Source organism: Prosopis cineraria, unplaced genomic scaffold (assembly GCF_029017545.1).
Source record: "Prosopis cineraria cultivar Desert tree isolate PC_DT_omini unplaced genomic scaffold, ASM2901754v1 PC11, whole genome shotgun sequence".
NCBI classification, from domain to species: domain Eukaryota; kingdom Viridiplantae; phylum Streptophyta; class Magnoliopsida; order Fabales; family Fabaceae; genus Prosopis; species Prosopis cineraria.
Window position 1 is genome coordinate 17,384,311 of NW_026555342.1, and position 71,774 is coordinate 17,456,084.

Sequence of the window (71,774 nt, forward strand, 5' to 3'; positions counted from 1 at the left end):
ATCCAAAAGAATCTTTAATCCATACGTACTCTTCACTCAAAAGAGCAACATACAATTGGTCCAAAGCAAGTACAGTCTTTGATAAGTGCAACTCAACATGAAGTGGTGATTGTTCTTGACTTTTTTTAATAGCTATTATAGAAGAAAGAGTAATTGAAAGTTGTTTTCACTACATGTGAAATATTAATATACTCTTAGAAGGATTCATATCAATATGATGAATTAGCACCTTCTAATTTAAATTCGATCGATTTAGTGTTATGGTTATAAATGAGTTCCATTGTATAATTTAAAAACTTAATTACTATTTCTTAGAAGCATGATAGGTGAACCATCTTTAAAAGTAAAAGTAAGTTTGTAAGGGTATAGATCAGAGCTATCAATTATATTCAAGAATTCATTAGTCTATAATCATCAAAGTAGTAATCACTATCTTAAGTTGATTTTCAAAACATAATCACAACTAAAATTTTCAACTAATTCACTTGGTGTCAGAGAAGGCATGAAATCACGACTTGGTTAACATTTTCATAATAATAGGCACAAGAATGGCTCTATCATTAAAGTACTTAGTGTTGGATAGATTGTTCTAAAGATATGGATACATTGATACCTCAGTTGTATTTATTAGATATGGGTAGTTAGTTATCAACAATTAGAAGGGATTTAATCTCTATTGTACACTATCATGTCATGTGGTAGGCCTAGTTTATTATCTCCCACGTCCAGGAGCCACCATAAAATTTTTTCCAGCTAAATCAATTGCATATTCTTCATTAATTGAAAGATTGTGCAATTGTCCTAAAGGTGTGAAGAACAAATGTATATACTCCCTTTGTCCCTATATATAAAAAGTTTTATAAAATTTTTTTATCCCTTAATATAAGAGATTTTTAACATACTTTTTAATGAATGGACTATTATATCCTTATTAAATTAAAAAGAGAAAAAGATTAGGTAGTCTCATTAATTAACTTTTGAAAAAGATATTCATTTTTTTATTTAGCGGCAAAATTGAAATGTTGCTGCATTTTTAATTAAATAGTCAATTTTTATTGATTTATATAACTCAATTAAAAATATTTTATATATAGCAACAGAGGGAGTATGCATTTGCAATGCTTTGGTTCCTTTTGGAATTGTCAGGAAAATTGCCATATATAGTAACATACTTTCCACCAAAAAATTATCTAAATGCATATCTTTGTGTGCGATTAAATGTTTTAATGCAATTTTATTGTACAATTAGAGTTTCACTCTAGCTAATCAATTTTGTGCATTGAATTAAATCTGCTAATAAATAATTTTGTTTGATGTTGCAAACAGAATCTTGATTAACATGTATGATAATTGCAAACCTTAAGTGGTAATTGAGAATTGATATATTGAAAGAAATTTTGGGAGAAAAAATAAGAGACAAATATGCTCAAACAATGATAAAAAATGAGAAAATTATATTTAATTGTCACAAAAAAATTTTATTATTAAGAGGTCCCATAATATTTATAAAAAACTTTCAAATCTCAAATCTTGTACAATTGCAAGTTGTAAATGCTTTTTATTAAGTTGTAAATGTGTGAAATTTAGAACTTAAAAATATTTTGTGAATTTTATAAAATTTATTGATAATCAATTATTTTATGAAACTTAGGTGTATTTTTTTTTTAAAAAAATTTCACTTTCTATCTCCTCTGCCCCTCTATCACAATCCCTCTCACTCTCTCCCATAAGCACAAACTATTCTTCTTCGTGAGAAATCATACAAATACTAGTTAAGATATAAAAATAAAATATGCCATAAAACCCTACCAAAAGTTTTGTAAAAAGAAAAGGGAAATAAAATTCAAATCAGATTGAGAATAAAGAATAAAATAAAAAAAGTATAATAATATGTATGACTTGGAATTTTATTTTTTAATTCTGTATATTAAATAAATTTTAAAAAAATTAAATAAAACCTTATTTAAATATGATTAATAATTTAGAGTGAAAAAATATAACTAGCAACGTACATGATTTGGCATGAATGAGTGAAACCATTTTCAGTGATTATTCAACGGTGTTATATAAAAACTTCACGTATCTGGATAACTGGAAACATATATCTTTAAATATACAAAGTTAGATATATAAATACTTTTTTATGCTAGTTTTCATGAAAACAAATTGTTTCTGTTTTGTAAAACGACACCGTTATTCGTACTGGTAGCGGAGCTCTGTGTTCTTTTCCGTTTGACAAAACGACGTTGTTTCCAGGTGCCTCTAATCTCTTGTTTGAATTTTCAGCGGCTTCGTCATTGTCGATCTCTCTAACTTCATCAGCACCGTGCTTTTCGCTTCCGTCTTCAGACTAACTGCTTGGCAAAAAGTAAGCAATCTTCAGATCTCTGCTTTTCCCTCTCATCTTCTCTTTCACTCTCGTAGATCGAAATGGTGAATAGTGTTAGGATCTTATGCCTCTGCCCCTCTTCTTCAATGTCTTTTTTAGTACACCGTGATCTGAAGTAGTTTGGCTCTTCGGGAAAAAATGCAGCCCAGAATGTTTGCATCTTCTCTTTGGTCTTTCAACAATGTTGGAATGAAGCACATTTCAGTGGTCCACCATGTCTATCAAGACGTTATAAATTTTAGTTCTTGAAGTTTGATGTCGTGAACTTTAGACTTCCTGGTGCTCCCTAATTTTCTTGTGGTGCATTTCTTTTTAATGAATTGGCACGGCTTTATCGGCCGCTCATTTATGATGATTCTGCCATTTGTAGCTTTTTTATGTAATTAGGAAAGGAATTAGTTGATGGCAAAAAAAAGGGAAAGGTATTAGTGAAGATTATTTGGTTCTATTATTGTGTGTTCTTTTCTTATATGTGATTTTTCTTTCTTACATTACACTTCAGTCCAGCTGATTTTACTACAATTCCAAGATGATTTTATTAAGAACTAAATGAAACACATCATTCATCTGCAATAAGTTTCTTGTAGATATCTCAATTATTCAGACGTCTTTCTTCATTAAAATGTTTGCTTTACCTGATTTGCTGAAAGTCTGAATTAGCTTCTAAATGTTTCGTGCAACTGAGTATACTTACATTACATGGAAAATGTACAGATCGGAGAGAGTTCCAAAATTGTTATCCTTATGCAAGCAGTCTGTTATCACATTCAGGTCAATTTAATGTAAGATAGAACCTGCAGGGTTCACCATGAGCCGAGGATCTTCAGTGAAAAAACCTTTTTTGCCTCCTGCCATAGCGCCACCTCCAAGAGCTTTTGCAAAGTCAGCGCAAAGGAGGAAGCAGAGTCCTCGGAACCCGTTGCAGGATCTGAACCGCATTTCTAGTGGCAGTAATAGCAGTGATTCTTCCAGCGTCTCTGCTGAAGCCTCAAGAGGTTGCCTCCGATTTTTCCTCTCCCATGCTTCTTCTCCTTCTCCTTCTTCAAAATCCTCTGCCTGTAGACCAAAATACCTCTCCAAAACTCCAAACTCAATCCCCAATGTGCCTCCTTTGAGGCAGCCTAAAGCAAAAGAGAACTTTGCAAAAGGTAATAGTGGGGAGCACACTAAAAAGTTTGCATTCGAGAAGGCTCAGAAATTTAAGAAGAATCCCCCATGCCTCTACCAGTGGCAATCCGGGAAAAAATCTGGCTCTAAAGTTGGCCAAAAATCCAAGTTGTCTTCTGTTCTGAATGACCACTGCAATTTTCTTCCTAGATTGCCACCTGCATCTGAACAGTCAAGGCTACAGGAAGATAGACTCAAGAGGATAAATGACAAAGATAATGAGTGTTCCCAGGTCAAATCCTGTCATAGTGAAGTAACTTTGACTCCTTTGAGTAAAGGAGCATTTGACTCAGATTTGGATATTGTAGGTGATGAAGGGGATGCTAAAGAGAACTCAAACACAAGCCTGAGCAAAACACCTCCAATTCAAAACTCTGTTTCCCCAGAGATACAATGTGGTTCTTCTTTGGCTTCAGCTACTACACCAGCCTGTTATGGTGCTGGCTATATAGTTTCTGGTGTCACTGACAAGAGAAAGTGCAGGCCTAGAGGCATTCTTATTGTCGGAGAGGACAACCCCAACTTTAATAATGTGGCTGCTGATAGTCTTGATGATGAGAATGTGAAAGAAATGGTGGGCATGGTCAACAATGTCAGCACCTCTTTGTTGCCTTTGCCAAGTGAAGCTTCAATGTATTGGGTTTGTTCACCTCATAAGAATGGGAATAAAGATGTCACGGGGACATCTGAAAATGGAGCTAGTCAAGTTCAGGGGCAAGCAGAGTCCACCGCTCTTGGCTCCATTTCTTCACCATCATCCGGCCATAGAGTTTCTCTGGGCCTAAATGATAGCATTGATTTGTCTAGTGCGGGTTACTGTATCAGGAGAAAAGCAACTAGTTCAATTTCTCCTAGTGGGCTCTCTGAATTTCAAGGATTTTCAGATTCCCTATTATCACCTTCTTATTTACCCATGTTCTTTTCTCCCAATTCAACATCCAGCTGCATGGCCGGTGGCTCAGGAATGGGCAAAACTTCTCAACTCAATCCTATTGAAGAGAACTCTCCATTCTCACTCAATTCTTTGAGTAGTGGAAATGTTATTCAAACTCCACAGTCAGACTCCAGTTCAGATATCCATGTTGGAGTGCCATGGGTTCATGGAGACTATCTGAAGAAAAATGGTCCTAAGCTTGACCTTGATTCCATAGGTGAAGTTATTCCATCAGCAAGCTTCATGTCTTTGCCATTTGAGGATTCTGTTAATTCAAGTTTCCGATTCGATTGTTCTACTGTGCCTTCTGATTCAATTGATCTCTGTAAACTTCCAAAATTTTTGGATGATCAGGTTCCTTGGTTATCGAGTTCTACAATTGAGACAGCATCACAGTCCCAAATGAGGATATCATGGAGGGAAGGGTTAATGAGCCAACTTTATGAGATGGATGACGTTGATTGTTGCAAGTGCTTGTCAGATGAAGAAGAACTTGCTAATGACTGTAATAGCAATGAATTATCAATCTATCATGGTCCTAAAGTCAATGACAAAGTAGATTTTGATCAAAAGTTGAGTAGTGATGTCAAAACCACTGAAACTGATGATAAAGAGCTGAGAATTGAGGGGTTGGGCAAAGAAATATTTCCAGGTTTGGTATCTTGTTCAGTGGCCGAGTCTATAAGCACTGATGGAACTGGTCTGGTTGCTTCAAGAGATGATTCAGATTGGACGTCATGCTACAAGAACACATTATTTGAAGATTAAGATTGAAGTTCGTTGTCCGTTCATAGGGTAAGAGCTAGACTAACATGTTAAAAGTTGGTCTTTAGGAGTTGACCTCTGCTTGTACTCATCAAATTTGTGTTTCACTTGACACTAGAATTTTAGATCTCTGGTGTAAAATTTAATGTATGTACAATGAGATTATCTTGAATCTGATCCTTGCAAGGGAGGATATTGGCTGGGTGGTTGAAGAAATAAAAATATAATAAAATATTCAACTTGTGATTGAATATTGGAGAATTAGATAAACAAAAATTCATACGATACTTTTGTTATTAACAGGAAATATGACAATTTTCAATTGGCATTCTAAGCATAAGCAATTTAAATATCTCGTAACATGATATGTGATGTAATAGGTCCACCTTGTTTGATTCACTTTAAGATTTGCAAAATTTTGAGTGATTTGTATGTGCATTTTTACTTGTGAACCTTCTTCGAGCTCACTTAGGACACATTCGACAATCTAAACGAATATGCATCTCCACACCTGACTATTAAATTCAAATCCAACTTTTTACACTACAAGCCTAATTTCTTTTGTGTGTGTGTGTGTGTTTTTTTTTTTTTTTTTTTACAATCTTGCTGCAGGATAACTTGTTATGTTTCTCTTACAAATAATGAGTGGTGATCATTTAAATATCTAATGTGTCCAGTTCTACTTCTGGTGGTTGTCCTGTTCTGCAGTATCACTTTAGCTTCTTGCATTTATAGATCTTTTGTTTGAACTGAAAAGCAACAGATTATTGCTGCACTTTAGAACTTCATTTGTTTGTCCTGTTAAGGCACAATAATTGTCGTGCTCATGAATAATTATCATATTTCCTCGGAGTCCTTTTGCTAATCATCCTTTGCTTTTCGTTCCGTAATTGTTTTAATTGGTTCAATGACTTTCGTAAATGATGGTGGTCCAGCCAAGAGAGCCTTGGGATCAAAATTTCATACCTCTCCACTAGCTCATACTGGGATTGAAGTTCCTGAAATGGAATTAAGAAGTGCATTTACTTCTATCAAGCCACTGTTGACATGGTGGATAAAATTCTTATATTGATACATCACTCACCTGACAGACGAAAGATTTACTTGGTGTTTCAATTTTTCTGGATGAAATTGGAGGTCCTCTGTTTTATCTTTGGCAATTCACTCGGAGCTTTACTTTTGATTTGTGATTTTGGGTTTCTTTGCTAATACTGTATGTCTAGTTGTTTAATTTAAGAGAATACTGAAGTTAAAAAGCTTGCTCTTTTTCGGACCATGGCATGAAGTTTGCCACAGAATTACAGTCAGTGTATACACTGTGAACTGTGGCAATATAGTTGCCATTAGAATCCCTTGATAACTTTGGCAAAAAGGACATGGTTTATCTTGAACCGTCCATAGTTGCTATTCTCACAGAATTGACAGACAGATTCTGACTTTGGACTCAGAAGGCTATTTCTACTTTTCATGGATCCTCTTTCCCTGAAACACAGGTATTTGCAGACAACAAATAGATTATTTAGTATTTATATGCTGTTTGAAATAACGTGTTGCGTTTTAAGACGAGTTTTGTATATGTATTTGTCAAGACACGGTTTTGTATTTGAGGAATAGAATTATAAATATAACAAAAGGAAGGGTCTTACTGTCAACAAATTACAAATCATCATCTGAAATTTTAAGTTATGATAGTTTAAACATTCTTATTATAATCTGTCGTACCAATGAATAAGAATAAACAGCCAAGAAAGAACACAAAGCTAAATTTATAAGCTTAATGATTTCCAGAACTACATTAAATATAACTTTGCCCTCCCTAAGCAGAGCACATTAAATCTATTAGTAAATGCAATTTTTTTTTTTTGCCCTCCAAATGCTCTGCATGACTTATTGAAATTTGCTTAGTTGTTATCATGCCATAACTTATTGATAAACTGCTGCAGGTTTAGTTCTTGGTTCATTTCAAGCCATAACTTACTACATAGAAACGTTGGAAAATTAAATTTGCTTTCATTGCCACTTCTTTTGCTTTGAATTTTGATGAACTTTAAATTGCTGTAACTTACAGTTACAACAACTTTCATTGATGTCTCAATAAAGATTACACAATAAAGTCAAGTCAACATGGGCTTTCTACCGTTTTGCACAGAACAAACTGGCTAAAACAAAGTGCAAAACAGATCACTATACAGATTACTACCCTTTTGCACAGTTGATTTGGCACAACATCTAACAAAATCACTCCAATATAACTAAACAGAACCTCTTTTCCTGCATTTAAACTTTGACAATCCATGTTACCCACAAAAGCCTCTCCTTGCTATATTCCAGTAGCTTTGAGTGCAGACATAGGATAATAGCACATATCCCTCTTTGCTTGTATGTGTTATAAATGTCTCCTCCTCTTGCTATACCCTGCAAGTCTTGATTAACAGCACAATCAAACACCATGGTATATTTTTTGCTCTTCCACCATAACCAAGTAGCATAGTTGTATAAATCGCAGAAACGTTTGTTAAACTTCATAAATTACATCATATCTTTATCATAATATATATTGTCATACTTTTTTTCCTTGTTTCCCAAGGTATCTTCACAACCGGCAGTTATAAGACCAATCATTGAAGAATTTGAGCATCAATAAGGAGTTGTCCACTCCGAAATGATGTTGTCTATATATACCTTCAGGAATTGATGTTTTAGGGATCTAAATTGCTACCATATGTGCTACACTCATTTGATTATATTGTCAAACTATAATTTAGACATCTTTAATTCAAGTCAAAGTACTGTTCATAATAACATTACACACAGACAGAGATTGAGAAGGTAATAATAAGCTTTCATTGATGTATTTATCATATATCAACGGGAAAAAAGTTCAATCATTTCCATATTTGACCATTAATTTAGTAATAATGAACAATTATAATTCTAAAAATCAATATTTGATAAAAAAAAATAAGAAGACGCAAAGATTTCCCCATCAGAAGCGGTGAAAAGAGAAAAGTAAAACAATAAGGGAATGCTTAAAAGAGCAAAATTACATCCAGAGCTGCGATGATGATGGCCAATAAAGAAAGCGTCAAATGAGATCCAACGGAGAAAGAAATTGCCAATGAGATGAACTAAAGATTGGGGAACTCAAGGTGGCCAAGTGAATGCCGAACTGATTTTGGAAGCAGGGAACATTGAAGTCCGTGGTGAGAGGAATAAATAAATGAACGGCTGAGATTGAATATAATCAACCATCAAGATCCTTTCTTCCTTATGAAAAAATAATAATAAAATCCTTCCGCTTATATAAATTGACAAGTTAATCTCTTAAAATATCATAATATTAATGGAGTTTTTAAAGACTTTTTTTTAAAAAAAATTATTTTACCTTTACTGAAAATAATAATCCTTAATTATAATTTTTATTAAAGGAATTATAACTTTTGTTTTGTAAATTAAAAGAATTGAAAAAAATTATAATTTATCAAGTGTAATTTCTATTATTAAAAAATAAGTTCTTAAAATAATAAAATTTATTCACAAATTTTATTTAAAAAATTATAACTTTTTTTAAAAAATCATAAAAATTGTATAAAAAATTATAATTTATCAATAAAAATAAAATGATCTTTTTTTTTAAATTATTGACAAAGAGGTTCATAAATATTTTATTAATATTATAATATTTTAAGGGATTAAATTATCATTTACATAATTTAAAGAGATTTTATTATTATTATTTTTAGTTAATTCATGTGTTTGGTGACAAGCACAATAGTGCTCATGACCTACTCAGCACTGAAACTGAACCCCCAATGGTCCATGCTTGGACTTGATAATAATTTGCTAATATGTCAGCAAATGTTCTGGTTATGGTATCTGTATTGCATTTTGAGCAAGCACACATTGAATATTTTCTCAGAAGACGAATATAGTCATGTGACATGTTCTCGTGGTCATTTTGACTAGTTAACATGTGAATTATAATCCAGACAATTATACTTTATCCATTCTTTCTCCCGTTATTTCTGTCTCTACTTGAGGGTATTTTGGTACATTCATTTTTATTTTTATTAACAAAATACTATAAATAATTTTCTTTCCGAGAGTCTTAATTAATGTTTTTTTGGGAGAATTCAAAGATTTTTTTTTAAAAATTATTCACATACAAGTTTCTGTTACTATTTTAATAATAAATAATTTTGTATTGATTTTTGAACGCAATTCTCCCTTTATTTGTTTATTTTTTATCATTCGATTTCATTACTAACTTTTCTATGAATCAAACGTGTGGGTATGTTTTTAGGTATTAATCAATAAGTTGTGACTAATAATAAGTTATGAGAAGATTTGATGTTCATTAAAATATTTTTCTACATGATCATTTTTTATAGATTATTTTCTCTAAAAATAGAATATTTTTCTTTTAAAACAAGATTGTTAAAATATATTTTTCAAAGAAAAAAATTGAGAAAAAAAGGAATGATACATTCATCTAGACTCTAATTCTTCATCAAATCTAAATAAATAAATCTTTATTATTTTTACTTTATATTTGGAAAAATGATAAGTAGAGATCCCATAATAACAATTGCACACTTTAAATTATTAAAATTTTAATAATAAATCATGGTCCTTACTTGAATGTTTATATTATTTAATGTCCAATGTAAGCTAGCCAAACTGGACGGCTATGTTATTTAACTGTCCATTATCTAATTCAATTAAAAATCTTAAAAATCTAAACACATATTGAATGATTTTTAAACTAACAGTCCAATATTTGTCTGTAATATTACATAGTTGCCATTGTACTCATAACTTTCCAAGAAGAAGCATCCAATATGCTCTTTTTTTTTTTTTTAATGTTATTGGTAATAGTGATTATTGCAACACGAATGATTTGTGTGGCAAAAGATTTCACGCCAAATTACACTTAGAATGAATGCAATGTAACATTAGATATACTGAAGGCATTACAATGAAATTTTCATCAATTACATAGACTTCTTCAAACAAATAATTACAAATTAAAGGCTGTAGTGATTTGCAACACAAATGATTTGTGGCAGAAGATTTCAAATTATATATTTCCTGATGAATATAAAATGAAAACAATGACGTTTATCCATGATATTTAATGTAATTTCTATTTTATCATTACCGTTTATTCTACTGATATTTTTGTCGGCACCGTGCAAATGCACAGGGATTAATGCCAGTTAATCAATATTAGTTGTATGTAGTATTGAAGGCTTCTTATTATTTTCCAAAAGAAATTGAAGGCTTCTTTGGGAAGACAGATACATACTAGTCAAAGGAAACATCTTATTCCTTTCCTAAATCTCAAGTCAAAATTGAGTGAAAAGAAAAGAGTGAGAGAGTGTCCCTGCGGAATGTACGAGTCAATCAATTACTTGTAATTAATAATAAATTATCAGAAGATTTGTTATTTATTAAAATATTTTTCCACAATCATTTTTTAAAAAATTATTTTCTCTAAAAACATAATATTTTCCTTTTTAAAACAAGATTGTTAAAATATAATATGTCATAAGACGAGTATTTTGGGCTTACTTACCGAAACTCATTCTTTTCTTGTATGATTTAGCTTTTTATTTTTATTCTAAAAAAAAAACCCTAGAAGGCTGTTCATTCCTTTCATAAATCCTAAGTCACAATTAAGTGAAAAGAGTGAGTTGGCCCAAAAAAAAAAAAAAAGTAAGTGAAAGGAGTGAAAGAGTGTCCCCACATATTTATATGATATGAAACTTGTTGCGGTATATAAGATAGATGAACAAATTGGGTCCTAAACAATTGATTTATAAGTATTTGAGATCTTAAACTCATTTTGGTACAATTTGACATTTAGCAAATTGTTAGTTTTAACAATTAGTTAATTAAAACAATGATAAAAAATGATTTAAAAAATTAGAGAAAAGGACAAGAAATTACAGTGTAAAACCTATAAATCACAAATAAGACCCAAAACATTATAGAAAACGTCCAAAAATTTTACTGGTCCTTTTTTATAATTTTTTTATTCAACCAACAGTCAAAATTAATTTTTATTAATGATAGGGGTTTGATTATATTTCAAAAATTTAAGGAAATAATTGTACTAAAAATGAATTTAAAGTCCAAGATACTTTTGTACCTATAATTTAAGAGCCAATTTATCTTTTTATCCTATTGTGTGTTTATATATATGTTGGGGGATGTGATTTATAGGCTTGGCAGAAGCACATTGTTGCACAAACGTTAATCTCCAGAGTAAACGTTCCTCCTTTCCTCTCTTCTCTTTTTCTTTATCATCTTTCGCCTTCATCTGGTCGGGGAATAACTTGATAACCAAGCAAGCTTTTGCCCAATTGTAAGCTATTAATGATGCCTTTCTTAGCCTTTATAAACCATGAGTCACGGATACATCGAACTAACTCATCAAACTATGGAGCACTATACTCGTCCAGAAGCGGAAGAAAAGAAGCTCAGGCGGGAAAAAGAACAACGACTGTGCGGATTTGTTGTTCATCGAAAATGGAAGGAGGTGCTTAAGATGTACGAGGATGATCCAAGTCTTCTCAAGGTCAGATTTAATGGCTTGTCAGGAAACACTGCGTTGCAGATAGCAGTATCTGATGGGAACGAGGAAGTGGTGAAGCAGATACTGGATATTGTGACGCATTATGAAAAAATAAGCAGATATTATGGTGTTAGAGAAATTCTGCGATCTCGTAATGTTGGAGGGAACACTGCATTGCATTTAGCTGCTGCAAATGGGAATGACAGAATGTGTCACATAATTGCTAGCGTCCACCCTTCACTAGGATGAGCGTAACGTCAAGGGCGAAACACCTCTCTTCTTGGCTTCTTTTTATGGCCAAAAACAAGCTTTTCTTTGCCTTCATTATGCGCAAAATCCTCACGTCTTTTTTGCCTTCTATGTTAACTGTAGAAGGAACAATGGCGACACCTGTCTTCACTGTGCAATAGCCGGAGACCATTTTGGTAAATTCATTCCCAACTGTTTATAATTCCATGAACATTATAACAGCATCATTTAATTCAATACACAAACATGTATGTATATTGGCTGCAGATCTTGCATTTCAAATAATTCACCTGTATCCAGATCTTGTGGGCTGTGTGAACGAGGTTGGGTTATCTCCTCTCCATCTGCTAGCAATGAAGCCTTCTGCTTTCAGAAGTGGAAGCCGCCTAGGACGAATAGAGACCATCGTTTATAACTGTAAGCCTGCATTTATCATGGAAATCTACTTGGTTCTATTAGGATGTTAAGTGTGAGTTGGCTTGACTTGATATGGAGAAAAGTCTTACATCGAATGACATTGAGTTGAAAAAGAAATATATAAGTAGAAAAAACACATAAATTTAATACTTAAGATTTTGGGTTACGTTAAACGTGGTGTTAAGCTCACTTACACGTTTTTTCAGAACCCTAGCTTGTAGTTATTATGTAGTAATATTATACCAATATACATGCCTTATTGTTTGTCTTTCGGTTTGGCCTGGGAAGGTATAATCGTTGAAGAGCTTAAGGTGCAACTAACATATGAACCACAAAGTTGCCCAAATACTGTCGAGGATACATGTTGGAATGTTTTCAGCTTCTTGCAACCTCTAGTTGATAAGGTTGTAAGAAAAAGAGATGAAGTTGATGGAGACAAAGTGGGGGATCCGGAAGAAGTGGCAAACTCAAGATTCATCACTGGCCATGGGGGTAAGCCGGAGAATCCATTATTTCCAGCTAATTACACAACCTGTTGCGATTTGATCAAGTTCTTTGCCAAGGGTATGCTAGCTAACTTATTGTGTATATTTGACACGTTCCATGTTAAACATGATGCAACACATGACACGCTCGATTTATGCCTATTAGGCTTTGGATATTTCTTGCTAAAATCTGACGGATTTAAGAAGATACAACGAAAGGAGAGTCATACATGGTCCGTCCAAATAGTTGAGGAACTTCTTTGTAGGGCTTCCTTGTATCAGTACAAGAATAATGGGTGCGAACCCCTCAGCTTATCTTCAGTGAAAGGCAAAAGCCCTGGCATCAAACCGGTAGACAACGAAGGCTTTATGAGACCTCTCAGCATCGCTGCCCCAACAAACAAACTCGATCGACAGCATGAAGGACCGAGGTAAAAAGGCTGATTTATATTTTGTATGACTTGGGGAGAGTTTGAATGGAGATTGTATAAAAGACAAAGGTAAGAAGATTGATTAATGTTACTGTTAGATATCAAAATATGAGTGGAGTTAAGATGGGGTGGGAAATCTATCAGATAAAAATTGACCTTAACAATTAATAATAAAATAAAAGAAAAAAAATTCATAAACTTAAATTTTGAGATTGGGTTAAGATGTGCCGTCTTTCTATCACAGCTATTTTTGGGAGGACGACTCCTCTTCTTTGGACCACGATGAAATAGAATTTATTCCGATGAGAAAAGAATCGGACGGACTAGGTAACTGGATTCATGAAGGCAACAAGCTCCGCAACATAAAGGACAGAGGTAAAAAGATTGAATAACCTTAAAGCTTTTGAAGATTGCATCTCACATTAATTGAAATCCTACTACAGAAGGCCGTGGGGCGATGGAGACGCCGCTACTAGTGGCTACGAGGAACGGTTTGATGGAGATAATAGAGAAAATTCTGGAATTTACACCGGAGGCTATTAACGAGGAGAATGGAGATAAGAAGAACATGGTGTTACTGGCAGTAGAACACCGGCAAACACAAGTGTATAAGTTGTTGATGGATAAGAACTTGTATACAGAGAGCATGTTTCGTCAGGTAGATAAGGAGGGTAACAGTGCATTGCACTTGGCAGCCACACTCGGTGACTACAGGCCTTTGCTCATTCCCGGCGAAGCTCTTCAAATGCAATGGGAAATCAAGTGGTATGAGGTAAGGGTGAGAAACTGATCAGAATAGCTGGCCCTTTGATTTGGGGGTTTCTGTTGCACTTTCTGCTATCCCTTCTAATGCTCAAAATTAGGTCACAGAAATTTCACCTAATTCTTTTAAATGAAAGGCTGACATTTTAAGCATCAGAGGAGGAATAGCAGGGCGTACTTACCTACGTTGAGAGAAGTGGGGGCAACTAAATTAGCAAAAACTTCACCTACCTTTATGTTAAAATTGCCCTTGTCCTCCTTTCAAATTGTAGTTGGCCACTAACAAAAAATCAATTACTCCACGTTGCCTTAAAATTGTTTTCATCTACCTAATTATTAGTTAACTGTTGAATTACATATATTTGACCAAAATACCTCTCTTTAAATATAAATGTTATCAAAAAAAATTAATAGATATATTTTTACCTTTTTAATTTATATTTTAAATTTTTTAGTTACTTAAATTTATTTATTTAATATTTTTAAAAATTTTTAAATAAATAGGTTGGCTAAAATAATATTCCAAACACGTATCTTAAAAAACTTCATACAATAGGAATTTAATATAATAAAAGATAAATTAGTCCACCAAATATATATTTTTTCTTTTTTTCTATTTTCGAAACTTCTGGTTTCATATTTAATTCTGAATTACATCTAATAATATTGGATATGCAGTTTGTAAAATCAACAATGCCACTTGGTTTCTTTCCACTACACAACTCTAATTACGAAACTCCAGAAGAAGTCTTCACCAAAACTCACAAGGGCCTTGTGAAAAGTGGTGGCGACTGGCTAAACAAAGCTGCAGAATCCTGCTCGGTTGTGGCCGCGCTAATTGCTACGGTGGCCTTCGCTACATCAGCCACTGTGCCTGGCGGCATCAATCAAGATTCCGGCTATCCAGTGCTCAAAAAGGAGCCGGCATTCCAAGCGTTTGCCATCTCATCACTCATAGCCTTATGCTGCTCCATCATGGCAGTGGTGACGTTCCTATCATTACTCACATCTCGATTTCAAGAGCAAGACTTTTACAGAGACTTGCCCAAGAAGTTACTCTTAGGTTTGACATTGTTGCTTATGTCGATTGCTTCCATGTTGGTGTCATTCTGTGCTGGACATTTCTTCCTCCTCAAGGATCAACTTCACCATGCTGCTTTTCCTCTCTATGTGGTGACTTCCCTCTTTGTCACATGTTTTGTATTGGCACAGTTTCCACTCTACTTTGATTTCTTAAAGGCCATCTTTCTTGAAATGCCGCAACGTGGTTACAAGGCCACGTGATAGCTTCATCTTTGAATGAGAAGAAAATAAGCTGAGAAAATTATGAAAGAAAAGATCAATTATTTGTGCTATCTTAGTTAGAGCAACTTTTTCAATTTATGAAATTTCTATATTTTCCTGATCTCAAATTGAAGTCAAAGAAGGAATTTGACAAATACTCTATCTGCTCTCTCTCTCTATATTATCCTACACATTGATTCTTAATATATGATTTTCTTTTACAAAATTTAATGAAACATTTGTGAGTCATTTTTTAAAAATGTCATTATCTTTATCACTATTTTGAGCTTAAATAATGGATTTAATTTGATTTTGAGTAATTTTGGAAAGTTATAATTTTTTTTTTTTACAATTAGCAAACTTTTACTAATTTTCGTAAGCGCTAACTAAATTTGACTTTTAATGTTGTCCTCGATTAACTTCATAAGAAAATAGTTTGGCCGATGTCAAGATTTTGTAATTTCAGGAGGCATTTCTTTACAGCGTTAATTCACATTCCATGGCATTCCATTAAAATATTTGAAAAGCACACTGGTTTAGTTAAATTAAATTATGAAGTCATCGAAAAACATTGTTCTAAAACCAGGCCAACGATATATTGGAATTAACCAAAATACATTCGGCCATGAAAGATTCCTGCATAAAATATAAAATATTTCTCTTTTTTAAATTTATCGTCTATTCTTTGTTTCTATTTCACACACGCACACACATGCAACATCATTTTGCCGATTTGAGATAGGTGGGAATCAGTTCCTTCTTGGTATTATTGCATGGAATGGAAAACATTACCTTTAGCTTATTGGAATTCACTAAAATAAATGATAAAATAAAGAAATTCTGTAGTAAACGAGACAAACGAATGAATATTCCATATATAAACAATCTTTCTCAAAGAATTATATATATACACGCAATCTTCATCATTGATTCCTTGTCCATGCAAGCTGATTTGATGTTTCAACTCTCAGTACTTTGAAACAACAAACAATAAGCATGGTTTTCTGCAATACTAGGTTGTTTCTTAATTCCTTGATCTGGGGTTCTGTTCTTATACGTGTCTCTTTTGAGCTTCCTTCTCAAGAATATATTTTAGGTCCTAATCTGGACAAGTTCCCTTCAGATGAAAGACAAGTCCATGGATTGTTCCCACTATGGAGGAACTATCATGGAAAAATCTACACAACTTTTGAAGAGGGAGAAGCTAGGTACCAGATATTCCAGAGGAATTTAAAGCACATTACAGAGACGAATGCTAAGAGGTCAAACTCGTTCTCTGACCATCGTTTGGGTCTCAACAAGTTTGCTGATATGAGTACTGAAGAGTTCAGAGACACGTACCTACACCAAATAGAGATGCCTTCTGCGGACGCGGTCGCCGCCATCACGAGCTCAAGTAAACCGCAGAAGAAGAAGTTCTCTTGCGCAGCACCTCCTACCATGGATTGGAGAAAGAAAGGAGTTGTGACTCCAGTTAAAAACCAAAAGAACTGTGGTAAGTATGTTTGATCAAACAATCACCCTAGACATAATTTATGTACTCACTTTGATATTAATTATAAGTTATTTATAACTAACTCATAATAACTAAGAAAAGTTAGTTATATAATTGCACTTGTCTAAAATTTGTTTTGATTTTCCTTTTTACCCCTGCAAAGGACCATATTTAAAAACAAACATTCTTTGTCTCCTCATATTGGAAGTTGATGAGAGGAAGGGCAAATTTGAAATAAAGCTATTAATGCCAAACAAGCTTTTGTAAAATGACTTATATTTAAGACCACAAAATTATTCTAGAAGGTAACTTGTATATATAAGACGAGAGCAAATAATTTTAACAATACTTGAAAGAAGATTGTGTAATTTAATACTTCCTCCACTCCTTTTTGAGTGCCTTACTTATATTAAGGACAAACAGTTAAATCATTTAAAAGTGTAAATTTTTTTGTAATTTTCCAAAAATAATAAGTCTTTTCCCACAATTATTAGGAGATGGTTAGACTTGCAATTTTTTTTTTGTAAATGAGTCTAAAATTCTACATTAAGTTTTGGGAATATCTTACATATTATCCATGTAAGATTCAACTTTGGGAATGTCTTATATATATTAAAGACTAATGGGAGGGGTCTCATATGAATAGGACAGAATTATATTTTATTTTCCCCATAATTATATTTATATCAATTTTAATATATTTGTTTCACGGTGTTGTATAGCAAGTTGTTGGGCATTTGCAGCCACGGGAGCGATGGTATCAATAAATGCAATAAAGACAGGGAAACTTATTTCTGTTTCAGAACAAGAACTCATAGATTGTGACCACATAAGCCAAGGTTGTGTTTATGGATGGTCCTTTCGTGCATTTGAGTGGGTTATCACAAATGGTGGGATCAGTAAAGAATCTGATTATCCTTACTTTGCTAAAAACGGTACCTGTATTGCCAAAAGGGTATATCTTCTAATTTCTTTAGTATGAACTTAGTTGTCCAAATTTGTTCCGGCTAATTTTCTATTTTTGATTTTATTTCTTTGTTTTTATTTTAATTTAACTCATCATTTCTTATAAATTGATTGATAACTTACGGATAAATATTGTTTAACATAACACTTCCTTTAAGACACCTAGTGGCAGAGCCAGGATCCTAGCTTAGGGGGTGCAATATAATTTAAAAATATTTAAAAATAAAATTTAATAATTAAAATTTAATTTTATATCTTATAGTTGTGATTTCATGTTTTTAAAAACATTGAATATGAGAAATAAAAAAACTAAATAATTTAAAAAAACTTGTTGTGAAGATTTTTTTTATTTGATATATGTAAAATAAAAAAAAATAATGGCATATTCGAGTTAGTGAGTTTACAATTTATGTTTAAAGTTTATTAGGTTGTAAGTTAGAACGCACATCTATATATATAGTATATATGAAAAACCTAGCTATTTGAATTAAATATATTTGGATAATCAAGACTAGGTGGCTGTCAAATAATAAGGGTGTGCAAAATATCAAAATAATAGAAGCCATAAAAGCTTAAATCTTACACAATCTAGTTATAAAAAGAAGTATTTGCATTTTTAATATAAAATAAAAAGTATTTAGTGAAATGAATAGAAAGGAGGTGATTATTGCAAGTTAAGTAACTTTTTTGTCAAACACAGTGCAGCAGAAAAACCATGCAAGGTGCACACAAGGTGCACAATTCCATATTTCTTTCCTATGTGGCATGACTTTTAACATTTAGACACTTTCAAGTTTCTCTCTCCCTCATCACACATATTGAACTGACCCCAGATGAGGGGTGCATGACCCCAGCTGAGGGGGTGCATCCGCCCCCTTGGGTTCAACGTGGCTCCACCATTGAAGACATCTAGTGAGATAAGGTTTATTGTTGTTGTTATAACACTTCCTTTAAGATAAGAATAATATTATAGTTTAGCAAACATGATCTTGATATCTTTTCTTTGACTAATTTGTGGGTTCTCATTTAATTTGAAATTTTCTGAAGCATAATGGACATAGAGACGTGAAAATTAATGGGTATACAAAAGTAGCCCCAACGGAAAATGCTCTTCTGTGTGCCACCACTGAGCAGCCTATTACTGTGTCTTTGAATGCCACAGATTTTCAATTCTATCATAGTGTAAGTTTTTCTCTCAACACTCATTATATTCAATAATTTTGTGTGTATTTTACTCTTTTCTCTCGAAATCACTTTAGTTATTTTTTTTTTTTCACTTCACCACCAGGGAATTTATGACGGTGACAGTTGCCCAAAGGATTCAACCAATACAAATCATATTGCTCTGATAGTTGGATATGATTCAAAAGATGGCAAAGATTATTGGATCGTGAAGAACTCGTGGGGAGAAGATTGGGGAATGAAAGGCTATATTTTTCTCCAAAGAAACACAAAGTTACCACGTGGAGTTTGCTCCATAAATGCCTGGGCTTACCATCCAAACAAAAATTAGTGCACTAGCTAATTAATTACATTGTCAACCTCTTTTTCTTTTGGATTTAAATTCTTTAAAGTTGAGAATCCGCGAATTTCATGAAGGTTACCTTTTTTTTTAACTGGAGAGAGAGAAGATTTTATGTTTTATAAAAAAATAATAAAATGAGCAAAAACACGAGAAGAGGAAAACTTCACATAAATTTATTAATCTTACTTTCAGAGAATTTAAAACTTGCTCAAATATATGAACTAAGACTATTTAGGAACTCAAGCAACTGATGATTATTGGTTGTTTGTCCGATACATTAATTAATCGGAATATGGTTAGAACAACAGATAAGAGATATATAAGCAAGGTAATGATAATTTAGGCCCTTGGATTATAGAAATTTCGATCAAAGACTGTGATTCTTAATTGTAATGAAATTTTTTTTTCTTTACCGTTCTCTCTCTCTCTCTACATACATATATATATATATATATATGGTAAAAGAGTTATTACATATGTTTACCTATTAAAAATAAACAGAGAAATGTATTAAAAACCAATTCAACTATTAAAAAAAGGGGGAAAATCTTATACACTAAGCCTTATATATATATATATATATACTTACTTAAGATATTTGTTTTCAAATCAAGATATGTAATCTACCAGAAAACTTAAGATATGTAGATTTTTTGATATATTATTCATTCTGTAAAAAATATTGTTTTTAATATTATTAACACTTTAAAGTTTACTTGTTTTGATTTGAATAGACAAAAGTATATTAAACATATAAGACTAAATATCTAACTCTTTTTTTTTAAAATTATATCGACATTTATATAAATTCCCTTTATTTATTTAATAAAAAGATAAAAGTTGGCCTTGTTTGACTATGTTTTCAATTTTTTTTTCATGAAACTGTTTACAAGACCTATATTTAAGAACAAGTTTTAAGAATGACAATATAAAAAAATTGTTTGAACGATTTTTTTTTAAAAAGAAAACCATTGGAGAGTCCACAATGTTAGAGGTAACGAGAGGATCCACACATTTCCATCTTATACTCACCCAGGTCACCTTTCCATACAACATGACATTTTAAGGACGAAGGACGCAAAATAGAAGTAACAAGACCCACCACTTTCCATCTTAGTGTGGTAATTATCAAAATAGATAATCAAAAGAATAAGAAAAACCCATTTGGACACCTTACAATGTCCCCCTCAAATGTCCATATCAAAGATATCACAAATAGCAAGTCCATACTTTTGCAATCAGGACTAGCCCCATTTTCAGGCTTCAAATGGTGCAATGCACACGAATCCTTACTGCAATTATGACTCATCCTATTTTGGGTTTCAAATGTGTGTGTAGTAATAAGGTTTCAAATCTCAGACAAAACCTAACTCTAATACCATCTTTTAAAAATGAGAAGCAACCATACAAAAATAGAGGGAGAGAACAAATTAGGAAAAGTAATGAAGTGACACATCTTAATTTAAAGTCTTAAGGTTCAAGTTTATAGATTCTTCTCTTTTTATTATATATTAATTGTTGAACCCAATTTAAATTATCTAAAAGAGACTTTTCACATTAACTTAAGTCAACTCATATTTGAACAACTTAGCATTATGGATTAGAAATCCTTTAACATAGGATTAGTGCAAGAAAACTCTTTTGCATATATCACAATCATATTATACCTTAAATATCCTAACTTTATTGAGAGACTCTTTCTTGGTGCTCCCCCTCTCAGCTCCCTCTTGCCCTCACATGGCGGGGGTGGGCCCACTTTTTTAATTTTTTTTAAAAATAGAGTTTTGGTCCAAATTTGCCTAAATACACTCTTCCTTATAGCCATCTACTCTAATCCCTTTGGATTTTTTTTATTAACAACTAACATGGCTTCCTTGATATGAAATATGAGCATTGTCAACATGCACTAATAAAATAACTTAATAACATATACCCTTTAAATCACAATATAAGTGGCATAGAAACTGAATGAAAACAAGAAATTCTTATTCTTTCAAAAATTGAGCTCCTTACACAACCACAAGGGCCCTATTTATAGTTCTGAGATCGTGAAACTGAAGCTTACAAATTAAAAGGGAGGTTATAGGAATTAAGGGGAGGTTACAAAAAGTTTATTGTGCTCTATTATGTGACTTTCGTGTTTGCTCTTTTATTTTTCTGTTTCATCCTCCTCGGGTTGGGCAGAACTTGCCCTTAAGTCAAATTCATCAACGTACGGAGATAGATCAGTAACATTGAAGGTGGCAGATACACCGTAAGAATCAGGTAATTCCACTTGTAAGTATTGTTGTTGATCTTTTGCACTATCTTGAACGGACCATCAGCTCTCGGGGACAGCTTAGCATTTGATTGTTTAGGAAATCATTCCTTTTGTAAATGTATCCAAACCAAATCACCCACATTAAAAGTTTGATACTTTTGATGCTTGTCACGTTGAGTCTTGTATCTCAAGTTTTGCTTTTGTATTTGTGCACAAATTTGTTCATGTAACTTCTTGATTTCCTTAGCCCTTTGGTCAGCATCAGAACTATATTGCTGTTTATCAAGTGAAGGGGTCAAGTCTAGTGGGCTAAGGGGATGAGTGCCATAAACAACTTCAAACAGACACTTCCCAATTACTTGGTTGACAAAGTTATTATAAGCAAACTCAACTTGAGCAAGAATGAGATCCCATTGCTTCAAATTCTTTCCTATGAAACTACGAAGAAGATTACCAAGAATCCTGTTTATAGCTTTAGTTTGGTCGTCTATCTGGGGATGACTAGAGCTGCTAAATTGGAGCTTAGTTCCCATCTTCTTCCATAGTGTCCGCCAAAAGTAGCTGAGAAACTTCACATCACAGTCAGAAGTAATAGTCATTGGAATGCCATGAAGATGCATAATCTCCTTAAAGTATAAGTTTGCTACTTGAACAACATCATTAATCTTCTGGCATGGAATGAAATGGGCCATTTTTGAGAAACGATCTATAACCACCACGACAGAATCTTTTTGCCTCTGAGTTTGTGGTATACCCAAAACAAAATCCATAATTATATCTTCCCAAGGTGCTTCTGGAATTGGCAAAGGCATGTATAATCCTGTATTCTGACCCTTAGATTTGGCCAAGTGACAAATTCTGCATCTTTGTATATGCCTGTTGACATCTCGTTCAAGTCGAGGCCAGTAAAAGTTCTCCTTTATCAAGTCAACTGTTTTATCTCATCCAAAATGTCCAGTTAATCCACCGTCATGTGCTTCCCAAATTATGGCTTCTCTTAAGGAACCCTGTAGAATACAGAGGGTTTTACCTCGAAATAAAAACTCATCGTGTCTGTAGAACTGGTGGAAAGGTTGATTTACAGTTACTTCCCATACTCCTCAAGAATCAGGATCATCCTGATACAACTCTTTCACAAAGTCAAATCTAACAACCTTGGTTTGTAGTGTTATAAGTAGCACATGGCGATGATTAAGGGCATCAGCTATGGAGATCAGAGTTCTAGCCTTATGTTTGATAAGGAATGGATAAGACTGTAAAAGTTCACTCCAACAAGCATGTCTGCAACTGATCTTCTGCTAGGACTTCAAATACTTGAGAGCCTCATGATCAGAAAAAAGTATGAACTCTTTATTCAGGAGATAATAACTCTAATGTTGGAGAGCTCGAACAATGGCATAGAATTCCTTGTCATAGGTAGAATATCTAAGCTTGGCATCATTGAGCTTCTCACTAAAAAAGGTAATAGGATGGCCCTTCTGGCTTAAGATAGCACTAATGCCGATGTTAGAAGCACTACAACTAACTTCAAATACTTGGTCAAAATTAGGAAGAGCTAGGATTGGAGCTTCAGTTAACTTCTTCTTAAGCTCCTCAAAGCTTTTCTAAGCTTGCTTTGTCCACTAAAACTTCACTCCTTTAGTGCAATCTGAAAGCAGTACAGCAATTGAGCCAAAATTACAGATGAACCTCCCGTAGAAAGAAGTTAATCTGTGGAAACTTCGAACCTCCTAGATAGATTTTAAAATTGGCCAGCTGTTAATGGCTGTAACTTTGCTTAGATCAATGTGAACACCCTTTGTGGTAATGATGTAACCCAAGAACACAACTTCGCTGGTGAGGAAGGTGCACTTGAGATTTGCATAAATTTTCTGTTCATGCAAGGCTTGCAAAACTTACCGTAAGTGATCTAAATGCTCCTCTTAATTCTTACTGTAAATAAGAATTTTGTCAAAGTACACAACAACAAATTTACCAATGAAGGGTCTCAATATCTGATTCATCAGGCGCATAAATGTGCTAGGGGCATTTGTTAACCCAAAAGACATCACATTCCACTCATATAAGCCATCTCTGGTCTTGAAAGTGGTCTTCCACTCATCTCTTAGCTGACTTCTAATTTGATGGTACCCACTACAAAGGTCAATTTTGGAGAAAGTAATGGCACCATGCAACTGGTCTAGCATATCATCAAGCCGAGGTATCGAAAACTGATACTTAATAGTGATCTTATTGATGGCTTAACAGTCACTGCACATTCTCCAACTTCCATCCTTCTTAGGTACTAAAAGAATAGGTATAGCACAAGGGCTGATACTTTCTCGAACCAACCCTTTCTTCAACAACTCTTCAACTTGCCGTTGGACTTTAGCATGTTCTTGGGGACTCATCCTGTAAGCAGGCTTGTTAGGAATGACTGCTCCTAGAACGAAGGCAATGGCATGCTGTATGTCTCGTATGGGAGACAATCCAGGTGGTATCTCATCAGATATTACATTTGGAAATTTTGACAATAGCGGAATGACTCCAGGTGGATTGGCCGTCTCGTCGTTTACTTCAAGCATAAGAATAAAGCTCATCATTTGGGCTCCGAATTTCGAAACCTTGAATTTCTCCATAGTCATCAAAGATACTAACGGCTTAAAGACACTAGATTCCCTTAAAGATTGGCTAATCTCACTGGGTGGTAGAGGCGATAGTGTGAACTTGACACCATCTTTTGTAAAAGAATAGGTGTTCTCTTGCCCATTGTGCATAGCATGTCGGTTATATTGCCATGGCCTCCCTAAGAGAAGGTGGCATGCATCCATAGGAACAACATCACATAAAACTTCATCACAATATCGATTCCCAATAGAAAAGGTCATAGGGCTTTGTTTAGAAACTTTTACCTCATTCCCTTTGTTGAGCCAGTGAAGCTTGTAAGGTTATGGATGACCTTGTGTTGGCAACTTTAATTTCTCCACCATATAGTCAGATACTACATTTTCATAGCTTCCACTATCAATAATGACATTACAAACTTTTCCTTGGGCCGTGCAATGAGTGTGAAAAATGTTGCGTCGTAACCAAGGTTCTTCTTTGACTACTATTGTACGCAGACTTCGTTTAAGCACCAATGCTTCTCCTTGATTAGCAGGTGTGACCTCCTCGTCATATACGAGATTAGTGCCATAAAACTCAGCATCCTCCTCATCTTCTTCAAGTGCTTCATACTCTGATCCTTCCCAAATGGTGACAACCCTTCGAGTAGGATAGTTTGCAACAATGTGGCCAAATCCTTGGTATTTAAAGCATTTGACTGCTTTAGAACTAGATTCCTTGGTAATATTGGGTGGTGGTTTACGCAGAGAAGTAGGTTGTGGCTTGATTGAGGAGTTGGTTTGCTGAAATTCCACCTTACGGCCTTCTGGATAACCCCTAGAGGACGAAGGTTGGAAAGTGGATCTCTTGGGCATCTGCTTCTCAACACGCATGGCTAGATGAATGACATCATCCAAGGCCCAATATTGTTGAAGCTGGATTGGATGATTGATATCTGTGTTTAAGCCTGTAAGGTACCAAGCTATTGTTTGCTCCTCCTTCTCTTGAATGTCACACTTCATCATGAGTTGTTCAAACTCCCTAGTATATTCTTTTACAGATAAAGATCTCTATTAAAGATTTTACAGCTGGATAAAATTATCCTGGTGGTAATGATCTGGCAAAAATTTTCTAGTGAGCTGGCGTTTCATTTTCTCTCAGGTCTCAATCTTGTACTTTTCCTCATGTTCTCACTTTTGTCTGAGGTTTTCCTACCATTTTGACTTTCTTGAGTTTAAGGGCAACAATTTTGACTTTTTGCGTATTTAGAATCTCCTTATATTCAAATACTCGTTCAATAATTTACAGCCAATCTACAAACTCATTTGGCTAGAGTCTTCCCTCGAATTTAGGAATGTCTACCTTGATATCATTAGGGCAGAATTTTTGTTGTCATGGACGGTGACGATTGTCAGTGGATGATGAACTGCTGCTTCCCGAATCTTCCTCTAAGTTTTCTTTATTGTTGTTTAACAGAGTTTGCTGCAATTTCACAGTGGCTTCCAACTCTCGTATCCTACGCCTCGTCTCTTCCATCTCAACCTCGTGCACTTGTCCCGTCTTGGAGGCATTTTGGATAGGTGTCAAGACTAGGGATATGGGAAAGATTGGGGTACAGATGGAAACGTTGAAAAGATATAGGGATAGAATGGGATTTTTGGAAAGGCTAGGGGCAAAATGGGAATTTTGGACAGTTTATGGAAAAATGGAGATTCTAAAAAATGAGGGGTCAAACTGCAATTTATAAAAAATATAGGGGTCAAAATGGAATTTAGGTAAAATAAAGGGGCAGAAGTGTAATTTTAGGAAAGCTTAGGGGTTAAAATGGAATTTTGAAAAATATTAGGGCAAAAATGTAATTTTTGAAAATATGGCTGACTGGGGTTAGTGACGTAGCGACAGTGACACGTGGCAGAGAACTATTGGGTTGACCTGTCGTTGACCGGTCAGAGAGATGACGTGGCAGATGACGTCAGCGTCTTTAACCTTTGGATGGCGCGCGTATCAGCGGCGAGGCGCGTGGTATATTGATGGCAGCGCGTGACGGCGCGTGGATTTGTTTCCAGTGATGGGGAACCTCCTGTTCCACATTTTCGGACCTCGTAAGCATGATGGTGATGTTAGTTTTTCGAGAAAACGCCTGGATTGCAAAACGCAAAGACGTCAGGGACTCCTTCACTGAATCTCTCTCTTCTCTGGCGTACTTTCTCAACTGTAACTCAATCTCTCGCTCTCTGGATCTGCTTTGATACCAAAATGGCACAGAGACTGAATGAAAACAAGCAATTCTTATTTTTTCAAAAAACTGAGCTCCTTACACAGCCACAAGGGCCTCATTTATAGTTCTGGGATCGTGAAACTGAAGCTTACAAATTAAAAGGGAGGTTACAAGAATTAAGGGGAGGTTACAATGAGTTTATTGTGCTCCATTATGTGACTTCCGTTTCTGCTCTTTTATTTTTCCGTTTCAATAAGTCATTTTTTATAGGCTTTGTTTGGTCCAAAACATAAGGCATTGGGTAGGTGTTATATATTGTTTCTAATTGTACCTTCACTTTATTGAGTAATTAATGAGATTGTTTTAAATAAGTAAAATGTTATATTTATTACATTCAATAACACAATTAGAAATATGTGAAAAATTTTAAAAAATCAAGATTTTAACTTCATTTTTTTTAGACACACAAATTAGTTAATATTAATAACTTATATTATAGTTCGCATGGATGTAGTACATGTCTTAGACTCTAGAGTAAGTGTGAGAAATTCAAGCGCCACCATGTCTCTAATAACATTCCAAGAAAGCCGTTGTTTCAAATTAAAGTGATATATGGACAAAATGAAGATTATATTGTGAATAATTTCTCTAGGACCAAATGCCACACTATTAACTTTTTTTTTAATTGCTTTAACTTTGTGTTGTTCACTTCACTAGGTAATTTATGATGGTGACAATTGACCAAAAGGACTGAACAAGTACGTAAATCATATCTGTTTGACCGTCAGATTACTTGGATATATTATTGACAAGATAACAAAGATTATTGCATTGTGAAGAAATTGCTCAAATCAATACACTTATTAGGCTATATTAACCCAAGCACAGTGGATGATAACATTTGTAGCAAGCCCTAGATTTTTAGTTGTTCATCCGTAATTAATCAAAATAGTGCTTAAATCTCTCGGGTTCGACACTATAATACTACAGGTAACTATTAATATGATTGACCTTATCCATTATTTGCGGCTGGTTTGGTCTCACCAGTTTGACCGAACATCAATTATGTCAGATATACCAACAATCATTGAATTGAATTCATCCTAATGGTTTAATGTTAAGTAACGTTTTAAAATAATAGGAAACAAATTAGATTGCAATCTTGTCCTTTCTTTTTATTAAAAAAATTATCTTGTCTCTAACGAATGAATGTGGAGCCAGGAGGCCATTCGAAAGTTGTTCTTGACAACAAGAAAGGTTTTTGGAATTGACCAAAAGGAACGATTGATAAAAGTTCGTAGTAAGCTGGCAAATAGCTTATTGTTTTAAACAATAATTAATCAACTTTAACAACAAAAAACGAATTTGGTCCAAAACAAAAGAATAATTAAACATTCCTTATGAACTTGAATAATATCGATGACATCAATCTTTTATCGACGAAATCAACATTGTAATTGGAAAATGTGATTACAAAAGAGAATATAGTCAAAATATTCTAAACCTAAAAATTTGATACTTCGATCGAATCAATATAAGGATTTTTTCATAGTTGCTGGGGTCCTAATCTGGGGACGGGTTTGATATTTTTGTACTGTATCTATCGGAGTACTATACAACTTTTTTTTTTTTATTAAAATGTGTAGTACTTAAATACTGGAATATTAATCATTTTTCAGGGTTCACTTAGAGTGATCCATTCGGTTCTGCTGCTTGATTTTCAGAATTAATTCATAGAAAATGCAATTTCATTAATGTTTGAAAACCTGATATTGAGATGAATGGAGATCATGAATATGAAAATTTTATAATTTATCTCTATCTTTCACTCGATATAAGAATGTCAATTTTTTTGTTTGTGCATTCGAACTCAAGTTTTTCCCCCCTAAAAAGAAAGAATTTTTATATGCTTAAAATATTATGTTACCCCCTTATATATATATGGGACAATAAGGACGCTAGATGCACAAGAAAAGCATTCCAATCGATTGAGATAGATCTATCGCCTTCATGAAGAATGGCTTCTGAAATCACTAAGTTGATCTTCCTTTTCTTCCTCTGGTATTCTCTGATTTGTCTCGCTTCCTCTGTTCCTGATGATTATTTCATTTTGAACCAAGATTTAGACAAGTTCAATTCTGAGAAAGAAGTCTTACAATTATTCAAAGTCTGGAAGCAGAAGAGTGAACGAGAACACCAAAACCTACAAGAGGAGACAAGAAGATTTCAAACTTTCCAAAACAATTTGAAGCATATCAGACAGAGAAATGCAGAAAGAAAGTTGTCCAGCGACTATAGCTTGGGTTTGAACAAGTTTTCAGACGTGAGTTATGAAGAGTTCAGCAAAATCTACTTACATGAGACGTCAGAGCCAATAATCGAAAGCAACATGGTGGGAAAAATGGTGTCGAACAATGAGTCTTGTCCAAATGCACCTTCTTCCTTGGATTGGAGGTTGTCTGGAGCTGTAACTAATGTTAAAGACCAAGGCCGGTGTGGTAACTTTAACTTAAATTTCTTGTGTTTTTTATGATTTAATTAATTGTAGCATATATGTATATGTTGAAGCATAATATTAACTCAAGTTCATGTTATAGGAAGTTGCTGGGCATTCTCTGCAACTGGAGCCATGGAAGGAATAAATCAAATAGTGTCACAATGGCTTCCAAATCTTTCTGAACACAAATTAATATCCTGTGATAAGAATAACAGTGGCTGTCTAGGAGGGAAGCACTATGGCGCATTTCAATATGTCATTGAAAATGGTGGTATTGCCTCAGAAAGAGACTCCATATTCAGCTAATAATAGTGGATGCAATTCCACATTGGTGAGTGCTAATATAATATCCTCTCCCTTTTGACTTCAATTCCTTGCTTGTGTCATTCTGAAACAAAGAAATTCTGGCTGTTCTTTTAACTTGTTTTGTTTTGATGTAGGAACAAAAGAAATTTGCTACTATTGATGGCTATAATTATTGTTGGCAGACACCTATATCAGAAAATTCTCTTTTTTGTTCTGTTGCCAAGCAACCTATCAGCGTTTCCTTCTATGCAAACCAAGATTTCATGTCATACAAGAGTGTAAGTAACTAATATGTGTGTGTGTGTGTGTGTGTGTTCATCCATAATGCCAATTATACCTAATTACCGAAACCAAAACCATAAATTAATGATAAGGACCATAAATAAAAGCAGGCAATGAATTAAAATGTGTTTTTTTTTCAGAGCCCAGTGCATATAAGCTAATCTGGCTTCTAAACGTTGCAATTTCTTACAATTATTTATGGAAATACATTTTATATATACCTCAGTGTCTGCCATGCAACAAGAAACATTATTTGAAAAATTTTAAAGTTGTTCTCTTTATACGTGGACAGGGAATCTTTGTTGGTGCTAATTGCTCAAGCATTGGTTCAAGTACACATAATCATGCTGTATTAATAGTAGGATATGGTTCATTGGGTGCTGGTCAAGATTATTGGATCGTCAAAAACTCATGGGGAGCCTCTTGGGGACAACGTGGTTACATCTTCATCAAAAGAAACACTGATTCCACTCAAGGAGTGTGTGACATAAATTATGCTGGTGCTTACCCAACCAAGCAAACAAACACAACTTTTAAAGGTTGATTCCTCTGTATGTGCACCTCCAGAAATAGTAAATGAAACCAAGTAAATAAATAGTTGTATTGGGTATAAATTAATGGTAAACGTTGTGACTCTAAATAATAAGGCTTATGTAAGTCTATATAGTAATGAAATAAATAAAAGCTTCATTTGTAATTCATGTTTTATTCTTCAAAATAAATGGGTATATGTGTTGAGACAGAATAAATGTAATTATATGTATTGGACAAGCATGCTCTAATTTTAAACTTCATAAAAGTTGTTGCATGATATCACACGTTGGGTTAATGTATAATTTTAAGCTGGGGGCCGTGCCGCATTTATTATGGTGCAATAGCTATGGCAAAGAATTTATAATTACAAACATCACGAGCAAAGTGTGTTTATGAAAGAAAGTCTTGCATGTTAACTTTATCTAAACATAAATCTTATGTTGGATTTCCTACACCATTAAGGAAAATAAGTTGTGTTTAAAGTATAAAATTAATTTTTTGGCATAACAGTGTAGAAAGCATAGATAATATATGGTTATATCGTTATTAAATCATACATATTATGGCTAAAGGAGGAAAAGAAAATATTTACGTTGGCAGGGATTGTGAGTACAGTGTGAAGAGTTTATATCGACGAGTAAGAGGTTAGATCCTTGGGCACTCATGATTGTACAATGCTGTTGATCCTAAAAGAATATTATTTATCCTGATATAAGCTTCTTATTTTACCGGAAAAAAAAAATATTATTTATCCAAGAAACACTACAAAAAAAAAATGACTTTCAGCAACGACACTAAAAAGTCGTCGCTAAAAGTCACACTTTCAGCGGTGACAAGGCATAGTCATCGCTGATTGTCAAACTTTCAATGGTGACATCAAATGTCACCGCTGAAAGTCACATTTTCAGCGATGACTTTTATTGTCGTCGTTGAAAGTTGAGAATTAGCGGCGACTTTTTAGTGTTGCCAGTATTTTTTAAAATATGTTATAATTTTTTTTAAAAAATTATATTGCAAGTTTCAGCGGCGACATACAAGTCGCTGCTGAAAGTCAAGAATCAGCGGCAACTTTTTAGTGTCATCGCTGATTGTCAACTTTTTTAATTTTTTTTTAAAAAATTATGTTGCAAGTTTCAGCAGCGACATACAAGTCGCCGCTGAAAGTTGAGAATCAGCGGCGACTTTTTAGTGTCGCCGCTGATTGTCAGCTTTTTTTATTTCTTTAAAAAAATTATGTTGCAAGTTTCAGCGGCAACATACAAGTCGCCGCTGATTGTTAGCATTTTTTTAATTTCTTTTAAAAAAATTATGTTGTAAGTTTCAGCGACAACATATAAGTCGTCGCTAAAAGTCGACTTTCAGAAGTCGCTGTTGGTTGTCAGCATTTTTTTGTGTTTTCAAAATTAGATTAAAGTATTTTTCATAGGAAAAAATATATTTTTGTTTTACCAATTTCATGATGTTCTTTTTATTAAAATTTCAATTTATTTTCATTTTCATTTATTTAACCAAGTTGTATGTATGTATATATGTATGCACAGATATACATACATATCTTGTAATATTTCAAGTGGAGAGAGGTTTATATTAAGAGATAGAGAAGGGGCCATTTAATTTAATGCCTGCAAAATCAAAAGTCTTCTGATTTTATAGAAGTTTAAAAAAATCATGGTTAAATTAGCTCTTTTGATTTGCTTCATCTAATTACCTTTTATTTTTTTTGTGCTTAAATTATTTTTTGACAAGATTCAACTCTTGTTTTTCTTTTGCTTTTACTTTTTCTTCTTTTATCATATTTGTTTTTCACCCATGATTTCTTATGTCTTTTTCTATTTCAAAAAGAATTTGGATATTCTGCACAAATATCTCTTTTAAATTTTTCTCTTATTTAATTTATTCTATTTTCTATTTTTGAGATTTCTATTTGTTCTTCAATTCTTTTATAATGTATTTCTTTATCTCTACCTCTTCTACTTTTCTTTCAGGTTCACTATTCTTATTTGGCTATAGACTAAGATTCTTAAGACTTATCTTATTCTTCTTTCTTTACTTAGATCCTAATATCTTATCGAACCATCTCATATTTCTATTTCTACAAGTTTTATTTTCTATTGATATTGTTCTTCCTAGACTTAATAGGAACACTACTACCTAACTTTCCTATTCTTTCACAGGATTTTTGAATATTATATTTCTTGAATATTCTCTGTTTGTTACTAAACTTACTTGGCAATATCATTTTTTTATAAGTTATATGTGATATCATGTTCATGTATCTTTGTTGATTTATTTCAAAAGGGGTGTTATCTATTTCATTTTCTATATTTTCTTTTGCTTTTATTTTACTAGTTATAACGAAGAACAATAAATTCTACTGTTTTAACATATGGACAAATAATTAATATTATAAAACCTTTAGAAAGATAATTTTAAAAAATATAAAATAGAAATAGTTTGTTATAAATGTGAAAGATTTGGCCATTTTTATAATTTTTTTTAAAATTATGTTGCAAGTTTCAGTGGCGACACTAAAAAGTCGCTGTTGAAAGACTTTTAGCAGTGACTTTTTAGTGTCGCCGCTGATTGTTAGCATTTTTTTATTTCTTTAAAAAATTATGTTGCAAGTTTCAGGATGTCGCCGCTGAAAGTCGACTTTCAGCGGCGACTTTTTAGTGTCACTCCTGATTGTTAGCATTTTTTTATTTATTTTTAAAAAATTATGTTGCAAGTTTCAGTGGCGACTTATATGTTGCCGCTGAAAGTCGACTTTCAGTGATGACTTTTTAGTGTCGCCGCTGATTGTCAGCATTTTTTATTTTTTTTAAAAAATTATGTTGTAAGTTTCAGCGGCGACGTACAAGTCGTCGCAGATTGTCAGCATTTTTTAATTTTTTTTTAAAAATTATGTTGTAAGTTTCAGCGATGACATCTGAAAGTCGACTTTCAACAGCGACTTTTTAGTGTCACCGTTGATTGTCTATATTTTTATAATTTTTTGCTAATATATAATCATCAATATTTTTACTATTTATTCTTAGATATTTTTTATATTATAATTATAAATATGAATATTAAAATAAATAATATAACAACCTTAAGAAGTAAAAAAATTAAAATAAATAATACAAATTATATTGTATCAATTATATTTATAGTTTACTTTAAACAAAATAAATAATATAATTTATAATTTTATAAATTGAAAGAATTAAATTGAAGTATTTAAGGATAGTAATGATATTTTATAATATTTAATATTTAATATGTCACGCCCTAAAAATAGGGGTAACCGGCACAGGATGTGAATCACATCATACATCCCGTAAGCCACAAATTCAAGGTTTATTTCCTTTAATTAAAATGTACTCAGTTTTACACTAACATTTGAATACTATTGATATTAATCATTATACTAATTGTTTCAACATTTTGTAAAAATTTTGACAGAACCTCCTCTGTAAATAAAATCTCCCAAAAATTCTGTATCACAAAAATTTTCCTTAAACATTATATCAATCAGGAGCTCGGCTCCTTTCAGCCAGTAGACAAAATGTATAATAAACTAAGAACTCTAATTATAAGTTATGTGGAGCACCTAATTATATGTCTCATGACATAATACATAAATTTCATATTTATATCAATAAGACATATTTACAGAACAAGCCTCCATTTTGTTCCGCAAGCATCCATCATTAGTAAGCAAGACGTACAGCGTCAATTATGCTATCTGAGACCAAAAATAATTTTCCAGTGAATAACGTCCCAACAATAAATAATTTAACATGAATAAAAAGAAAAGTTTGAAATAACCATGTAAATTAAAGAGACAACAATTTCCATAAAAAAATGTATAAACTTCAAAATAAAATGATTCTATAAAATTTTGAATAAAATCTTGAACTATTGAACTATCATAGCAAATGGTAATATCACTTGATTTTTAAGAAGTCACTTAAATGAAATAAATATTTATAAATAAATTACTAAACAAAAATCAATAAAATATGAAATCATCAAATGATTGGTTTCATAATTATAGGGACTTATTAGAACAATTAACAAATGTGGACACACAGTCCACGAAGGTAAATAACCAAACGTGGCTTGTGCCACGAAGACAAACATGGACACACACAATCCACGAGGGTAAGTAACCAAACGCAGCCGAAGCCACGAAACAAATGTGGACACAAAGTCCACGAGGGTAATGCTAACCAAACGCGGCTTAAAGCCACGAAACAAATGTGAGTACGATGCTCACGAATAACCATCCCTCCATTTCACGTGCATTGGCTATCGCACGGGGCTAGTACCTCTTATAAACACCTTGCTAGCTAGGTATACCATAGCGCGCCAAGGGCTAATGGAACTGCCATTAGCAACCAGTGTTTTATATAAAGTCCCTTTTTAAAATCATTTCAAACATGCGAGAAAATCATCACTTTCAAGATACAGTTCTCATTCTCAAAATCAAACTCGCATGAATACTTTTAAGCATTAAAACTTGCCAGAATTAAATTTTATATCCGATGCTCATACTTGCATTTATTAAATAAAAAATTTTCAACATCGAACTCGTATGAATTGTTTTTCGTAGCAATTCAATAATTTTCAGAATGAAAATCCCATAATTAAAATCCAAACTTGTATTTACTGATCAAATAAAATTATCAAATTTGGTAAAGATAACTTCACAAAAATAAATACTTTAATCAACAAAATATCTAATAATCACATTGTTGCTATAAAAAGAATTTGTATAAAAATGTAATATTTAAATAAAGGAGATTTTAATGAAATATTAGTTGGGACGCTATTCACTTACTTGAAGTGTGCTTGAGTACTAAAATTAACTTCTTAGAACCCAATCAAACCTTCCTTCCAGCTCTTGCTAAATGCCCTATCTAATATAAAAAGAAAATTCAATGGCATAATCAAGTTTGATAAACTCTTTCCAGCTCTTGTCAAGTGCAAGCAACAAAACTTAATTAATATTAATATTATATATATATAGCATAATTAATCACTTTAAATTTCAAGTACTCCTATCACCCTTTCTATCAAGCAATATAATTTTATTAAACTTCCATCTATCCTTGCCGCAACATGATTGATCCAAATGATTAAAAGTTTTCTAAAGCATCCTCAATTACATCACAAAGTATTACTTAAGCCAAAGCTAAATTATTTAATGGAGATAAGATCATCTCTTAGATCTTTCAACAAATACCCATTGGGCATTAATTCTAACTCATTCAATAAAGCTTCCTAACCTCAACCACTTGCCTAAATTTTTTTCCCCAGCATTGTTAATTATATCATATTCAAATAAAGTTTAGAGCCAACCCATCATCCTCTTGATCTCTATAGTTTCAACTTAAATCAAGTTCCCCTTCAAACTCAATATGTACGACAGTACAAGGGAGGAAGAATAAAATTCACAACCTTAATTATCTCAGCACACGCATGCACAAAACAAGAAGAAGAAATGTTTAAGCTACTTACCTAAATCAATAACAGCAGAAAAGGGAAGGAGAAGAAAGAGACCGACGGAACATGGGATAAGATAGCAATAGACCAGCTTCCAAACTCATGAATCAAGCCTCCAAAAATACCAGACTAGCTTTTTTTGTGTGCTTGCCGCCTATGAACAGAAAGAATGGAGAAGAAGGAAGAAGGTCTGACCACACCGAAATCAAATGCATATGTGAGGCTTGAAATGAATGATGGCGGAGAAAGGAAAAGGAGAAATTCATGACAGTAGTGACGGACGACATTCGCTAACAAACCCATGCCGATGATGTTACGAAGCTGAACAGAGGGCGTCCAGTTACTGTAGCAACAGAGAAAAGAACAAAAAGACCAGCAGCAACTTCATTCAGCAATTACTGGACCCTCTTCCGTGCACCACCTTTCCAGCGACTTACTTCCCACGCAGACAACACCGGTGATAAAAGGAGGAAGGGACTTCGACCCACCACGGCAGCTAGAACAGGGAAGACGCACAGAACCATGTTAGACACTCTCAATCACACCAATGAGTTGAATGGCAACGGAAGGAAGATGGAGAGTATGGATGGAGATGATGGACAGAAATTGCAGGCCTGAAGGTTTGAAGCTTCTGGATTGAAATTTTTTTTAGCTCTCTCCTAAAATACAGAGCACGCTGGAACCGAAAGAGAGAAGAAGCTGAAGGTTCTGGATCTCATTTCTCTTTCCTCTGCTCTCTCTCTCTCTCGATATTTCTTGAATCAGATCCCTAAAAACGAAAGAAGAAACGTGCACTCTGCCCTTTATCCTTTTCTCCCTTTATTTATTTAATTTGACAGAAGGGCATCTTAGTAATTTTATCTTAAGCTAAAGGTAAAAGGTAAAATCTCACTCTTGGCCTCATGAAAATTCAAATTTAGGACCTATCAATAATGTAGTTGGCATAAAGTTTACTAAGCCACAATTTTCTCTTGATATATTTGCTCTAAAAATAATAAAAATAAACTTAAAACACCTTTTAATAATTTAATTAATTAATTTTATTTTTATTATTAGTATTATTTTTTTCTAGTCATTACATAATATATATGTGTGTTTGTATAGTTTAATGATATGTGTGTGTGTGTATATATATATATATATATTTAATTATACAATAATAGACTATAGGTTCATTTCAGCTTAGTGGCAAAATGGTTGGACATAAAAGGAGGAGGTCATGGGTTTAAACATTGCAGGAGACAACTTTCAAAATGGAAATATAAATTGATGACATGATGACACGTGGTGTGTGGTGAGGGGCGACACATGGAGGATGACATGGCGTCACGTGGTGCGAGGTGGGGCCCTATGTGGAGGGTGACATGGCGCCACGTGGCGTGTGTTGAGAGTGACATGGTGCCACGTGGCGTGAGGTAAGGGCAACACGTGGAGGATGACATGACGACACGTGGTGCGAGGTAGGGCCTTACGTGGAGGGTGACATGGCACCATGTGGCGTGTGGTGAGAGCGACATATGAAGAGTGACATGGTACCACGTGGCGTGAGGTGAGGGCGACACATGGAGGATGACATGACAACACGTGGTGTGAGGTAGGGCCTTACGTGGAGAGTGACATGGCACCACGTGGCGTGAGGTGCGGTGCCACATGGACGGTGACGTGGTGCCATGTGTGTAAGTGAACCAACATTACTCAGCGATAACTTTTTGGTAGCTTCAGCGGCGACAACTGTCACCACTAATACTTAACATTCAGTGGCGACAGAAATAGTCACCGCTGATGCGTGGTTTCTGCGGTGACAATTGTCGCCGCAGATTCTCAACTTTCAGCGGCGATAGACAATTGTCGTCGCAGATTCTCAACTTTTAGCGGTGACTTTTACTATCGCCGCAAATTGAATCAGCGACAAAAGTTCTCGCGGCAACATTGTGGCGACTTTTTGTCACCGCTGAAAACTTTCAGTGGCGACTTTTTGACTTTCAGCGGCGACAAATGTCACCGCTGAAAGTCAATTTTTTTGTAGTGAAAAATGCTAATGGGCATTGGATTTTCTACTAATGTTGAAACAAAACACATCATATTTTCTTCAAATATTACTTATTCTAATATAAACTTCTTTTAAGCAGCACATTTTCAATCTTTTGGATTATCCATATTTTATACAAGTTCATAAGTTAATTTTTGTAAGGTTAGATTCATTTTTGCCCTTAAACTAGTTCTGTAAAAATACACAATGTCCTAAACTTTCTATCGTGACAAGATCGTCTTTGAAGTAATTAAATCATAATAATATTACCCCTGACATTAAATAAGATAATATTGATCGTTAACTTAGCTTTCTCAAATTTAACATCAAGGGTGACATTGCTATGATTTAAGTTTTTTCAAAGTCAACATTACTATGATTTAATTACTTTAAGGGCAACATTGTTATGATTTCAGTTGAATTTATTTTTGAGTCAGCAAAGTTAATCGTCAACATTCACCCATTTAACGTTTGAAGAAATGTTGCTACAATTTAATTACTTTAAGGATAATATTGTTATGATAAGTAGTTTAGAACACCAGGTGCTCTTGGGTCTAACTTGGCAAGCCAGGTCAACGTGCAAAGGATGACTTTTAAGGTTTCTTATAGTAAATTATGGATGTGCGAAAGGATAGTTCTTGAGGCTGAAATAATAAATGAGTCAAGTCAATGTTGTTTTAAGTGAATGGCATTTTAATGTATCAAAGTTCGATAACACACCGCACAGGAATGCATAACTCGTTGAGTTATGCGTGACATCGTTTGTGACACGGAATCGGAACATGGGCAACATTTATTAAAGTTCTTTTATAAATGTATAACGCGTTTACAATGGCTGAAATTTCGGCCAATTATATACCCTTTTTAATTTTTGAGATGATATTTTTAAAATTAGAATAATTAATATCTTTTGATTTCTTAACGAAAATGAACGTTGTATAAGTAGAAGAAAATAACAGTGATGCAATTTGATTTAATAGTCATCAACGGCTAAGAGTTTACAATGGCATTTTGATTTAGGGAAAATTGCATATAGGTTTCATGGAGCAGACTTATTTACAAATAAGTCTTATAAAATTCAAAAACCACAATCAAGTCTTTTGAGACTTAAGTGTAATTTGAAATTAGGCTAGAAAGATAATAATACCCCTATTAAACATACATTACATCAATCAAATGATTATTTTATGACTACTTCATCAGTAATTTACAACTATAATTTTAACTTTTTACAATTATAACTTTACTATCTAATAGTTAAATAATCATGTGTTATTAATAAAATTTAACATTAATTGGTTACAATTGTTTCATCAATAATTTATAACTACAACTTTAACTTTAACTTTTTACAACTGTAACTTCACATATTCTATAATTAAATTAATCATTTCAATTATTGGATATATTAAGTTACAATTGTAAAAAGTTGAAGTTATAGTTGTAAATTGCTGATGAAGTATTTGATTGATGTAATGTATATATATTTAATAAGGGTATTATTATATTTTTATTCAAATTTCAAATTACACTCATGTCTCAAGGGACCTAGTTGTAGTTTTTAAATTTTACAGGACTTATTTATAAATAAGTCATCTCCATGGGACCTATATGTAATTTTCCCTTTGATTTATTAACGAAAATAATTAATATTTTTTAAAAATTGATAATTTATTAAAAATTTTATTTTCTTGTTTTTATCATTGCTTATAGCCATTCTCTTATTGGAGGCAATTTCGTTCAAAACACATTTGTGCATTAGTGGGCACCTTTCCCATCAGGAATTTGAACTTTATTATATTGTGAGGGACTAACTGTTCCATTAAACCTAACTCCTTGGTTAAATTACATTTGCTTGTAAATATATGTAATTTGACTTTGAAACCACGTGAATATAAGCTTTCCCAAATTCAAAAATAATTGATGCAATTTGTTTTCTTCTAATTCTAAAGATATTTAATTTTAACAGCCAAATAAAATTTTGGTGTATATATAGATAGTGGCTTGTGTAATCTTTTTTATGTGACTAACTATTTTTATCATCAATATTCCATTGGAAACGCCTCAGAATTTTATCAATCACAAAATGAACGAAGAGTCAAAGAGTATAACATAAAATAGAGAGACTTTTGTAAATATACTGCATGTTATAGTATCAAATTAAGAAAATAGTCTAACATTTATTATATTTTGTATTATGGCCAGTTTACTATATTTGTCAATGATATATTGTTGTGTACTAATGATAAACTCTTTGTAAATTTTAAAATTTTTAATGATAAACCTATTGAATATCAATGATAAACTTTTTATATATTAATGATAAATTTCTTATCTATTGATGTGAACTGGCTATACTTCCAAATTTTTAAAAATTTACTCCATATTTTTTGGGACCAATTTATCCTATAAAACAATAAGATTGTACAAGAGTAGAACCAGTGATTCGGATGGGCAGACTTATTCAAGCTCATCTTAATCAGGTTCGAGCTTCTTGAAAGCCCTACTGGCTAATCCCAACTTGAATTCATCTAGGTTTCGTATGGCTTGAATACCTGCATTTTTATTTTTAAAATTAATTTTTAATTTAATCTTTTATTTTAAGATTAATTATTTTATTTTATAAAAAATGTAAAATATATTTTTTGGATACTTAATGATATATAAGACTCAATTTTTTTAAGAAAATATGTTTGTCTTAACATCTAAAAATTGATATTAAAATACATTTTAAATATTATTTTGGGATATTTTATAGATTAAAAATAATAAAAATATGATAATATCAATATTTTTAATTTTTTTAAAAAATATCGATAATAATGCACTCAAGTATATGATATTTTAGTATAAAATAACCTAAAACTTAAAAAATTAATTAATATTTATTATATTTTATATATTTTTTAAAAATATAATTTTTTATCAGGGTATTTAAGAGTTTGGGGTTGACCCAAAAAAACTGAATATTAAAAAATTATTATTTTGTTAAGCCCAGTCTTAATTTTGTTTAAATTTATTATTAGCCAGAATTACCAGCGACCAACGTCTCACAATTAGGTAGGCGGTCCCCTTTTTTAATTACTTCTCTTTTTGTCTCTTTCTCCCCTTTTCTCTCTCTATCTCTTTGTAATACAATCTCCCTTTCTGGACCTGCCACAGACATGTCAACATCTAATATCTATCCATAGGTTGTCTCTCCTATTGTATCATATTAGACGTATATATCCCATTGGCATGGACAATGTAAAGGCTACACATTGCACGACCAAAAATTTGTGGAACACGTTCTCTTGGGTCAAGGATGTGAAACGCTAAACATGCCATTAACAAGTGCAAGATACTTAAGAGTGAATTTTCATATTGGATTTCAACTAAAAAAAAAAACAATGTTAAAAGGTATTAAAATAAAAATTGCTTGTGATAAGAGGACAACTATATATAGAAAAGAAAAAAAGAACAAGGTTGAAACCTGAACTTCTATGGATTATCGCCTTATTGTCATTCAATTATGTCTCACTATCAAAAGAGATCTACTTAAAAAAACAACAATGAAATTACACAGAGAGAGAGAGATTTTCATATAAATATATATACAGCGAAAAGATTCTACGGCATGTATCAAATGTAACAGATAATTTCAGGTTGTAGGAAAAAATCAAAAGGAATGATACATTAATGAACTCTCCGACCAAACAGCAAACGAAGAAACATTCCACATTGCGAATAAAAATCACACCGATAACATTAACATAGTGGCCGGAAAACGTGACTTTATAACACAATTCAAAAAGAAAATAAATGCGTCATTTATTGTCTTCTTCGTTCACAGGTAGAAAGAATTATACTATATATACCCCGTGGCTCATTTCACTTCGTCGCAAGCTTATTTCAAGTTTCAATTCTAAGTATCTGAAACGAAAAATAATCATGGTTTTCTACAATACTAGGTTCTTCCTTCGTTCCCTGATCTGGTGTTCCATTCTCATTGGTCTCTCTTCTGCTCGCTCTACCAGGGAATCTGTTTTTCCTTCAAAGGTAGAAAAAGAGTTTGGAATATTCCAACAATGGATGAAGGAGCATGGAAGAATCTACCCAAACTTCGAAGAGAGCGAAACTAGATACCAGATATTCCAGAGGAATCTCAGGTATATCACAGAGATGAATGCTAAGAGATCAAACTCGACTTTCAGTTATCGTTTGGGCCTCAACAAGTTTGCTGATATGAGTCCCGAGGAGTTCAAGAGAGTGTACCTACGTGAGCTCAAGATTCCGACCACCACCAACACCACGACTGGTTCGAGGACGGATTATGCGGAGCAGAAGGACTCCTGTGGAGCACCTGCTTCCATGGATTGGAGACAGAATGGAGTTGTCGTTGGAGTTAAAAACCAGGGAAGCTGTGGTAAGCCTCTCTTGTTCAATAATATCCCACAAAAGGATAGACTTGACACGCAAATATAGTACACATGCCCACAAGATCCCACACAAATGGAACACGTAGAATAATCATTTTTAGGTGAAAGTATCATTTATTTTGGTTCTTTTCTTGATGGTCAATGGACTAATAGATTTATCTTTAATGATTCGCAGGTAGTTGTTGGGCATTTGCAGCTGCTGCAGCCATTGAATCAGCACACGCAATATCCACAAGGGAACTTGTTTCCCTTTCTGAACAAGAACTCATCGATTGCGATTCCAAGGGCCAGGGCTGTTCGGGAGGATGGCCGTCTTATGCCTTTGATTGGGTTGTGGGAAATGGTGGTATAAGCAAAGAAGATGATTATCCTTATGCTGCTCAAAAGGGTTATTGCAGAGCCAACATGGTTTGTTTCCTCTCTCTCTCTCCCTACATATATACATATACACAAACATATATATGTCAAATCAATCACACATATACAAAGAAAAGCATCCCTAGTTTATGGAAGGTTTAAATTACACTGATATCTTCTCTTTTATTTTCCTGACCTCGGTTTTTTTATTTTTTTAAGCAGAATGGGAATAGTGCCGTGAAAATTAGTAGTTATCAACGTGTAACACCATCTGATGATGCTCTCATGTGTGCTACTGCTCAGCAGCCTATTGCTGTGGCTTTAGATGCAACAAATATTCAGCTTTATAACGGTGTAAGTATTCTCAGTCCTCATTCAATCTGCAATGTTTTTCTTCTACTTATTGTTCTCGTGAATTAATATTTTGGGGTGTTTACACACACACACACACACACACACACACACACAACATATCTTTAATTTAGCTTTCTAGAATTGAAGTATATAGTTTCAACATTCATATGCAACGACAGGGATAATTAAGTGTGACAATAATAAATTTTGAGGACCAAGTATCAATATTCAATTGAAATTTCTCTCTAATTATTTTTACTTTTTTATTTTTAGGGAATTTATGAAGGTGAGGATTGCCCAAGGGATTCAAACCGTTTGAATCATGCAGTCTTGATTGTTGGATATGGTTCGGAAGATGGAAAGGATTATTGGATTGCGAAGAACTCATGGGGAGAAGGTTGGGGAATGAAAGGATACATCTTAATCCATAGGAACACAGATTTACCAAATGGAGTTTGCTCTATCAACACTGCAGCCTCCTACCCAATCATATAAAGCTACCACTTCTATTGTCAATTTTCTTGTATGTGGGTTACTTTGAACCAAAATCTATCATAAAGTTTAAATAAAATGTCATAAATTATATTATTAATTATAGCAAATCATTTTATATGTTGTATTATTTAATATTACTAAATTGTCATATCACAAGTGTATCAATCAGTATAAGCAATGTAATGATGAGTGAAGTGTTCGTTCTATAAATTAAATATTTGATTCTAAAGCCTGGCTAATTGCTTATTTTCAAAGTTTAACCATAGCATTAAAATCCCATGGCCGATCCAGCTAAGAGTTTTGGCTGAATAGGTCGACTTGGTTGGTTGATTTATACTTTTTCCTTCCCTTGCTGAGCTTTAAAAAACATCATTTTGAGCTTGATTTATATTTGAATATTTTTATATATTTTAATTTAATTGTACTATTTTAATCATATTACAGTGTTGACCCCAATTCAATTGCGATTATACCACTGGCCATTAATTATTGTCTCAATTAATTCAATGATTAGTCTAATTTTTAATAACTTTACTTTAACTTAAATTGAGCTGCTCCAATAATTTATAGAAAGTAATTATAAACGAATGTTGGTTTCTTGATTGAGCGTCCTTGTTAGGTTTATGCATTAGCTGGGTTCGCGCCACATTTATCATGTTTTACTAGCTGTGGTGAATAAATTATGAACAAGCTTTCTTGTTTGATTTCTGAATCAGAAACATCACGGGGCAAGTGCATCAAAGAAAGTCGCATTAACTTTTTTCTAAATATATGTAAATCTTTTGTTGGAGTTTCCTAGAATGTTAAGAAAAGATAAGTTATATTAAAAAGCTATTTTTAAAATACAAAATTATTACTACATCAATCCTGTACACTTACGGAATTGATCAATCTGGAAGTTGAACTTTTCTCTCCCTTTCTCTTCTATTTTCTCTGATGTTATGAGATTTGGGAATTTTTTTTTTACTATGATTAGCTGTTTCTAAGTCTTCAATTAGGATAGAGAGTAGCCTGATTGGGATGAACTTTAAAAAACTCCATCTAAACTTGTACTTTTATGATTTATGAAAGTTATTAGTTCCAACCATATTTATCTCCTTTATTATATTCTACATTTTTGATTATATAACTGGCCATTATGAGATTTGCTTGTGAGCATAATAAATGAACTAATTAGGGAGATAAATACAAATGATTGAATTAGAAATAACTTAGAGATTTTGTGATGACTTAAATCATATCCTCATGGTCTAATTAGATGCTTTTGGGTTAAGCGAGAGCTAGTTCAACACTAGTTAGATACAGCCTTGTAATAGCCTAGGAATTTTAGTAAGAATTAAAATTTATTGTGAGGTATTTCAAAGGTACTTTTCTAAATTTTGGGATAAATTATTAAGAGTTATTGATGGTCCAATGGAAGTTTGCTCACAGTCTTTCATCATCAGGTTTTGGAAAGGAGATTGAAATCTAATATGTATCGGGATTCTTCTTCTCTCCTTCCTCATTCTTAAATCCCATTCCATGATCCCGAGAGAGAGAGAGAGAGAGAACTTCAACCTTATTCATTCTCCCATCTCTATTATCCCTCTTCCTTTCTTTCCATCCATCGTCGGTGACCATGCGTGCGCTAGAGTCTTCTTCTTCCTCCTTCGTCCATGTTGCTATGTGGGTGCATCCATATTTTCCTATCCCTTGATTCTATTTGCTCATTGCTGGTAGATGCATGAGCAGTTGAGCCGGCACCTATTAGAAGCCTAATTCATGAGTTTCCCCTCTTCCTTGTGTATACCGTCAGTCACTTTTCCCTCTCCCCCTTTCTATCGACGCCAATCTATATGGGTATATGCTTCGATCCTTCTTGTTCTCATCGGCGTCAATTTGCTCCTGCTCTACAAATGGAGAACTGAACCTCCTTATCATTGCTATGATAGTTGTTTTTTGGTTCAGCAACTCTCTCGCTTCTCTCTGGTTTGTTTAGTGTGAGGTTGTCACGCCCCAAAAATAGAGGGTGACTGACACAGGTGTGAACCACTCTCATATTCCCGTAAGCCTCTAAGTGAATATTTATTCCATTTTCAAGAAAAGAACAAAATTCAATCGAATCACATGAGAATTAAAATAACTTCTTTAAATTCATTATTATAAGAAAGTGTCGACGTTTTTGTAGAAATTTTGGCAGAACTTCCCCTGTAACTAGGATCTTCCGAAAATTCTACAACAAAATTTTTTACAAATAACAACATAAATCAGGAGCATAGCTCCTTCCAGCCAGCAAACAATATACAGACCAAAAATAAGATTCATCAACCTATGTGGAGCATCTACTCTTTCTTTTCAAATCAAAAAGATATACATATCATATATTTAAATTAAAGCAACAGTACCAATCAAAAAGATCCACCCACTGTAGCTAGTTGCCCTTTTCGAGGTCTGTGGAATCGGCGTCAGCTAACCAATCTGAGGCCAAATAATGTTTTTCTTCCAGTGAATAGCATTCCCATGATAAAATTTTTAAAATTTAAATTGACAATCTCTAATAATGGTGTCAAGAAAATTGAAAGTAATTCCACCAAAATTTATAAGCATGTAAGTCATAATCATATTTGTAAAATAAGAATAAATTGAAAACAATTTATGATATCATGCTTAAAGAAAACGATCTGCTCTCATATAACTCAAAGTGATACAAATTACTAGTTAAAATCAAGTAAATTTTGAAAACACATAATAATCAACATTTAAAAATTTGAGAACTCAACAGAACAGGTCGCAAATATGGACACTCAGTTCACGAGGGTAAATAACCAAATGCGGCTTATGTCATGAAAACAAATGTGAACACACTAGTCCATGAGGATAAGTAACCGAACATAGCCGTAGTTACGAAACAAACGTGGACACACAGTCCACGAGGGTAAGTGACAAATACGGCTTAGGCCACGGAATCAAACACGGGTATGAAGCCCACGAATACCAAACGTGAGAATAAAACTCACGAAACAAACTAGCTAGTGTTTAACCACAGCGCATTACGAACTAACGGAACTGCCGTTAGTAGCAGTGTTCTGTATAGAGTTCTCTTAAAAATCCCATTTCAAACATGCAAGAGAAATAATTATTTGTGAAGTCAAATTTTCATTCTCAAGATCAAACTTACATGAATTAATTCAAATATATGAAACTTGTCAAATCGATACACCATAACGGATGTACAACTTGCGCTAATCATGTAATCAAGAAATTTTGAAATTCAATAGGCAAAGGTGACTTTATCAATATTAAAAATATATTTCTTGAGAAAATGCATGAATCATAATATGACTATTCTTTATTATTATTTCAAAATTTCTAAAACTAACATAACTCATAAAAATGAAATATTTTAATAAAAGATTTTCAATGAATACTCATAAGGAATGCTATTCACTTACTTGTTGAAGTTCTAAATTCCCGAAAGTATTCTTCTTTTAAGTCTTTTCAGGGTCTTGTTCTTCCACACACCTTATAAAATATAAATATATACAATTTTAATAACTTTTTAATTTATAACATACCCTTCACTAACCACCATTAAAATTTCAAAACCAAATTTATGATTTAAAGTTAATTCAAGCATTATCACTCATTTCTCTTACTTTCTTCATAAAACTTTAACTATGCCATACTATTTCTTTGGAATAGGAGTTTTCTCCCAATCTTTGCAACACTTACCTTAGGTGCATTACTTCTACCTCTTCAATTTTAAGCCTTTAACCATTCACCAAAAATCAAACAAACTCTAAACATACACATGATTGTGTGCAAGCCCATAATTAAATTCCTTTACAAAGCTACAAGAGAATTTCTAAACTAATAATTCCTATCAATATTTAGAAGTCAAATTTTATTTCCTCATACAAGCCCTTCAATGACATCTCATAGGTACCAACAATATATCCAAGCTTGTCTCTTTCGATTTCAGTCCAGATTTTTTTTTTCTTTGATCATGGCAGCAATATGGAGCGCACACGCACGGACAAAGGAAGGAGGACGATGATGAATAGTGAATAAAAAGGTTTGAATCAGCAATAAAGGTGGATGAACAGCAGCGTCTACGGCAACCCACGTGAACAATGGTGCTTCCCAGATCTCTTTCTCAGCTTAGTTATGCTGGACAGCGGCAGATGGAAGGGAAGAAAAGAAAATTCATGAACGCTGAACAGGGGAAATAGATTGTAGTAACAGACCTCCAACGAGAACCCTAAATCTTACGTACTTCCCTTCCCATTAACAGACTCACACAGTGGTATATGGTGAGCTAGAAGTAGGGAAGAATGAAGAGGTTTCGGCCGATGTTTAATAGCAAGAAAACAAGCTTCAACTCCTGCCAGCTGTGGATAAACCGATGATAATTTCTCACACCGGCGATGATTGACTCACATAAATAGTGGCACGACCAGTGGTTGAGATGAGAGAAGGCAGAGATTGACGGTGACAGAGCAATGATTTAGTCTAATCTCTCAACTCTCCCTCTACTCTAGAATAATCGAGAAAGAAGGAAGAAGGAGTTAAAAAAAATCTAATGGGTTTAAGGGCAGTTCGGTAAATTCGCATAGCCAGAAAAAGAAAAAATTAACTCTTTTTCTAGTCTCTTCTGGATTCGAACTAGGGACCTAATGTATGAAGACTTGCTCAATTGCCACTAGACCAAGTCTCTAACTTGTTACATTTATCCCAAAAACTAATATAAACACACTTTAAGCAAGTTAACCTATATAATTATTTATTTATTTTAAATTTAGTCATGGTTATTACAGAGGTATTCCCAAATTCCTTTCTTTCCCTTTGTGGTTACTTTTGGTTGTGAGAAAAGAAAGCATTTAGCATGTTAGTTGCTTGAAAATATTAGATTAAGAGATTTATTTTGATGGAGGTATCTCCCTATAGTTATTTGGTTATGACAAGATAAGGAAGATGAAGATAAGAATTCTGTTTTGCTTGAATTTTAAGAAAAATGTTAAGAAATTGGTTGAAGATACTTTGAAGGATTATGTTGATGGATGGAGGTGTATGATTGGTATAGTTTATGAATTACTATGTTGCTCTATGATTTAAACTTTAAATGCACATAAGATGTTTGATAAAGGTTTGATAGAAAAATTTTAGTGTAAATATATTGGAATGACATGGTATAACAAGGAGGTGAAGTTGTCTCTTTATAACTTCAAGGAACTATGGGTAAGAGTTAAAACTGAGGAAAAATTTAGTCTTCTATATTTGAAAGGAGTTGGAAAACATGAGCTTAATTGTCACTATTGTGGCTGTTGGGGACTGAATAAGAGAATTTGGGAAAAAAAATTATTTGGTTGGTAATTTCAAGAATAAATTGGATTGTTTTATGTTAGTTGTTGAATATTAGCCTCAAGTAATTCAAATAATTTAGATTTATACTAAGTTAAAGTGTATGTGAAGATGACAATAGTGTTTCAATAGCCATTAGGGAATTAAGGAGTGGCTTATTAGGAGTATATTATATATATGGGAGTATCTCATATAAATGAATAGCATCCCAAATGACTTATTAATAAATTTATTTTCTTCATAATAATGTGTTAAGTACATTCATGATCATTTATATCATTATATTTTAAATTTTGTTATCAACTATCGTGAATAAAAATGTTTCTATTGTATAAAGTTTTATAAGAAGAGTTAGAATAATTTTATGATTAGATATCTACATTATTTAATACATTGGCAATATTTGATTTTACAGTTTGAGGAATGATTTATTATTATGATTCATGCATGCTTGATTTAAAGTGTGAGACCAAATTAAAATGTTAGTTGCTAATGACAATTTCATTAACCCTTAGCACTATGACGCGCTTAGCTAGTAGGATGTTTGTGAAAGGTGCTAGCCCCATGTGCAAACTAACACATGTGGAGGTAGAGGGATAGATATCCGTGAACATTGTACTTGCACTTGTTTCATGGCTTCCAGTTGCACTTCACTTATTACTTACCCTTGTGAATTGTGCATTCACACTTGTTATCTGTTCTGATAAAGTCTTGCTAAAGGATATGAAATTAATTTTTTTAAACGAATCTTATTAGACATGTTGATTTTCACGAATGGATTTCTTTGCCACAAGAGAGTTGCATTTCTTAATGAGCTTGGTAGTTTAGAAAGTGAAATTTAATCGTTGTGTTGTGATCATACGAGAATGTTTTTGGATTAAATGCTTAAATGAAAATATTTGGTTTGAGTTATACATTACTGCTTTTTTAAATGATTATTTTAGTTAAATTCATGCTTATTCCATTTATGTTTCTTTCTTTTATCACTTTTAATTTTATTTTGGGATACTATCCATTGAAAAAAAATTTTAACTTTAAAAAATAGCTAAACTTGTATCATTTGTTGATTATTAGGAGCTTTATAGTTGAGCTGAAGTAGAAAAATTTCTTTGGACAAATATCAACTTGATCTAAATGTGAGCTCAAGTATTCTTTTATAATCTACTTCATGTGCTTTTTATTGATTATAGATAGAATCTTGACCTATTGCATACATTGATTGTTTGTTGTTAAGCGGAGCTCCTTGTTGCTGAATTGTTATAAATTTGTTATTGTAGAAATTTTTACAAGGTTCTATAGAATTTTTAAAAGAGTATATGATTATTTTTATGTGGCAAAAAATAAGGTAAGAATTTCTAATTTTATTATTAATGAGTTCAAAGTATTAAATTAGAAGTTTCTTAAATTAAGGTTTATAGGATATGAGTTTTATACACATATCTTATGCCTGTCACACCTTATTTTTGGAGTGTGATAGGCTTAATATATTGAGAAGTAACTAGAGTACTCTAGTAATGATCATCACTATAATTGAATGTGAATAAGAAATTGGATAGAGTAAGGCATCTTAGTAAGTGAATCCTAATCCTTAGCATTTAATTAATTGGATTTTCTCAGATGTTTTGCTGTTTATTTCTCTTAATCATTTTCTCTTTTTTTGGTTGGTTAATTGTTTGGTTCTCTTAAATCAATTAAATCCTTTTTAAAATAATAAAGATCACTGCTTTTCTCTAGGTTTGACACTTAGAATACTTAGGGATATTTATTTCATGCACTTGCGAGACTAATGAGTCTGGTTATAGTTGTTGCCTTCACTGAAATCTAAACATGTTTAATATTCGATTCATTTTAACTAGATTTGTCCCTTTTCTAAACATTTTTATTTTCATCCAAACCAAGCCTTAGGGTTTTGTTACAAAAGGTGCACAGGATAACATACCACATAGGAATGCTTAGCTACCAAAGGATGACTTTTAGGGTTTCTTTTGTGGTTGAAGGCTGGGGATTAATAAGTGAGTCAAGTCAATGTTCCCTTTAGGTGAATGGCATTTTAATATATCAAAGTTCGATAACACACCACATAGGAATGCATAACTCGTTGAGTTATACGTGATATCGTTTGTGACACGGAATAGGAACATGGCAACATTAATTAAACTTCTTTTATAAATGTATAATGCGTTTATAGTGGTTCAACTTTCGGCCAATTATACCTTCTTCTTTTTTCTAAATCAGCTGTAACTTCAGGTAAAAAGAAAAAAGTCAGCTATCACCAGCTTCTAATTTTGAGATGATATTTTTAAAACTAGAATCTTTAATATATTATAATTTGTTAACGAAACTCAAAAATTGATAATTAAAAAAGTACATGCACTTCTAAAAATATTTATGTAATTTTAACCTTGGAATCACATCAACATAAGTTTACTCAAATTCAAAAAAGAAATGACGCAAATTTTTCTAACTCTAAAGATGTTCATAAAATATCCACTGTCAAATAAAATTACCGTCTACATATAAATGTGTGCGTAATCTTTTTTTTTTCTGTTAATAACTATTTTTCATTACTGTTCAATTGCAAATGCCTCAAAATTTCAACCATTCGAAAAATGAAGAAGAGTGTAATTTTTAAGAAAAAACCAACGTAGAATAAGATGATGGGTACACAGGTCATATTAGATACGTGTCTCCTGTTTTAGGGATTGTTTGAAACTATTTTTATTTTATTATTCTGAAAATTGATGTTCTATAGAACATGTTCTGAGAACAAAAAATAATGAAAATAGGTGTTTTTCTCATTCTCTCTTGTTCTCCAGAACAATAATTACAAAACACTTAAAAGTTGTTTTTATTTTTCTGTTCTTAAGAACAATATTTTTTTTTATTCTCCAAAACACTTTTTAAAAACATGTTACCAAATGCATTTTTTTGTTCTTTTGTTCTGGAGAATAGAAAACTGTTTCCAGAACAGATTTCCAAACAAGCCCTTAGTTTTTCTTTTTTTTTTTTTTGTCCTTCTCTCTCTCCCTCCCTCAATCTCTTTGAACTCTTCATGGTATTAAATACAAATGTCAACTCAGTCAGTGAGGCCGGTAACTTGATGGACCGGTCAATGATTGGACTAGCCTATCGATCAATCCAACCCGGTTTTAGTCCAGTTAATCTAGGACAATCTTGCTAATTTGGTGGGTTGTGTGGGTCAAATGAGGTGCACGTTATAATTTTCCCCCCTATTTCTAAGCCTAAAATAATGTCGTTTTGATATTTCAAAAATAATAATACATTCATAGTTTTTGGGAATGAAAGTTTTGTTAAACTAATCATATAATTGTGTTGAAATTTGGTCTATCACTTTTGAAATTTTCAAAAAATTATAACTATATACACATATGCTGTAATTTTAATGCATTACCATACCAAAATGACATTACAGTTTGTGAATTGGCAGATTAGTGCTAGAAATCACATATCAATACAAATATTCTTTATATTTAAATTAAATTAAATTATTTTAATTTTGATTGGTAGGTAGTTTGGTCAGAGTTTAATCCCAATTGGATCAATAATGCTTAAACTACTACTCAACTCATTTTCAGTACTTTTAACACTCTTTATGTTCATTATCTAAGTCAAAATATATATACCTCTCCTTGTACTGTGTCATACTTGACGTATACGGTATCGGTATGGAACATTAAAAGGCTACACATAGCGCCAATTACAAATGTGTGGAACATGTTCTCTTGGATCATGTGAAACGTTAAACATGCCATTAATAAATGCAAGATGCTTAAGAGTGAATTTATACATTAGATTTCGATCCAAAAGAAAATAAAGCTAAAAGTATTTATATAAAAAAATATGGTTGAAAATTTAGCTTGAACTTAATTCTATGCGGTATGGCTTCGTTTTCGTTCAATTACTTATCACCATGTTCTGAGATCAATTTTTTTTTTTAAAAAAAACCAATGAAATTATGATACACAAACACACACAGACATTTTCGTATATTGCATCAATTGTAACATTATTTTCAGGTCGTCGAAATAAACCAGAAGGAATGGCATATTAATGAACTCCGACCAAACAGAAAATGAAGAACATTCCACATTGCGAACATTAATCACACCGACCACATTAATCAATGGAGTAGCCGGAAAACGTGAATTTATAACACAGGTCAATGGGAATAATACTATATATACCTTATGGCTCATTGCACTTCCTTGCAAGCTTATTCCAAGTTTCAAATCTCAGTATCTGAAACGAGCAAATAATCATGGTTTTCGACACTGGGAGGTTCTTCCTTCGTTCCCTCATCTGGCGTTCCATTCTCATAAGTCTCTCTTCAGCACGCTCTACTAAGGAATTTGTTTTTCCTTCGAAGGTAGAAAAAGATTTTGGAATATTCCAACAATGGATGAAGGAGTTTGGAAGAATCTACCCTAACTCTGAAGAGAGCAAAACTAGATACCAGATATTCCAAAGGAATCTCAGTTATATCACAGGGATGAATGCTAAGAGATCAAAGTCGTCATCTGGTTATTACTCGGGCCTCAACATGTTTGCTGATATGAGTCCCGAGGAGTTCAAGAGTGTGTACCTGCCTGAGCTCAACATTCCGACCACCATTACCCCTGCTGCCACCGCCAACACCACCACAACAACGAGGACGGATTATGCACACCAGAAGGACTCGTGTGGGGCACCTGCTTCCATGGATTGGAGAAAGAGTAATGTTGTCACCGGAGTTAAATAATTTTTTATTTAATCTTAATTGTTTATGATTTTAATTCTATCATCAATGATTGAATCAGGAAATGTTTTCTACATAAATGAATTTTATAAAAATATTTGGGATTATTTTGTTCAAATGAATATCTGAAAGCAATTGTTATGTTTGATCCATATGTAAGAGAAATCATATTGGTGTTATATTCACACATGTTTGATTTGAAATGTGGGATTGAATCAGAATGCTGGTTGCTAACGGTAGTTCCGTTAGCCCTTGACGCGCTATGGTACACCTAACTAGCAGGGTGTTTAGGAGTTGTTAGCCCCGTGTGATGGTCAACGCATGTGGAATGAAGGGATGGTTATTCGTGAGCATAGTATTCACATTTATTTTTGTAGGTCTTGTGCGTATGCTTTATTTCGTGGGCTTTGTGCTTGCGCTTGTTTTTGTAGCTTTGAGCTGTGCCTGTTAGTTACTTACTCTTATGGATTGTGTGTTTACATTTGTTGGTTACTCATTTTTGTAGACTTCGCGTCCACGCTTGCTAATCATTTGATAAAGTCATACTAAAGAATGAGTTTTGAAATTTATTTTTCTTAAAATTTCAATTTTTTTAAAGCAAACAATTCTTTTCTACTTTATATGGATTTTTATAATTGGCTCAATCATTTTTTTAAAATTTATAAAGTTTGTTGTTTATATATTTACATGACTTTTGATTTATGAGATATGTTTTTATATTATTTCAATTGATTATTCTATTAAGTTTATAATTGATTCATTAATGATCTTTTCATTAATTCCTATAACTGCAAATTGGGATGTTATTCACTGGAAAGTTGTTGTTGGTCTCAAGTCCATGAGCCGACATTTTACTTCCTGTTGTGCTGGATGGAAATTTATTGAAAAATTATTATCTTCTTTATATGTAATTATAAAGTTTATGTATTTCATTTTTTGAAAAATGATTAGGTGCTCCGTATAGACTATAGTTATGATCCTCATATTGATTAATTATTATTCACCTGCCAACTATTAGGAGCAGAGCTCCTTATGGTTGTTGTGTTGGAAATTCTATTGAAAAGTTTTGTGAGGTCTTATTTGCTAAGAAGGCTTTGCAAAAATTTCTACAAAAGTATTAAAACATTTCTTTGTTTGATATATATATATATATATATATTGATAACATCCAATCTTATGTCAAATACATCTATGATTTACAATTAAAAATTTCTCAAGTTAAGGCTTAAGGCATACAAGTTTCTATGAAAACCCTCCACTAACCACACCCAATTTTTAGGATGTGATAGTTAGATAGCTTAATTTTCTTCTATTGCATACATACTAGCCCTAATAGACTCATTGGTTATTTATTCTTGTAGACTATTATATGTTCACATTTATTTTTGTAGCTTATACTGTGTTTGGTTGTCACGTTTGTCTTCATAGCTTCAAGTTGGTCTAATTAATTACTTACCCTCATGGACTTTATATCTATGTTTGTTATTTGATCTAGTAAAATCCCAACAAAGCATGATTTTATTTAATTTATTTGTTACATAAAATTTCATTATATATTTTTTTATTGTCAAGGTTGCCAAAAATCTTTACTTTTGTCTAATGATTTATGGGTTAAATGAAAATATTAAATTTATAGTTGTGTAAATTGAAAATAAATAATGATGAATATGGTGTTTACATCATAGTAAATTACTTCTTTAAAGTAGTTACATATTTCCAATATTATATTATTTGTTATTATCCTAATTTTTTTTGATTGATTGGGATGTTATTCATTAAAAAAATAGTATTTTTTATCTCAGTTAGTGCATCCAGTCTTGCACCTCCAAAGGTTCATTGAGGGGTTTAATGCAAAGTTGAAGTTGGAGGGTTATTTTGGTTAATCTCTCTCTTGATGTAAGACTTAAATTTATATATTGTATTTTATAAATCATATTTTAGGTGCTCCACATAAACTATAATTAAAATTCTCATCTTGATTTAAATACTATTTGTCTATCTATTGATAGGAGCAGAGGTCCTTATTGTTGTTTGTGTTAAAAGTATTGCTATAAAATTCTTGGGAGATCCTATATTACAGGGGAGGTTCTGTTGAATTTCCCACAAAATTTTTTTGACTTTTGTTATGAAAAATATAAAAGAATCCCATACGATTCAATGAATGTGTTATGATTAAAATTAGGAGTTGGTATTAATGCCTAAGGGATGTAAGTTTTTATGCATATACTGTGCCAGTCACACTTTATTCTAGGGCATGACAAATTTAGACTAGACATCCAATTGAATCATGTAAGATTCAATATTTTGGTCACTAGATAGCTTAATATTCACGCGCATGCAAGCCCTTATAGATTAGTGGACGATATTTTCTACCATTAATTGATTGCATTTTTTTTTCATGAAAATAATTGGTTGCTTTAATGTTATGGTTGTTGATTCAATTGTAAGCTGTATTTGTTCTAAGATATACGAATGACTGAGACTGATTTTGGTTTTGCAAAGGAGCCTATAACCTCCAATTGAATCGCGTAGCATTAAGTAATTGGTCAACGGATAGATTAATTTGCTTGTGGTATAGAAATGTAGATACTGATGGTCCATTATGACTACATTAGGCTTGCTCTTAACCTAGTTTAATTAAGTTCTCACTCAAGAAATTAAGAATTAACGTAATTGGAATGCTGCTAATGAGTGGTTCAAAAGACAACGTGTGGTAATTAAGAGTCCTAAACTAGCAATCATAACTTTGATTGCAATTAAGGAGAGAAGTTAATTAGATACTAAGAAGCAGTTGAGGTTAATTCTAATAATCCAAGTAACAACTTAAAGTCTAGAATCACAACTAACAATAACCATTGTTTAGATTTAAATTCTCGTTGAAGCTAGATTTCATTTCACTTTAGTCTTTGTTCCAAGTTGTGCCTTGCTTAAATTTAGTGAACGCGGTAAACTAAACAATCGAATTGTTAGATCAAGTACTCTACTGACGATATTTTATTATTAAAACATTTTAAATTCATTTTAAATTTCATTATTATTTTTCTAAATAATATTAAAAATTAGAGAAACATGTGCGGTTTCAAAATTTTTTAAGTGGAGTTTATTCTTTTGACCAACTTTTAAGTGGAGATTATTTTTTGACCAAATTTTAAGTGGAGTTTATCGTGGCGCATTTTTTCTCATAAAGTAACTCAATTTCCCACTTTTCATATATTTCCTCTGATCATTTATATATTTTCCCTTTATTCAAAATATAATGCTTAAGGGGTTGAATATTAAAAATATAAGATATTTTTAATATTTCAATGTATAATTAATGTGCTTTTTTTAAAAGTGCCCTTAGTATATGAACTACTTTAATTTATTTTAAAATAAAATATCATATTAAATAAAGATAAATATGAAAAGATGATATTAGTTTGAGGATAATTAACTATTTTACTGTAGGGTTAGATTCAGTTAAAAATATCTTATATTTTTTAATAGAAGAAGTATAAGGCATGGCTCAAACATCTTTTTTACACAAATTAAGAAAAGTTGTTGGGTTGCTTTATTCTTTCATAATCAACCAAATATTCTAGTTATACCCTTATTAATTAAGGGAAACCCCATTATGCCTTGCTCAAATTACAAGAAAGCTATTAAAATTATAGGAATAAAAATGGAAAATCATTTGATATTTTGACCGGTCGTCTTTTATTTTTGCAATATACCTCACATGCGAATCAGAGGAAGCAATAATTATAAGCGCACGCAAGCATTAATGGCATTGGCTTCGATCAATCACATGCTCGGGCTCGAAATCTCTTAAGTGGATTTTGTGGAATTAAATGCATCCATCAAGCGTGGGTTTGAACATTTTTAAGTTGGATTTTTTGGAAATATATGCATCCATCAACTTTGATCATGTTTTTAATTTCTTGCCATGTCCTCATAATGCAACTCGTCCAACTCGCGCGAAGATTTTGGATTCATTAAGCGATTCCAATCGAGTTGTGTCTTAGTTTTGAGTTATAGTGAAGCATGCAAGTCTATGTATAAGCTAGCCTGAACCCATGGATGTGAACTCGGTTGACTCAGTGATCATCAGTTCGTGGTTTTGTGTGGTGTTTTTGGACACACATGTTCCTTATAAAGAAACTCACTCAACTCGAATTAATGAACCCAGAAAGCCGAACTTGTTTGACTTGGCTTGTCAACTCGAAAGTAATTGTGGGTTCTATTTACTTGTAGCTCATTTGTTGGGTTAAGCAGGGTTGCCTCTGGAATGTTCTCAAAAGTTTCTTTGTTTTTTTCTTCAAGTCTACTTTGTGGTCTATTTACTTGGAAGATTGAAGAATTTTTCTATATTTTTAATGCTATCCAACCCAACCCACTATATCACCTTGGTTTTTCTTCATATCAATATGGGTGTAAGGTGTTTGTGTATCTGTTTCTCATCCCCATTGGCCCATCTCTGTCCGATCATGTCGAGACTGGACTAACCGACTCCAGACAAAAAAATTGGAACAAAACTAAACGGGATGGGACACGGGTTCATTGTATTCTTTACTTAAAGATTGTGAGGGGCAGAACATCTCCATTTCCCTATCATCCTTTTCCATCCACTCCCCTTATAATCATAACCATTCATCAAATCTATGGCTAAAACATATTCACTTAATGTAGTGATGTCAGTGGTATATTTAGGGAAGTGAAGGGAAAAGGATATAAGGAAAGGGAGAGGTTTTGCATATGTGGTTGTGGTTTTTGTAACTCAATAATTGAATTTAAGTTGTGTACTACTTATGACTTTTAGTTGTTTACTTGTATTATTTTAGACTTGAGAAATTATATAATTTGATAAATATTGTGTAGACTTCAATTATATTTTTGGTCTCTTATGCTTTATTGGTTGTATTGGTTTTTTTATTAAACATATTGGTTGTATTAGTTTTATTACCACTTTAGTGTTATTTCAAATGGAAAATAGTGTTTGTGATTATCAGAATTTGAAAATGTATATGTGATCGTCATATGTGTAGTTGCTTAATTCTTACATTTCCAACTCTCTTTTCTACTCTTGGTTTTCTCTGCTGGGATTTTCCAATCCCATCCCAATTCTGTCGATGAGATGAGATAATTTTCAAGAAAATACGGGAGATGGAAAAAAAATTCGATCTTGTATCCTTTTCAGGATAGGATGCGCAATAGGACTACCTTGATTTTATCCCATCATGTGTGTACCCTATTCAAAAGTTTCTTTTGTTTTTTGTTTTTTTTTTCAAGTCTACTTTGGTCTATTTACCTAGAGGGTTGAAGAATTTTTCTACAACTTTAATGCTATACAACCTCCTAAAAGCTTGATAAATGATAGAGCACAATGGCGTCTTGCAATCCATGTAGCCGACTCCACCTAATGGGATAAAGGCTTGTTATTGTTGTTGTTGTTGTTTTAATGCTATCCAACCCAACACACTATATTACCTTGGTTTTTTTTCATATCAAATCGTCTGCATATCCATATCCAAAGTGTTTGTATCTCTCTTTTCTTTTAAAGTGATATATATTTTAATTTTCAATATTGATTTAAAAAAATTATTTTGGTTTAATTTGTTAATTTATACTACCTTTGAGTCTATTTATATTATATGAAACAACTTTTAGTTTAAATTTAACTTCAAGTTATTTCTTATGGATCCCTCTTTTCATTTATGTTGATTCATAAATCAAACAAGATAAAAGGTCAGAATTTCACAGAAATTAATAAAACCAATTATCTTAATATCTACCCACCTAATTAGAGAAATTTTTAGATAGATCCAATACAACACATCATCCATGATCCATTCAATAAAACCACGACATACAAATGTCATTAAACATAAATTGATTATGATATTAATAATAGTAAAAATAAAAAAATATAAAAAAATTATTTGATTAAAATACAAGAAAATATAAAGTAGAGAGAAAATATAAGAAATTACATAGACATTCTATTACAAAAATAAAGTCATTAAAAATAATAATATATAATATTTTATTTAATTAAATTAGTGCAATTTTATTGGATAAACCATAAATAATATGGTACACTGGTCCATCCAATAATTTCTCAAATTAGCCTATAGTCCTAACGAAAGATAGAATTCAACAACATCCTTTGATTGGATTATTAATTTTCATTGACCCGGAAAAATAAGCAATAATTATATGTATTTTTATTAAAAAATTAATTAATGCACTAGACACTACGGATAAATTCTTACATAAAGGACTAAAATATACTGTTTAAAAGGATCACACACACACAAGTTTATAGGACATTTGGACCCCACTGGTCCCTTCCCTCATTAAGGAATAAATTTTATTAATGAATAATTATTTTTTAAAAATATTATGAAACATTGTCAAAATCATCCAGAAAACATCTTATGAAATGAGGTGAAGGGAGTAGTATATAAATAATTTTTAAGCAAAAATACTTTATAGAATAGTCACCCAATAAAAACTTTGAAATGTTGGTATTATTTATAACACGATCGTTCTTCCCCGCCAACACACAACACAATAATGAGATGTAGACTATGCCCAATTCCATGAGTATTCTTCTTCTCAATGATGGATTATGTGAGTCAAATATACTATTTAACCTATAAGTGTTCTCCCAAGTCTTTAAATAAGTGTTTAGTTATTTAATTAACCTCTTTAATCTTTTAAATATTTAATTAAAGAGAAAAACTTATATACTTAGCTTTATATATTTAATTAAGGGGGCTTGTTTTCAATTAAATCAAGACATATAAATCTTTTATTTATTATTTATTCTATGATAAACTTTTGTTATTAATATTATTAATATATTAAAGTTTATTTTTCTTAATTTAATTGGATAAAATTAAGTATATTAAGTACATAAAGGTTAAATATCTAAGTCTTACCTTTAATTAAATTCCTAATTCCAATACAAGCCCTGCAGGACTATGTGAACCTAATAAACGCATCTCTATTTTATGAACAAAATCACACATTCAAATTGCAAATTTCAAGTTCCCACCTGGCCATATGGTGAAATATGAATCATACCCATGAAACCTAAATTCTATGGAAAGTATCAAATATCACATATATGAATGCCTTCGTTTTGCTTTGTTTTTTGCTTTTGTCTTTTACCTTCACAGGCAACAGGAATCACACTATATATACTCATCGCTGGTCTCACTTCCATGCAAGCTTATTTGAAGTTTCACCTCTCAATATCTGAAACTATAAACAAGCATGGCTTTCTACATTTCTAGAACGTTGTTCCTTCATTTCTTGATCCTCTGTTCCATTCTAACATGTCTCACTTCTGGATTCCCTTTCAAGGAATCCGTTCTTCCTTCTTCAAAAGGAGAAGGAGAGTTTGGAATATTCCAACAATGGATGAAGGAGCATGGAAAAATCTACCCAAACTCTGAAGAGAGTGAAAATAGATACCAGACATTTCGAAACAATCTGAAGTATATCACAGAGACAAATGCTAAGAGACCTGGGTATCGTTTGGGACTCAACAAGTTTGCTGATATGAGTCGTGAGGAGTTTAAGACAGTGTACTTATGTCAGCTGCCGACGCCGACCACCACTGCTGCCACCACCGCGAGGTCGGACTATGTGAAGCAGGACTCTTGTGCACCACCTGCTTCGGTGGATTGGAGACAAAAAGGAGTTGTGACTCGAGTGAAAGACCAAAAGAGATGTGGTAAGTTGCATTAATTCGTTCAAATCACTTTAATTAATGTTCATAGAAATTCTGTGCTTGATGAGTATAAACTTGACACGAACATAGTATTGAAGTAATGTGTCATTTATCTGTTGTATTTTTTATTTTTATTTTTCCCTCTGGAATATCAGTGAACTAATAGGTCAACGTGATTTCATGGTTCATAGGAAGTTGCTGGGCATTTGGAACCGTTGGAGCCATTGAATCAATACATGCAATAAGCACAGGGAAACTTATTTCTCTTTCCGAACAAGAACTCGTAGATTGTGACTCCACAAGCCTCGGCTGTTCAGGTGGATTTACCAAAACTGCCTTTGACTGGGTTATCAAAATTGGTGGGATTAGTGAAGAAGCCAATTATCCTTATAGAGCTCGAAATGGTGTTTGCAAATCCAACGTGGTTTGTTTCCCCTCTCTCTATCTCTCTCACACTCACACTAACAATGCAATGATAGTTTGTTCCTGTCTAATTTGAGGTTAATTTCTATGTGTATTTCTTCAGCAAAATGAAACCAGAGTCGTGAAAATTAACAGATATGAAAAAGTAACCAAGTCAGACGATGCTCTATTATGTGCCACTGCTAAGCAGCCCATTACCGTCTCTTTAGATGCAACATATCTTCAATTGTATCATGATGTAAGCCTTCTCTTATAGTCCTTTCAATCAATCTTCAATGTTTTATTTTTCAACTAATTAATTATTTTACTGAATTAATCTTTCCTTAATTTTGGTTAAAAAAAAATCTTTCCTTAATTTAGTCTCCGAAAATTTGTGTATAATTTAAGCTTTCATATGTACTCTCCAAAAGTTATGACAATGTGATAATCTTTCACAATCAATTATGAATCTTTATTTTGAATTTTTTTCCCTCATTACTTCGATTTAATTTTTTGTTAGGGAATTTTTGATGGAGGGGACTGCAAGAGGAATTCAAGTTACACAAATCACGCAGTTTTGATTGTTGGATATGGTTCAAAAGATGGGAAAGATTATTGGATTGTGAAGAATTCATGGGGAGAAAATTGGGGAAGGAACGGATACTTCTTCATGGAGAGGAATAAAAACTCACCAAGTGGGCTTTGCTCTATCAATACTAAAGCTTACTTGCCATCCATTTAAACTAGAGCACTAGCTATTAAGTCCATGTTGTTATGAACTCAAGTTCCATTATAAATTATAAATAAAAAAAAGTCATGAATTATCAACTATACAAAAAATCGTTGTACGTGGACTCCACTGACTCCACCAAGTTAGTGTTCGAGTGAACAAATTAGTGGGATTAAAGTTTTCTCTCGACCACATATCGTGTATTGCAAGTATATGCTCGTTGGCTTAAATAACACAATTAATTGAATTATCAACAGGGTTGTATTTAATATAAAGGGGTTGGTCTCTTGCAATGTGTTAAACCAATATTTGAATTTCACAGTGAGAAGTGCGCAAATTTAAAATTTAATCATACCTCAAATATGATTATTTCTAATAAGAAGACATTTGTGTGCAATAAAAATATAATACAATTGATTTCAATCACACATAATGAGCGATATTAATTGGTGGAGTTTCCTAATAGTTGTTTGTTAGTATCTGTTGTTTCTGGTTTGTGAAATTATCTTAAAAATAAAGATATTTTCCTCTCCCCGGTGAGATTTGAGGGATCTTTGCCTCACCATGTGTTTCTCCTTTGACTATAATACCCACTGTGTTATCGTCTTTAAACCTTAGAGTGTATAGTACTCTTCAAACCTTAGAATGTTAATAAAGGCATTGTGGTCAACTTATCAATAAAGGCTGGGGACATGATATGGAGGTGGAGATTCATGATGTGGAAAAGAATGCATTTGTCTTTCTTTTGGAGAGGGTGGAAAATTATAATAGAGTTCTTAAGGGCCGTCCTTGGACAATTTTTCAAAGTTTACAGTTAAATTTGCAACTTTGGGATGATTACATGGTTTATAATGAGGTTGATTTTGATAAATCTCCTTTTTGGATGCAATTCTACGGGTGAGGGGCAGATCTGTCTGTGACCTCCCTCTGATCTTTTGTGAAGATCTGGACTTGCATTTTTCCACTAGGGATTTGGGGTTGTCAATGGTGGAGGATAGTTTAAGTCTGGGTTTGTTGTTGGAGCAAGAGTATTTTGGTATTTCAATATTATAAATTCTCATTTTAAAAAAAATAATATTATGATTTTATAAGCATACTAAACTTATTTTTAAACCTTATATCCATCTCCACTTCCATATCTATTTTTATTTTCATTAAAATCTCTTCTATCATGTACCCTAAGTTTGACTCATCATGAGGAAACTCCTCCACTTAGTAACGAATAGGGACGGATTTTGTGGAGAAGGAAGTGTCGATTGGGGAGCAAAAACATAAATTTCCATTGGGCTACGTTGACTACTTTGTCGAGTCTCCAAAAGAGGATGATGCTCTCCAGCAAGCCCTGGACAGAAATTTCTATTGGGCTTAAAAAAGTAGTGCTTAAAATTGATCCTTTAAGCCCACTAAGAGCCCAACGAAGGTAAAGATATGATAGTAGCAAGTTTTAGTTCATGACAGCTGCATCCAAGTTTTAAAGTCCTATTTAATTTTAAATATAAGGCAAATATATAATAGCTGTTTTTTCCAATAACACTCTCATTAATTTCACCGAGCGGTAATTCCAAATTTTCAATAGGAGGGAGCATGTACACAGTAAAATGTGGCATTGACGTAGTTTACTAGAAACTTGGAACCCATCGCCAAAAAAAAAAAAAGGGTCTTCAGAGGAAGTCTGTAAGTTGAATTGAAGTATTTCAATCACACCGTAAGCATTAAGCAATTGTGGCGCGTTTCACGTTGAAGAAGACAAAGTTTTCTTTCGTTTAGTTTAGTTTATAAGGAATTTCATGCTACTTCACCAATACATTAATCATGGTTAGTCTGTATACCATACAAGTAACTTTTTGTTTATTAACTTACTCTATTGTATGTAAACTTTTTCTAAAACAAAAAAATATACATAGAAGCCACGCTGAGGGGCCTTAAACGATTACTTTCTTTCATAAGTTGAAAGTTCAAGATTGATATTATTGTTATCCTAATTATTCATTTGAAATTAACGTTATATTAAATTTTAAAAGTCCAGGATTAAAAACGTCACAGTCATTCTTCTCCGTTACACACATGACAATCTAACCATAGAAAAGATTTTTAGACTATAGACAATTTTTTTATAAGGGACAATGATCTAATAATACCCACTCTCACTCACCTTTATTTACATTTTTTCCCACAAGAAAGGAAATTCGAACGCACATCCTCTTTATTACAAGAGGAGTGCTAGTGCCACTCTGGCACAATGCGACTATAGACAAATAAATTAGCATCCAAACAAAACGTATTAAAAACGGTATAAGGGTATTGAAAAGGTCTATAAAGCACCAATTACGGGACGTGTTGGCCAGGCATACGCCATGGACAATTGGAAAGGTATTTAAATTGATTGATATATTAGATTTTGGCACAAAAAATAATTGATATAAATAAATTTTTTTGGACATAATTACTTGATATTTTTTATGATATTTACTTAAAAGGATATTATTTTAATTTTCATAAATAAATCCCAGTGCATCAAATATAAAAATATTATAATGCTGGAGTTAAACAAAAAGGGATGATATAATAATGAACATTCGTAGAAAATGTGATACATAATGCCAGTCAATGAGAAAATATAAATGTCGTGTTATATGCTGTTATATTCCCAACAAAATAGAAGGCAAATTGAAAATATAAAGGTCACTAATTATATTGTCTTTTTCCTTCACAGGTAACAGGAATCGCACTATATAAACCCCATCGTTGGTCTCACTTCCATGCAAGCTTATTTGAAGTTTCATCTCTCAGTGTCTGAAACTACAAATAAGCATGGCTTTCTGCATTTCTAAAATGTTGTCCCTTCATTTCTTAGTCTGGTTTTCCATTCTAATATATCTCTCTTCAGGATTCCCGTTCCCTCCAGAGGATTCTGTTCTTTCTTCAAAAGAAGAACAGTTTGGACAATTCCAACAATGGATGAAGGAGCATGGAAAAATCTACCCAAACTCTGAAGAGGGTGAAAATAGATACCAGACATTTCGAAACAATCTGAAGCTTATTACAGAGACGAATGCTAAGAGATCTGGGTATCGTTTGGGACTCAACAAGTTTGCTGATATGAGTCCAGAGGAGTTTAAGAGAGTGTACTTACGTCAGCTACTGACGCCGACCACCACCACCCCGAACACCACCGCGAGGTCAGACTACGTGCAGCAGGACTCGTGTACACCACCTGCTTCGGTGGATTGGAGACAAAAAAACGTTGTGACTGCGGTTAAAGACCAAAAGAAATGTGGTGAGTTGCCTTTATTTGTTCAAAGCACTTTAATTAAAGCTTAACACAGTACGGATATCTTCCTTATCGAAGCCCGTCATTTAACGCCTGCCTATATTTTATAGCGGCTTCCAAGGTGTGTTAGGCCTTTGACAAATAGAATCATCATTAGTGTATCATTTTTTTTTTCTCTGGAACATCAATGGATTAATAGAATAATGTTTCGTTGTTCACAGGAAGTTGCTGGGCATTTGGAACCGTCGGAGCCATCGAATCGATACATGCAATCAAGACAAATGAGCTTATTTCCCTTTCTGAACAAGAACTTGTAGATTGTGATTCTGTGAGCCACGGTTGTTCAGGTGGATCTACCAAGAGTGCCTTTCAATGGGTTATCAGAAACGGTGGGATTAGTGAAGAAGTTAGTTACCCTTATGAAGCTAAAAATGGTGTCTGCAAATCCAACAAAGTTTGCTTCCTCTAAATCCTCTCTCTCTCTCTCTCTCAAACACACACACACACAACATTAACAGCAGCAATGATATCTTCTCTTTGTCTAATTTGAGGTTTCTGCATGTGTTTCTTAAGGAAAATGGAGGCAAAGTAGTTAAAATTAGTAACTATGCAAAAGTAGCTCAATCAGATGGTGCTCTCTTATGTGCCACTTCTCAGCAGCCTATTACTGTGTCTTTGGATGCAACATATCTTCAATTATATCAGGATGTATGTCTGACTCTCAATCCTCATTTTATCTTTAATGTCTTTTATTATTCGACTTAACTACTTTATTGAAATAATTTTCCGGGGTTTTCGTGTATACATATAATCATTATTTAATATTTAATTCTTTTCCCAGAGAATTATGCATATAAATTAAGCTTTGAAATGTACAGAAAATTGATATAACAATAAGATTTTTTTTTATATAGAATATCAAAATTCATTTCAGTCACGCGAGCTAACTCAAGTGATATGGTTGAAGTGTTGGTAAAGATCATATGTATAAAAACTTTCCTGATATTGCAAAATAATTCAGTCCCTATATATAATTTTAACAATTTAAAATATTATATTGTCCCTAAGTTTTACAAATTAATCTTAATTATTATAATTTTATTTTTTAAAATATAAATATCAATAAAATTGGTTGAAATTATAAAGACTGAATTGTACTAAGTCAAATTCAGACTGAGTTTTAATTTAACCAAAATTTTAATTATTAAATGATTAATTTTCCCTATATATAATCATTATTTAACCTTTTCTCCAATTATTCATGCGTATAATTTATGCTTTCTATATACTGTTCAATAATGTTCAAACAATTAAAAAATGTTTTACCACTACAGAATATCAAAATTCATTTTAGTCACCAGATGCTAACTCAAGTGACATGAATGGAGTGTTGGTAGAGGGCATGTATCAAAACTTGGGAGAGTCACATTCAGGGTCCTGATGAGAAAAAAATTGACAGTGAAGCCCAGAATAATAGAAAGTTCAGCATACACAACCGAATCGTTGAATCTTATATTGTGCATTGCTGAACCTTTTGTTGTTCTGAACCCTCACTGTCATTTTTCTTGTTTGGGTTCCTGAATGTGATTCTCCCTTAAAACTTTCCAAGCAAAATATATATATATATATATATCAATATGCAATTTTATTTTTTTCTTAATTACTTTAATTGTATCATGTCAGGGAATTTTTGATGGAGAAAATTGCGAGAGGGTTTCAACGTACACAAATCACGCGGTTTTGATTGTTGGATATGGTTCGGAAGATGTAAAAGATTACTGGATTGTGAAGAATTCGTGGGGAGAAAATTGGGGACAAAATGGATATTTCCTTATCAAGAGGAATTCAGGCTCACCAACTGGAGCTTGTTCTATCAATACTAAGGCCTACTTCCCCTCCATATAATTTATAGTCAATGTATCGATTCTTATTGTTATGATGAAATCAAGTCCATTAAGTTTTGAATAAAAAAGTTAATAGATTATTAACTATACTAGAATATGTTATGATTTTTGCGTTTATTATTATAATTATCATTATTATCAAATTCTTGAGTTGACTTTTTGAATTTATTATTTTTACGTTGCAATCTTATAAAATTATGTTAACTCTTTCATAAATTCAGATTAAATGTAAATTTAGTTAAATTCGCTAAACTCATCTATTTTTTATTGAATAGAGTGAGTTGAGTATATACTATGTACAACTTGATTTATTAAAGTGGTAGTACCTGTTTTAGCAAAAATTTAACTCAAAATTAAAAGAAAAACTAATATTAATAAAAAATAGAAAACAAGAAAAACCAAAAATAAGTTGCTATATTTTGAAATTTTTATGTCGAATGTGATAATCTATCAATAGAGATGAGTTTGAATTTCAATTATTTATATTTAAAATATATTTAAATTAAATTATGATCATATTTTATATTTTAATTATTTAATAATATATTTTTAATGATTATTTATTAATAGAGATAGACTCTTATAATTGGAGTTTACATTTCGAGTTTACATCACTGTCAACTTTGATAATTGTATAGTCAAATCGGTACATTGGCTGACGAGATCATATAAAACTTTTGCAATTCATGTTATAATTAGCTAGTCATCCTACGGAAAACAAATTACTGGGATGATGTTCGCACACGACGTTGTATAATTGATTTCCGGGAAGAGGACAATTATACCTTATAAGAATATTAATGATAATTATAGACCCTAAATTATTGAAATTCCAATAATAGCAAACCACTTCCTTATTTGCAATAAATTATATTTTATTAATTGGCTTGAGATTCACAACAAGCTTTAGTATATTTCCAACTAACATTACAATGATTCCCAACTATCATTTGTTTCTTTCCTAGGTGACAGAAAAAATCACAAGTGATTGGTTTGTAATTCATAATTGACCTTCATAAATTTTTAATTGTATTACAAGTAATCCTAAATATACTTAATATATTTTTCAAGTGATTTATCTATATATTGATAGCAAAAAATAAAAATAAAGGATTGGCTTGCGATTTATAACTAACTCTCCCGTAAATTCTTGACTAACAATATAAATAATCCCTAATGTATCTACTTGATTGCCCAAGTGGTTTATCTCTATATTGATTAAAAAAAATTGAGATTCATAATTGATTTTTATAAATTCACAATTGACATTACAAATAATCTCAATTATGTTTAATATATTTTCTAACTGACTATTCACATTTTTTTATTTGCAAGTAAGTAATCTGTTTTTGGATTTCAATAATTCATTATCTATAATAGTTATTAATGTTCTTATAGGATCTATAATTGTCATTTTCCTTTGATTGCCATCAGAGATAATGAGCATTTTTAAATAATTAATGGCTCTTTCTGAGGTGTCACATATTCACATTTGGAACGAAGAAGACAAAGATTTATATGATCAGCCTAGAAGCAGTTTAATACAATATGTTTGATAAAGTTGATAACTAATTTACACACACACACACATAGTGCCAAATATGAAGTGCAATAAGAGAATGAAGAAAGGATAAGCCCATATAAGAGGACACAAACAGTATTAATAGACCAAGACATTTTGCAGAGCTTCCAGACAATTGCAGTATTGCTTTCTTATAATGAAGCCAAAGATGGAGCGTACAGGAACGTGCCAAGTTTCAATGATAATGTTTGAATGAAATTATATGACTCAGAAGGATCCTATAATCCAAGATTTTATCTGTGTCGTTTTATTTTGGATCTGATCATATAAAAATTCCAAAGTTCATCAATGGCTCTTATCTCACCGGTTGGTTTCTGCTTAAATGTGAATAGATATTTGTTAATTCAAGAATGACTACTTATTATTTTTTTTTTTAAAAAAAGCCAGTGGTATTATAATCTTTCCATCTAATAGTATTTTCAAATTAATTCCCTGGTTTTGCTGTGATATTTCTGAATCATTTGGTCATTGATTGATATTAAACACCCTCAATGGTTCTTGAATGATATTTTTCCTAAAAATTTCCTGATATAGCAAAAAGTGCAGTCCCTATAATATAATTTTGGCAAATTAAAATATTATATAGTCCCTAAGCTTTACTAATTAACCTTAATCCTTATAATTTTATTTTCTAAACTACAGAAACCAATATTTTAAATGGTTGAAACTATAGAAACTGTATCTAGCCATAGAATTTAGGGCTGAGTTTTAACTGAACCAAAATTGTAAGTGTTAAATGATTAATTTTTCCTATATATAATCATTATTTAACTTTGTTCCCAAATATTTTAATTTAAGCTTTCAAAGGTACTGTCCAATGTTACAACAATAAAAGTATTTTATTACACAATATCAAAAATTCATTTTAGCCACAAGATGCTGATCAAGTGACAGGATTGAAGTGTTGGAAGACATCAAGTGATAAGATTGGAGTTTGTTCTATCAATACTAAGGCCTAGTTCCCCTCCATATAATTTATAGGCTTGGTGCACTCGCCAGCAAATTTATAGTCAATTTCTCGTTTCTTATTGTTATGATGTACTCAACTCATAACGGAAAACAAGTTCGTGGGATAATGTTCGCACACAACATTGTAAAATTAATTTTCAGGAAATGACAATTCGGTACCTCAAAAGAACATTATTTACAAACACTTATTTATTGAAATTTCAATAACAGACTATGGTGCTTATGGGCAATAAATTATCTCTTGTTGATTGGTTTGATATTTACAGTGGACTTTAATAAATTTCCAACTAATGTTACATAGATTTCCAACTATCTTTCACTGATTTCCCAAGCGATAGCAAAAAATTACAAGTGATTAATTTAAGATTCACAACTAACTCTTGTAAATTTCTAATTGGCATTACAAATAATCTTAAGTATATTTAGTAGATTTCTCAAATAATTTATTTATATATTGTCAGCCAAAAAAAAGCGAATGGTTTGTGATTCACAACGAATGTCATAAATAATCCTAAGTGTATTTACTTGATTTCTGAAGTAGTTTATCTATATATTGATAGAAAAAAATTGAGATTAACAATTGACTCTTGTAAATTTCCCATTAACATTATAAATAATCATAAGTATACTTTCCAACTGACTACCCACAATTTTTAAATTTTAAGTAAGAACCATGGTCTGGTATTAGAATGTCAATAATTCAAGATCTATAATTGTCATTTTTTCCTTAATTTTATCACGTATAATGAGCACATTTAATTAGTTAATGGCTCTTTCTGAGGTGTCATTTATCCACATGTGGAACGTAGAAGACGAAGATTTATGTGCTCAGTATAGAAGCAATTTAATACATGTTTGGTAAAATTTATGACTAATTTACATATACAGTGCCAAATATGAAGTGCTATCGGAGGATGAAGAAAGGATAAGCCTATATAAGACGACAAAAACAGTATTAACAGACCAAGACTTTTTGCAAAGATTCCAGTCAATTTGACTATTGCTTTCTTATAATGAAGCCAAATATGACAGAGCTTAGAGGAACGTGCACGCCAAGTTTCGATGATAATGTTTGAATGAAATCATATGACACAGAAGGATCCTATAATCCAAGTTTTTATCTGTGTCGTTTTGTTTTGGATCTGATCATATAAAAATTCCAAAGTTCATCAATGGCTCTTATTTCCCCGGATGTTTTGTAAGGTCATAGTAATTAATAATTGTTATATATTTCATTTCAATTATATATATGGGGAATGACAGATTCTAAAAGATTGAATTAATGACAGTTAGCTCTCCTACAAATTTTTTAAAAAATAAATTATAAATATCAGTTCAAATAATTATAAATAGAAATTTATATTATAATTTAAGAGTTACACTTAATATTTAAATACTTATTTACAATTAAAACTTTTAAATTTGTAATTATCTGAATTAATATTTTTAACTTATTAAAAAAAATTGTCGAGGACATATGTCACGACCCAAAATATGAGTTGTGTCTAGCATATAGGCTAAGCTAATTTAATTTCACTTAGCCTAGCAAGCCTTTAACTTATTACACCTCTTACACAAAATATCTCACAAGAAGAAAAATCAAATGAGAAAACAAGCTTTGTATGAAACCATGACTATTCACCTGACATTACATATTAATTTTAACACCACCATAGTAGTCACAATGTCACAAAATCTCATAAGACTATCCAACTATTTGCAATATACTCCATCCTTCCAAAGATAGCTAATCAAAAAGCACTTTAACAATTGCCTCATCTGAAAAAAAGGAAAAAAAAATCAAGAGGAGTGAGTTTACCATTGA

At 32.5% G+C, this 71,774-nt stretch overlaps 8 protein-coding genes across 11 annotated transcripts; all 8 read left to right on the forward strand.

The window, feature by feature from the left end:
* Positions 1-2,285: 2,285 nt before the first annotated feature.
* On the forward strand, positions 2,286-5,499 carry LOC129286621 (uncharacterized). 4 transcript variants are annotated; one of them, XM_054922584.1, is made up of 2 exons: positions 2,286-2,368; positions 2,489-5,499. In XM_054922584.1, the coding sequence occupies exon 2, from the start codon at positions 3,198-3,200 to the stop codon at positions 5,256-5,258; it is 2,061 nt and encodes a 686-aa protein (XP_054778559.1). In that variant the 5' UTR covers positions 2,286-2,368; positions 2,489-3,197; the 3' UTR covers positions 5,259-5,499. The 4 variants fall into 4 exon arrangements, with proteins under 4 accessions (XP_054778559.1, XP_054778557.1, XP_054778558.1 ...); XM_054922582.1 differs by having other exon boundaries at positions 2,308-2,368; positions 3,104-5,499; XM_054922583.1 differs by having other exon boundaries at positions 2,326-2,368; positions 3,190-5,499.
* Positions 5,500-11,664: 6,165 nt separating this feature from the next.
* LOC129286218 (uncharacterized) lies at positions 11,665-15,463 on the forward strand. The gene is given in 8 exon segments (XM_054922228.1): positions 11,665-12,077; positions 12,079-12,260; positions 12,352-12,501; positions 12,790-13,065; positions 13,153-13,417; positions 13,662-13,792; positions 13,861-14,189; positions 14,858-15,463. Coding segments are annotated over 8 exon segments (2,352 nt in total).
* A 996-nt stretch (positions 15,464-16,459) lies between these two features.
* Positions 16,460-19,437, forward strand: LOC129286219 (ervatamin-B-like). Its single transcript, XM_054922229.1, has 4 exons — positions 16,460-16,958; positions 17,702-17,913; positions 18,972-19,106; positions 19,213-19,437. Exons 1-4 carry the CDS (start codon positions 16,460-16,462, stop codon positions 19,435-19,437), a joined length of 1,071 nt encoding a protein of 356 aa, XP_054778204.1.
* Positions 19,438-28,527: 9,090 nt separating this feature from the next.
* LOC129286220 (P34 probable thiol protease-like) lies at positions 28,528-30,139 on the forward strand. The gene is made up of 4 exons (XM_054922231.1): positions 28,528-28,977; positions 29,234-29,338; positions 29,448-29,591; positions 29,888-30,139. The coding sequence occupies exons 1-4, from the start codon at positions 28,528-28,530 to the stop codon at positions 30,137-30,139; spliced, it is 951 nt and encodes a 316-aa protein (XP_054778206.1).
* An 11,527-nt stretch (positions 30,140-41,666) lies between these two features.
* Positions 41,667-43,417, forward strand: LOC129284994 (zingipain-2-like). Its single transcript, XM_054920529.1, has 4 exons — positions 41,667-42,056; positions 42,245-42,477; positions 42,649-42,780; positions 43,054-43,417. Exons 1-4 carry the CDS (start codon positions 41,723-41,725, stop codon positions 43,273-43,275), a joined length of 921 nt encoding a protein of 306 aa, XP_054776504.1. The 5' UTR covers positions 41,667-41,722; the 3' UTR covers positions 43,276-43,417.
* Positions 43,418-52,894: 9,477 nt separating this feature from the next.
* Positions 52,895-53,374, forward strand: LOC129286221 (P34 probable thiol protease-like). Its single transcript, XM_054922232.1, has one exon. The coding sequence runs from the start codon at positions 52,895-52,897 to the stop codon at positions 53,372-53,374; it is 480 nt and encodes a 159-aa protein (XP_054778207.1).
* A 7,204-nt stretch (positions 53,375-60,578) lies between these two features.
* Positions 60,579-62,473, forward strand: LOC129286998 (ervatamin-B-like). The gene is made up of 4 exons (XM_054923117.1): positions 60,579-61,094; positions 61,283-61,515; positions 61,618-61,752; positions 62,014-62,473. Exons 1-4 carry the CDS (start codon positions 60,632-60,634, stop codon positions 62,233-62,235), a joined length of 1,053 nt encoding a protein of 350 aa, XP_054779092.1. The 5' UTR covers positions 60,579-60,631; the 3' UTR covers positions 62,236-62,473.
* Positions 62,474-65,001: 2,528 nt separating this feature from the next.
* Positions 65,002-67,500, forward strand: LOC129286738 (ervatamin-B-like). The gene is made up of 4 exons (XM_054922745.1): positions 65,002-65,500; positions 65,716-65,948; positions 66,068-66,202; positions 67,178-67,500. Exons 1-4 carry the CDS (start codon positions 65,035-65,037, stop codon positions 67,397-67,399), a joined length of 1,056 nt encoding a protein of 351 aa, XP_054778720.1. The 5' UTR covers positions 65,002-65,034; the 3' UTR covers positions 67,400-67,500.
* Positions 67,501-71,774: the final 4,274 nt, after the last annotated feature.

Excerpts from the sequence above, each read along its gene's own strand:
- LOC129286621 (XM_054922584.1), top strand. The coding sequence starts at position 3,198 with ATGAGCCGAGGATCTTCAGTGAAAAAACCTTTTTTGCCTCCTGCCATA.
- LOC129286219 (XM_054922229.1), top strand. The coding sequence starts at position 16,460 with ATGGTTTTCTGCAATACTAGGTTGTTTCTTAATTCCTTGATCTGGGGT. Across the intron at positions 16,959-17,701 it reads TAAAAACCAAAAGAACTGTG|CCACGGGAGCGATGGTATCA; the intron begins GTAAGTATGTTT and ends GGGCATTTGCAG. Across the intron at positions 17,914-18,971 it reads GTACCTGTATTGCCAAAAGG|CATAATGGACATAGAGACGT; the intron begins GTATATCTTCTA and ends AATTTTCTGAAG.
- LOC129286220 (XM_054922231.1), top strand. The coding sequence starts at position 28,528 with ATGGCTTCTGAAATCACTAAGTTGATCTTCCTTTTCTTCCTCTGGTAT. Across the intron at positions 28,978-29,233 it reads ATTGGAGGTTGTCTGGAGCT|GAGGGAAGCACTATGGCGCA; the intron begins GTAACTAATGTT and ends GTGGCTGTCTAG. Across the intron at positions 29,592-29,887 it reads ATTTCATGTCATACAAGAGT|GGAATCTTTGTTGGTGCTAA; the intron begins GTAAGTAACTAA and ends ATACGTGGACAG.
- LOC129284994 (XM_054920529.1), top strand. The coding sequence starts at position 41,723 with ATGAAGGAGCATGGAAGAATCTACCCAAACTTCGAAGAGAGCGAAACT. Across the intron at positions 42,057-42,244 it reads TAAAAACCAGGGAAGCTGTG|GTAGTTGTTGGGCATTTGCA; the intron begins GTAAGCCTCTCT and ends AATGATTCGCAG. Across the intron at positions 42,781-43,053 it reads ATATTCAGCTTTATAACGGT|GGAATTTATGAAGGTGAGGA; the intron begins GTAAGTATTCTC and ends TTTTATTTTTAG.
- LOC129286221 (XM_054922232.1), top strand. The coding sequence starts at position 52,895 with ATGGTTTTCGACACTGGGAGGTTCTTCCTTCGTTCCCTCATCTGGCGT.
- LOC129286998 (XM_054923117.1), top strand. The coding sequence starts at position 60,632 with ATGGCTTTCTACATTTCTAGAACGTTGTTCCTTCATTTCTTGATCCTC. Across the intron at positions 61,516-61,617 it reads GTGTTTGCAAATCCAACGTG|CAAAATGAAACCAGAGTCGT; the intron begins GTTTGTTTCCCC and ends GTATTTCTTCAG. Across the intron at positions 61,753-62,013 it reads ATCTTCAATTGTATCATGAT|GGAATTTTTGATGGAGGGGA; the intron begins GTAAGCCTTCTC and ends ATTTTTTGTTAG.
- LOC129286738 (XM_054922745.1), top strand. The coding sequence starts at position 65,035 with ATGGCTTTCTGCATTTCTAAAATGTTGTCCCTTCATTTCTTAGTCTGG. Across the intron at positions 65,949-66,067 it reads GTGTCTGCAAATCCAACAAA|GAAAATGGAGGCAAAGTAGT; the intron begins GTTTGCTTCCTC and ends GTGTTTCTTAAG. Across the intron at positions 66,203-67,177 it reads ATCTTCAATTATATCAGGAT|GGAATTTTTGATGGAGAAAA; the intron begins GTATGTCTGACT and ends GTATCATGTCAG.